The sequence below is a fragment of the Malus domestica genome, chromosome 04 (assembly GCF_042453785.1).
Source record: "Malus domestica chromosome 04, GDT2T_hap1".
Classification (NCBI taxonomy): domain Eukaryota; kingdom Viridiplantae; phylum Streptophyta; class Magnoliopsida; order Rosales; family Rosaceae; genus Malus; species Malus domestica.
This window is the reverse complement of record NC_091664.1, coordinates 6,734,238-6,806,326: the sequence shown is the minus strand read 5'-3', so window position 1 is coordinate 6,806,326 and position 72,089 is coordinate 6,734,238. Positions and strand designations below refer to the sequence as shown.

At 38.0% G+C, this 72,089-nt stretch overlaps 4 protein-coding genes and 3 long non-coding RNA genes across 12 annotated transcripts; 4 read left to right on the top strand and 3 right to left on the bottom strand.

The window, feature by feature from the left end:
* Positions 1-8,293: 8,293 nt before the first annotated feature.
* On the bottom strand, positions 8,294-9,233 carry LOC139194956 (uncharacterized). Its single transcript, XM_070820120.1, has 2 exons — positions 9,173-9,233; positions 8,294-8,772 (listed from the first exon to the last, which is right to left on the bottom strand). The coding sequence occupies exons 1-2, from the start codon at positions 9,231-9,233 to the stop codon at positions 8,294-8,296; spliced, it is 540 nt and encodes a 179-aa protein (XP_070676221.1).
* Positions 9,234-9,470: 237 nt separating this feature from the next.
* Positions 9,471-15,851, bottom strand: LOC103424910 (uncharacterized; the record flags this gene model as incomplete). The annotated part of the gene is made up of 7 exons (XM_029101619.2): positions 9,471-9,758; positions 9,978-10,119; positions 11,025-11,159; positions 11,566-11,640; positions 11,718-11,834; positions 15,377-15,445; positions 15,711-15,851. Coding segments are annotated over 7 exons (840 nt in total), but the record flags the coding sequence as incomplete, so codon positions are not given.
* Positions 12,733-14,829, bottom strand: LOC139195249 (uncharacterized). 2 transcript variants are annotated; one of them, XR_011579928.1, is made up of 3 exons: positions 14,103-14,829; positions 13,775-13,976; positions 12,733-12,917 (listed from the first exon to the last, which is right to left on the bottom strand). It is a non-coding gene; the product is annotated as an uncharacterized lncRNA (long non-coding RNA). The 2 variants fall into 2 exon arrangements; XR_011579927.1 differs by having other exon boundaries at positions 12,733-13,173; positions 14,103-14,827.
* Positions 15,852-33,537: 17,686 nt separating the features above from the next.
* LOC103424909 (pentatricopeptide repeat-containing protein At1g71490-like) lies at positions 33,538-42,381 on the top strand. Of its 5 annotated transcripts, XR_011579921.1 has the most exons (5): positions 33,538-33,850; positions 37,716-40,116; positions 40,215-40,280; positions 40,606-40,688; positions 41,816-42,381. XR_011579921.1 is itself a non-coding variant. In XM_070820452.1 (3 exons), the coding sequence occupies exon 2, from the start codon at positions 37,885-37,887 to the stop codon at positions 40,066-40,068; it is 2,184 nt and encodes a 727-aa protein (XP_070676553.1). In that variant the 5' UTR covers positions 33,538-33,850; positions 37,716-37,884; the 3' UTR covers positions 40,069-40,116; positions 40,215-40,414. The 5 variants fall into 5 exon arrangements, 1 of the variants encoding a protein (XP_070676553.1); XR_011579920.1 differs by having other exon boundaries at positions 37,716-40,280; XR_011579919.1 differs by having other exon boundaries at positions 37,716-40,688.
* Positions 42,382-43,171: 790 nt separating this feature from the next.
* LOC139195244 (uncharacterized) lies at positions 43,172-47,972 on the top strand. The gene is made up of 3 exons (XR_011579923.1): positions 43,172-43,651; positions 46,754-46,967; positions 47,629-47,972. It is a non-coding gene; the product is annotated as an uncharacterized lncRNA (long non-coding RNA).
* Positions 47,973-61,654: 13,682 nt separating this feature from the next.
* On the top strand, positions 61,655-63,616 carry LOC139194955 (uncharacterized). The gene is made up of 6 exons (XM_070820119.1): positions 61,655-61,717; positions 61,889-62,158; positions 62,429-62,476; positions 62,589-62,764; positions 62,970-63,108; positions 63,215-63,616. The coding sequence occupies exons 1-6, from the start codon at positions 61,655-61,657 to the stop codon at positions 63,614-63,616; spliced, it is 1,098 nt and encodes a 365-aa protein (XP_070676220.1).
* A 289-nt stretch (positions 63,617-63,905) lies between these two features.
* On the top strand, positions 63,906-66,366 carry LOC139195248 (uncharacterized). The gene is made up of 4 exons (XR_011579926.1): positions 63,906-64,093; positions 64,177-64,298; positions 65,061-65,119; positions 65,982-66,366. It is a non-coding gene; the product is annotated as an uncharacterized lncRNA (long non-coding RNA).
* The last annotated feature ends 5,723 nt before the right edge of the window (positions 66,367-72,089 follow it).

Genomic DNA, 72,089 nt, shown 5'->3' with positions numbered 1-72,089 from the left:
CTCAAAAATATAAGGAACTAACTAAGAAAAGACAAGTGAATTTTATGTAAAATATATATAAATATGAGCTTATCAGGAACCCCAAAAAATTTCTCCACACTGAGCTCACGTTTCTGTCTTCGGATGAATCGATATTGATATTATCGATAAATGGTTTTGGTTTGGGGTACTATTCAGGCAATAAGCATTGCTAAGAGATCCAATAAATGGTGTGGGTTTATAGTCACAATTTTAAAGAAACTTTGGTTGAACTAATTCTGCAAAAATGGTCAAAGATGAGTTAAAATAATTCTACAAAAATGGTCAAGACTTATTGAACTGATTCTGCAAAAATGGTCGATGACGGATTGAACTAATTCTGGAATAATTGTTGAAGACGGGTTGAACTTATTCTGCAAAAATGATCGATGATGAGTTGAACTGATTCTGCAAAATGGTGAGTTTAATTGATTCTGCAAAAATGGTTGATGACTGATTGAACTGATTCTGCAAAAATGGTCGATGACTGATTAAACTGATTATGCAAAAGATGTCGAGAACGGGTTGAATTGATTATGCAAAAATGGTCAAAGACGGGTTGAACTTATTCTGTAAAAATGGTGGTGGACAAGTTGAACTGATTCTGCAAAAAATGTGGGTTAAATTGATTATGCAAAAATGATCGATGACTGATTGAACTGATTCTACAAAAAATGTCGAGGACGAGTTGACCTGTTTCTGCGAAAATGGTTGAAGATTGATTGAACTAATTCTACAGAAATAGTGGAGGATGGGTTGAGTTTATGGTACATATTAATTTTATTAGAGTTGTGAAGGCTGAGTTCTATAACAGCCCTAAAGCCTTAAGGCCTCGTTTGGTAACTCGGACTGTATTGACTATTTAAATCGGATAGGATAATTTATCATCGGATAGTACTGACTAAATTAATCAAGTGTTTGGTGCATTACCGGACTAAAGACTGACTATTTAATACTGTGCTTGTAAAAGGTTTTCCATATTGTTATTTTTTGTTTGTCCATTGCACAGACAATAATAAAAATAAAAAAATAAAGGAATGAAAATGGAAAACCCTGGTTGTCCTCTTCCTTTATTCATATCTTTTCCACCGGTAAACCCCACTGATAGACCTTCCAATCCAATGAACCCGACCTCCTAGTTTCTTATACCACTCTACAAGAAATGGATTAAAAGCTCCAGAGAATGGCAAAAAAGAAAAAAAATCAAGATGGTTCGCTTTTAAATTGAACCCTTTTGTTAGGACCACATTGTTTGAGGGCCTATTAGCTCTTTCTCTCAACCCATACTTGTTAACCCACAACTATGTTTGGCTCAAAGCCAGCCTGTTTGGAGCTAGGGTTTCCCTTTTAGTTGAATATAAATAATGTAGTGTACTCTGTTAAGGGATATGATGAATGAAATGTGTCTCCTTTCCTTTTGAATCTCATTACTTTTCCTTTCTCTTTTACTATTCCTGCATTGTTCCTTCGATTTCTAGCTTTCTGCTATCTGGGACCAATTAGGCGTACCAATTGGTATCAGAGCCCGTCAATTCGATAGGCAAAAACACCCAGTCCACCACCTCTTCTGATCCAGATGCGGTCGATGCCGCTATAGATGGTTGCCAGGATCACATTCGCACCCAGGTGGAGGGTCTCTCCGATTCTATTGAAGCCCTTGAAACGCAACACCAGAACCTCCAGAAATTATTTGACCTCATGACCACCTCGAATGCAACCTTTCAAAACATAGTAACCTCCCAGTTTGCAGCGTTTCAAACACTCACGCTCGACAAATTTCGTCTTCTCAAATCTGGGCTTCCTCCCCTCCAAACCACCACTACCCCAACCCCAACACCATCCCCAATGACTACTAGACCAACCACACCCATACCCACCACCTCTATCCATTCCCTTTTTGCACCACCGACAACTACATACACAAGTTTAGGTCTTTCTAACCCACCCTCCCCTAGCCTTGCTCCACTACCCCCATACTTATCATCCACCCGCCCCACCCCGTCCCCCACAACCATAACCAGTAGCCCAGTTTTTTCCCAGCAACCATCCCCATCATCTTCTTTTTTTCCCCAAACCCAATTTCCCATATCCCATCTTAACCCCATTCATTCTATGTCTTACCTTCAACAACGCCATCTCCCTCCCACACTCAACCACACATAATACCCTCCCAACATCACCAACCCCCTCATTTTAGAACAATCAAAATGGAGTTACCACGTTTTAATGGGGATGACCCATATGGGTGGCTGGCCATGGCCGAAAGATACCTAAACTACTATGAGGTTCCACATAATCAGTGGGTCTTGGTGGTTGCTTGTAACTTTAGGGCTGATGCCTCTATTTGGATGCAAGGGTTCGAACAACGGCATGGCAGAGAGAACTAGAGTTTCTTTGTCGACTTATTACTTCAACGTTTTGGGGGTGGTGATCAAGCGAATATTGAATCACAGCTCTCTCACATTCAGCAAAAAGGCACCGTGGACGAATACATCTTCGAATTCACTAAATTGTCTTGTAGGGTGATTGATTGGACAGAAAATCAGTTGAAACATGTTTTCCTTAGGGGATTACGTGACGACATTCGTCACGACGTCCTAGCTCTCGAACCTGACTCTCTCCACCAAGCCCAAAAGCTAGCCAAAATCTTTAAGACCAAAAACCAAGCCAAACGTTATACCCGTCCTCATTTCTCTCGTCCTTCCCATCCTCATCCTTTTCGAGGCCCACCATTCCTTCCACCACACCACCTATCACAGTTCCTCCCCATCCACCCCACCACCCTACGGCACCCTTCAAACGTTTAACCCCAGCTGAGGTTCCAAGATAAAATCAGAAAAAAAATAAGTGTTTTCACTGCACAGAGCCTCATGTCCCTGGTCATAAATGCAAAAACCCAATGATTGTCATGTTGGACATTGATAGCCCCGAGGATGACTCCCATGAATTTCATGATTGTAACCCCAATGAGGAGTACCCCCTTGATCCCACGTGCCATATGCTCGAGATTCTTTCTATCCCAAACCTTGGAATGGGCCACCCTATGCGCTTGCAAGGCTCTATCGAGTTCACACCCATCAAAATTCTCATTGACTCGGGGGCTGCCTGCAATCTTTCGAGCGTTGATATTGCCCAGCACCTAGGGTTACAAATTGAACATATTAGCCCAATACCGTTTACCACTGCTTCTCACAAACAGGTCACGGCCACCATGAGAGTTCACAATGTGCCTGTAACCTTGCAAGATTACACTCTCGTTGGTTCCTTTCTCCTACTCACCATCCCTGGGTATGATTTAGTTTTAGGGGCCGAATGGCTGGAGTCCCTAGGCTTTATAGGCTGGCATTTCAGAAATAAAACTATGATTTTCACAACAGAGGGCCACACTTACACCCTATAAGGCTTTATTACAGCTCAACCCACTTTTAACCCACGCCACCCAACCCAACTTCCATATCCCAACAACCACCCACCCCTTCACACTACTTTACCTACCGACACACCGCTTTCCCCACCCCCTAATACCCACCCAGCAATTGTCTCCCTCCTATCCCAATACAAACACATATTCTCCCTTCCTCTCGGCCTCCCACCACCCCGACAAATTGACCACAAGATCCCGTTGCTTCCAAATACCCAACCCATCACTGTACACCCATATTGTTATCCTCATTCCCAGAAGGCAGAAATTGAGAGACAAGTGCGGGAACTCCTTTCCTCCGGTGTCATTCGAAACAGCAACAACCCATTTTCTTTTCTTTTCCTCCTGGTCTAAAAGAAAGATCAGTCATGGCGCCTTTGCATTGATTATAGAGCACTCAACGCAGCTACCATCAAGGATCATTTTCCAATCCCGGTGGTGGATGAGCTCTTGGATGAATTACATGGTGCTTCCATTTTCTCCAAACTCAACTTACGTTCCGGTTACCACCCGATACGCATGAGCACAGAGGACATAGCCAAAACTGCCTTTCGTACACATAACGGTTACTTTGAATTCATGGTAATGCCATTTGGTTTATCTAATGCACCATCTACTTTTCAAGCTCTTATGAACTTCATTTTCCGTCCGTACTTGCGTAAGTTTATGTTAGTATTTTTTGATGATATACTTGTGTATAGCACATCTTTGAATACTCACCTTTCACATTTGGAGACTGTTTTCCAAGTTCTTTCCACCAATATCATGAAGGTGAAGCTTAGCAAATGCTCTTTTGGCCAAAACAAAATAGATTACTTGGGACATTCTATTTCGAGCAATGGTGTATTAGTTGATGCTTCAAAAATTCAAGCAATCATAGACTGGCCTCAGCCAACATCCATCAAAAGTCTTCGAGGATTCTTGGGACTCACCGGTTATTATCGTAAATTTGTTCATCACTATGGATTGATAGCAAAGCCTCTGACCACCATGCTCCAGCATGGCAACTTTACATGGACACCCGACTCAATTGCGGCCTTTACCAAGCTCAAGCAGGCTTTGGCATCCACTCCAATTCTTGCACTTCCTGATTTCAACAAACAATTTGTGGTTGAAACGGATGTTTCAGGTGTGGGCATCGACATCGTGTTAACCCAGGAAGGACATCCCATTGCTTACCTTAGCAAAGCATTATCAGGCTGCAACCTTGCTCTTTCCACATACGACAAAGAGATGTTAGCCATTGTGTTTGCAGTACAACATTGGAGACCATATTTATTGGGACAACGCTTTCGAATCATTACGGACCACAAACCTATCAAATATTTTCTTGAGCAGCGTATCACTACTCCTCAACAACAAAAATGGCTAGTTAAGCTCCTTGGATACAATTACTCGGTGGAATATCAACAAGGTTCTTAAAATACGGTACCCGATGCTCTTTCACGCAAAGAAGAGATGCTGCCCCTTCTCGGTATTTCCTCTCCTATTTTTGAATGCATCAATGAGTTCAAGCAATTTTATGCCACAGATCCTCAGGTCTTGAATATAGGGACTACTTTACTTCAATCCCCGGACACAACTATCCGAGGATTCTCTATTATTAATGATATCCTCCACTACAAAAAACGGATCTTCGTTCCTTCCTCATCAAAGTGGCGTCCCAAAATCCTAGAGGAGTTTCACTCGACTTTACACGGCGGCCACTCATGGTCCTCCGTACTTACCACAGAATTTCAAGAAGCTTCCTTTGGCCCGGCATCCACAAAGATGTGAAAACCTTTGTCGCCTACTGCCCAGAATGTCAATGCTAGAACCATGAGACAATACATCCTCTAGGCCTCTTACAACCACTACCCATCCCAAATGGCATCTAGCAAGACATTGCCATGGATTTTGTTGAAGGTCTGCCATCTTCAAATGGGTACACAGCAATATTGGTGGACGTGGACCGCTTAACCAAATACGGTCATTTTATTCCACTCAAACACCCGTACACTTCCACATCCATTGCAGAAACATTCATCAAGGAAATCTTCCGTCTACATGGTATGCCGAAATCCATAATGTCTGACCGTGACCTAACATTTTTTAGTAAATTTTGGCAAGAATTCTTCAAGCACCAAGGTAGTAAACTTTGTCATAGCTCAGCATACCACCCTCAATCAGACGGTCAATCCGAAGTCCTTAATAGAACTCTCGAACATTATCTCCGTTGTTTTTCAGCTGATAAACCAACCAAGTGGTCCTCTCTTCTTCGATGGGCTGAGTGGTGGTACAACACCACTTTACAATCTGCCATCAAGATGTCACCATTTCAAGCTCTAAACTGAGCCCATCCTCATGCCATTCACACCTATATCCCTAGAACCACTGCAGTGCACTCAGTTGATGTGGCTTTACAAGACAGAGACAGGTTGCTTCATCTTTTACGAGCCAACTTACAACTCGCTCAGAATCGCATGAAACAAATCTATGACAAGGGCAGAACAGAGCGTGAATTCATGGTGGGTGATTGGGCCTACCTCAAGTTGCAACTGTATCGTTAACAATCTGTTTCTCTGCGCACATCCAACAAACTTGCACCCAAGTTTTATGGACCATTCCAAATTCGGGAACGTATTGGTTCTGTGGCTTACAAACTTGACCTCCCACATACCTCCAAGATACATCCAGTTTTCCACGTCTCTTTACTCAAGAAGAAGATTGGTGACCAGATTTCCCCAAACCCGACTCTACCACCGCTTAACTCCACGGGGCTTCTACATTGACAACCTGAAAAGGTACTTGACCGAGGCATGTTCAAGAGGGAAAATGCTGCAGTCACCAAATAGCTCATCAAATGGACAGGACTGCCTGTCGACGATGCTACTTGGGAAGTCGCCGACAACATCATCGCTCGTTATCCTGATTTTCAGGCCTGAGGACATGCCTCTTCTCTAGCAGGGGGAGTTGTTAGGACCACATTGTTTGGGGGCCTATTAGCTCTTTCTCTCAACCCATACTTGTTAACCCACAACTATGTTTGGCTCAAGGCCCAGCCTGTTTGGAGCTAAGGTTTCCCTTTCAGTTGAATATAAATAATGTAGTGTACTCTGTTAAGGGATATGATGAATGAAATGTGTCTCCTTTCCTTTTGAATCTCATTACTCTTCCCTTCTCTTTTACTATTCCTGCACTGTTCCTTCGATTTCTAGCTTTCTGCTATCTGGGACCGATTGGGCGTACCACCTTTCCTCCGCGAAATCCAGAAAAGCAGCGAACATCTACTCTGCATTTTCAAATCTGCAATCATTCATTGATTACTGAAGAACACTACAATACAAGCTCCAAATCCCAAAAAATTTCAATTTCCAGGAAACATGTATCCTGATTCAATGAAATCCACTCCAAAATCTAGCATTCGAAAATGTAATGGCCGCAACGACCCGTAATTACCAAAAAGAAAATCAATATCGAATTTGATGAAGATATATATTTTAATTTTAAAACCCTCAACCCAGAAGACAGATGCACAAGAAAAACAAAACAAATCTTTGTATTAAAATTGGTGTCTGCAATAAAAATACCCAAGTTCTTGGTGATGGAGAAAACCCAGAAAACTCAAACAGCAGACAAATTAGAATTGATCCACCAAGAAGAAGAATAAGATGACGAAGAAAAACTTGGTTGGAAAAGAAGACGACGAAGAAAAGCTTCGGCCGAAGAAGAAGAAGATTGAACATAGCAGGCGTTTTATGGAGCTGACTAATTAAGTAATTATACACAAGGAAGAAAATATCGGTAATATCAGAAATATCGGTAATCCGAAAACACGGAAATATCGATGGAAATATCGGGATAATATCGATATCGATAAAAATTACATGGAAACCACAGAAATTGTAAGAAAAACTTGGAAATTTTTATTGAAACTTTGCAGGATGTTTATTTAGTCAATTATCTATTAGTTTATCACAAAAAATTGGAAGGAAATGCATTGCATGATGGATTTAACTGATTTAAGTTGATTATATAGCGAGCTGGCAAACATTGTAAGTGTAGAAAATATGTAGTAATTAATGAAATAAGTTTAAACACACCATAATCATTTATATATAATGAATTAGTACAATATTTTACACTTTATACATTGTATGGTAAGATACATGAGTGACTTAGTATCACATAGAGTGAACGTGGTGAGTAGTTCAAAAGTAGATACTTGAAAAGAAATTAATCAAATTTTAGTATGATGTAATTATTTGGACTTGATTTAAAATAGAAATTTATCATATATAATATATGTAACTGAAAAAAAAATAATCAAATTTTAATATGATGTAATTATTTGGACTTGATTTAAAATAGAAATTTATCATATAGAATATATGTAACTGAAAAAAAAATAATCAAATTTTAATATGATATAATTATTTGGACTTGATTTAAAATAGAAATTTATCATATAGAATATATGTAACTGAAAAAAAATTAATCAAATTTTAATATGATGTAATTATTTGGACTTGATTTCTCTTTATACATATATTCTTCTTCCTATTTTCTAGTATTTCAGTTTAGTAAGTGATTTTAAATTTCGGAGACGAAATTCTTTTAAGAGGGGTAGATTGTTACACCCACCCCAATTTAAATTGTATTTTCACTAAGTTTGAGTTTATCTTGCTTTTAAAATTATTTTTAGATCTTAATAGGTGTGCCCAGGGGGCCCACCTTGCTTTTGTGTCCCCATCTCTCTTTTCTCTCAGATCTCTCTTTTCCCTCACTCTCTCATCTCTACCGTGCTCTCTCTCTGCACTCTCTCCTTCTCCCCGTGAACCAACCCACACGCCACACCCTCACTTCCACACCACTTCAACGGCGACACCTCCTCATCGCTTTCTGCACTCTCTGCACTCTCTCCTTCTCCCCGTGAACAACCCTCATTCTCCCTCTTCGCCCTCTCTGCACTCTGTGCACTCTCTGCATCTCTGCACTCTCTCCTTCTCCCCGTGAACAACCCACACCCTCACTTCCACACCACATCAACGGCGACACCACCTCATCGCCATCTCCGTCTCTACGTCTCTGTCTCTGCCTCGGTCTCTCCGTCTCCGTCACTGCCTCGGTCTCTCCGTCTCCGTCTCTCCCTCGGTCTCTCCGTCTCCATCTCTGCCTCGGTCTCTCCGTCTCCGTCTCTCCCTCGGTCTCTCCGTCTTCGTCTCTCCCTCGATCTGGTTTCTGGATCCTTCTTCTTCGATCTGGTTTCTGGATCCATCTTCTTCGATCTGGTTTCTGGATCCCTTTCTCACCTCCCGGCAGCGGCGACGACGACGAATATCGCGATAATATCGCTAATATCGGTAATATCGCGATATTAGCGATATTATCGCGATATTTTAAAGATATTTTATTTTTACTAAAAAAAATATCGCCGGGTCAAAAAAACGATATTATCAGCGATATTTCGCCGATAATATCGATATTTAATTCCTTGATTATACATACACTTTGGAGTGGACTAGTAAGCAAGTGTGAAGCGTAGGTGGGGCCAGATTATTAGTCGGGTGACTATTTATGCGGTTGGGGCACCAAACAACTGGTTTCGTATAACTAGTCCTATCACTCTATCAGTACTTTATACAATGTGCCATCTTTGGCGATATTAGAAGTAAAACTTTTCAATATAAGTTATATTTAATTTTGTTAATTGCTCGATGTGAGATTCTTGTATTCTTCAACACGTTTCTTTACGTGAGACCCACCACAACTCTTCAGTCGTAATGAGCCAAACAATTTCATTTAACTTTTCCATAGTTCATTTTTGTCCATGGTTGCACATCAAGGTTATTTTGAGTTGAATAATTTTGTTACTTGATACTGTAGTTCAAAAATTTTTATAGTTTGTTACCGAGCTCCTATATTCTTCACGCTGACACTGCAGTTCAATAATTTTGAATTTTTATCCAAAAATCATCCTGAATTCGCGATGCAACATTAGTCGAATTGGAAAACATTGAGAACGAGAAATGTAATTGTGATCAAACAAAAAAAAACCAAGATATAGTGTTTACATTATACCCGCAAAACTGACAGAATTCTGAGGATGATGAGTTAACAGGTGTGAGAATAATATTTTGCAATGAAAGGGTGATCGTCGAATGGATTCTTCCCACAACTTACTTCATCTCCACTGATTGTATAGCGAGCTTGGCTGCAACCATGGAGATACGATCTTTAACAAATTCCAGGGAATTATCTAGCCTCTGGAAGGTGTCTTTGAGCTCCATTGCCCTTAACTTCTCTTGCTGTAGTTTCGCAAGTTCCGATTCACCTGATCCTGATACCCATTACATATAAACAACAAGATGCATGAGGGGGAGATCTCAGGCATTGTCACCATTTTCCAGTTTACAAGGAAAGCCACATGACGCTGTCCTATGTCTGCTAATACCAATGTCCACTATGTTGTTCGATTGTCTGCTTCGGCCAAATTAAGTTTGCTTCACTAGAATAGGATGCCAACACAACTTACTGATTCCATTAGAAAATTTGTTACCTGATACAGGTTGAAGTGCTGCAAAGGATACACGCTCAGGCAAGGAAGGAATGAAAGCTTCATCACAATCTAAGACTAGTTCCTTTTCACTCCACATTAGAGAATTGGCAATTCGAGTCTGCAACGGTGCCTCCTTGGGGGCCTAGTAGAACAGAGAAGTGAGCAGACAAGAGTCAACGAGTGCATATGAATGTGTACAGTCCCGATCTAATAGAGTCGTGTTAAAGATCACAAGAAAAACCATACGCATTAGTTGTGTCAATCTCTCTCTCTCTCTCTCTCTCTCTCTCTCTCTCTCTCTCTCTCTTTTCTTATTCATCTCTCTCCTTTCCGTGTTAACTCTTCTCTCCCTCTCTATCCGACTATCCTGTCTCTGAAATTTTCATTTCCACCTTGAGTGAACGCCCTCTTCCTTACTGAAATCCAACGATAAAACAACAGATTTTTGCTTCTCGAAGCACCAGATCAGATTTGAGAGTGAGTTATGATTACAGGGGACTTGTAATTGTCTCTTCCTAATGTCTTGTAAGCCCCGCACCTCACACTCCACCTGGCTCTTGACCTTCTTCATTTGATCAGACTCCGCACGAGATACTGTCTGGAACTCTGGATCTCCACCCTCTTGATTATTATACAACACTCCACTGCCACCAGTATTCCAGTTCTGTTCTGGTTGGATCCACCAACAGCAAGAACAATGCCCTTCTAATTATACCGTTGGGAGACAAACAACTCCTGCTGTAGCGGTATTATGGCCTCTGTAATTTGGTTCTAGTGTTCTCCGATGAGTTCGAATAAGAGTCATTTTCACCTCTCCAACCTTAAGTGTCCCACAAAGTTATTCACGCTCATCTTATCAGCCTTCAGAAGATTGGAAGACTGATGGTGTTTTCATTGTCTTCATTAAGATTATTCATCTTTTGCTTGGTTCCAAACCTTCGATTCACTCCATTTTTTTTATAGTTTTATTAATTTGAGGAGGAGAGAATAAGTGGGGAGAGTGTTGGAAGTGGGAATAATTTTTGAGAGAGAAAGAGAGAAGCATACCTTTAGCTTGATTTCCAAGCTATTTAAACTATAAAGAGCTTCCTTTACTTGCATTACTTTTGGGTCTAATCCGCTCCCGCTTTCAGGAACCCTTTCGTGCACAGGTATGACAACACCTTTCAAGTAAGGATCTGCCTGCATGTACAAAAGTGCAAACCAACATCTGGAAAGCATAAGAGTCAAGCTATTCTCATAAGAGATACAAATGACGGTACAAGTACAACAGAGAGCAGAAGAAAAAGAAGAATTAAAGTTAAAGAAAAGACCTCGAGGGTTATATTTCCTCTTGCTTCCTGAACTCACTACACAATCAATTCTGATCATCATGCATAGTAACACTTTCTGTAAAAATTATACTTGGTTGCCCTTGCAATTAAAAGTTTTTCGTCTCAGTTTTTGACTAACTTCATGTACACAGAGTAAAGTTCCTTAAACTCAATTATCAATGCCAAGATTGACTAACTTCATGTGCGCAGAGTTTTATAAAGTTTCGATGTCGCAACAAAAGCTCCTAATATTCATCAAATCTCTTGAGACTCACCTGCACAAATTTCACAATTTTTACACGACCAATTCCTCTAATAGAGACTAGTGCTCCAACTTCTAAACGCTCAGCCTGCAGAGTACTGGAATGGTTTTAGTTCATAAGGTGCTTCAAATATTTGGAAATTGCATTGAAGTGCAGAAGCTTACATTTTCTATGAAAACCAAGCAACCATTTCTGGCTGCAAAGGATGCTTCTCCTGATGAATTGTCAATGATGATAGGATCCAACACAAAATGCACAAAAAGCTTCTTCCTTGTCAACGACTGCAACAAATAGAATAAATTGTAAGTAGGATGAATACAAATAGTTTTTCCGACATCCGAAACCACACCATAGGATCTCCCTAACCTACACGTACAAGGAGGGACTGTTTTATCCCGGCTCACCTTTTGGATTCATGTTATACTAAATACAAAAGTAGCATGAATGAGTGATTGGGTGTACAACAATTTGTGATTCTCACCATAAAATGACCCGCAGTTGTACAAACGCATGACTACGTATACTTACAAACATATGGGAATTACAACTACACAAAATAACAGAATTTATATATGTTAATAATTCTAAAGCAGACGCCAAATAATGGTGGACAAGACCGAAGTCCTTCTGTTTGGCTTGAAGGGGTGTCAGTTGTTAACCAAGGCCCATTCCTTGGCATAAAGAGATTTGGGTTTCAACCACATTTCTTGATTTAAACATCGAAAAGCATTCAAGGTGAACCAAGGGGCTTCCATATGTAACATGTGATGAGCACCTGCAGCTGCCATGAAAAACCTATACACTAACTGAACCATCGAATTTCACCATTAGCACCAAGGTACCGTTTGGTACGCAGACGGGACGGGACGGAACAGAATGGGACGGGACGGGACGGGACAGGACGGAACGGAACAAGGTTCCATGTTATGTTTGGTACGCGAAGGACAGAACGGGACGGTTGTTCCATTCTGCGTTTGGTACGCACTGGACGGAACGGAACCAAAAGATTAAATGACTAACTTATCCCTGTTCTGTTTGTTGTTTGGTACAATGTTTATGCGTGGGACGGGACGAGACATTTTTTTTTTTTTGAACTTGTTCATATTTGAACACATAATAATACCATGATTAGCTTTTGGAGATTGCAGAAGAAGCAAAACGAAAAACAATGGTAGATAATTTAGAGAAAGAAAGTGAATGACTAAAGATTGTATTCCTTGAACAATGAATGAATTACAGAGAGAGAGAGAGAGGTGTTTGTTATTTATACAAGTATTCTTTGCTTCACTCATAAGCTACTAACCAACTAACTTATCCCTACAATCCCAACAGAACTAATGTGCTGCAACAACATACATGGAGACCTATAAAACGAAAAGCAAAGAGCATTGGTAAGTAATAATAAAACAGAAAAACTACGCAAATCACAATTAGAAAAGTCTGCTTCTATTTCCCTTTCAAACCGATTCTCCAAAGGAGCCATTGTATTGTGGTCTGTTGATTCACATAGCCTTCAAAAAAGGAACCATTGTACTCTTGATTGGGAGATACAGCAGCAAAAAAGGAATCCCAAAAATACACAGGTACCCATTGAGCGCGAGCATTGTATAAATGTATAGTCTACAAGTTCAAGTTGAAGCATATAAGCTCACTAAACATACAACTTCCACAAGATTTCTCAATTCATTCAAGCAATTTTACAAACACAAATTGCCCACATGGAGCTGAAAAGATTTCTCAAATATGGTCAAGCCTCTAGCTGGAAATAAAAATGCATGCAAGCCAGATTGTATTAGAAATTAAAGTTGTTATTTGACCAATTCAGAACATTTGCCTCGTACAGAAAACCCAATTTCCCAACTTGGCTTATTCACCGTAATTCTTTAAAAACCTTAAATTCTTCAAATAGATGAATGGACAAGAGAAATTAAAATGCAAGGTAGCTTATGAGGTGTCCATTATTTGGAAACTGCTGCAAGCCTTAACAAGATCAAGTGCAGAAAGACTAATGGTCTATGAAGAGATCTACTAACCAAAACATCACAACTTGAGAAATTCGTTAACTTGAGCCCATAATGGATTCAATATATAGGAGAAACAACCATTATAGATCAGATTTATACAAACTAGGGGGCTAAGGTCACATCACACCAGATTCAAGATAGTAATAAAATGAAACCTTGCACTTGATCGAAATTGCTTAATTTTAACATTTCAATACCTTTTCAAGAACTTATAGCCTTCAAATTCTTCCATTTGACAATCTTTTGGCTGCCATGAAACCTTCTCATAGGAAAAATCTGTGCACTTTGTCATCCGGCAAGACCACATACTTGACAGGCATTGCTTACAACCATGCCCAGAATACAGCAGCTTCTTATGGTCCACAACCCATTTTCCTTTCGCATAATTGCAGACTGGAGCTATTATCAGATAAATAACAATAATTTCCCAGAAAATTGAAATTTTCGTGGAAAATTCAAGAAAACGAAAAGGTAAAACCCAATCAAAAAAGCAAAATTAAAGATCTATAGAGATCAAGATCGAACCTGGAAGATGCAGCGACTCCTGAAGAAGATCGAGATCGAACCTAGAGATGCAGCTGCTAAGGGAGAAGATCGAGATCGAACCTGGAGATGCAGCTGGTACGGGAGAGTATAAGGGGAAGGCTACGGGAAAAGGCAGTGGCAGAGAAAAAAGATGGGACGAAGATGAAGATGAACTGCCGCGAACTCCCCAGAACGTGAGTCTGTGGTGGAGGGAGCGTTGAGGTCGAGGAAGATGCAGCTGGGTTTGAGGTGGAGGAGGAGGAGGAGGCTACAGGAGAGAGGGAGGGTAACGAAGCTACGGGAGAGGGAGGCTGCGGGAGAGACAGAGAGGGTAGACAGTGGAATTTTTGTGTTCCACATACGTGGAACAACCCGTTCCAGGGGGGGAGGCGGGACGCAAAAACACCAAATTTCTGTCCCGTGGAACAGCGTGTTCCACCCATTTTTGGCGTACCAAACGTGGGACGGAACACCTCGTTCCGTTCCGTCCCGTCCCGTCCCACGTACCAAACGCACCCCAAAGGACTCGGACAATTCTTAACGCATAAAACAAATCCCCCGGTTTTTAAATCTTTTGAATTTGGGTGTCTCTGTCTATGCTTTTCAAAAGCATTCAAACGAACAATTTATAAAATTCAAATGGACTTGTATTTCTGTGTTCCATAATCTCATCTGAAGAGCAACCATGTCGTTCTTTCCAGGTGCTGTATATTATTATTATTATCAATGGTATATAACTTTACAGAAAACTACTTGATTATAGATAAGCACAATAGCTACGATGTTAATGTGCCATTTTGACAGGTATTTGTCTGCGGACAGGCGGTAGGCCATCTTCATTTTACATCATATCTTCACAACACTTACGACTATCTCACTAAGTGCTTCTACTTATCAATAGCAGCTTTGCGAAAGTAATCAAACAGCTTGTCGAGTGTAACTTCACAAATTCCCTAGCAATACCAATTTGACTTAAATCTCCATGAATTTTTCCAACCTCATATAATTCAGAGACAAGAAGGCCTGATTTGGTATGCTGTGGCTTACTAAAAGCTGCTCGTAAAATCAAAGCACCTAAAATAGAAGAACAACAGCAGCAAAAGCATCTTCTTAAAAACTTATCGCACGGTTGGTTCTTGTTTCAATATACTTTCGCGGGTGTATGTTACTCTTTCGTTTATTCTAACAAAATTTCTTCCACCTTACTTGCTCAACACTCATAACTCATGCTGTTATCAAATCGGAGAAAATGGAGCAATGAAAGTATATATTACCTCCTCCAGTAGAGCTAGATACCTTGCTTCATAGAAGTGCAATGCCTTGCTCTCAGAGGGAATAAGAACCTGAAATTTCGAAAACCAGTTTTTCAAAAATTAGAAAGAAAGAATTGTTCTTACTGTAAGAAATAAATACAAACAAAAGAATTAATCGTTCCAAGCAATCCAAATATTAACTAAATTAAATCACAAAAAAATAATCATGTTCAAAAACAACAGCAGACATAATCATAGCCAAGTTGGCTAGAGCATAGTGCTCCCTTACGCTGCGAAGTTCGGACTAGAAAAATAAAAAGACTGAGTTTAAAGAAAGAGAAATTGAAGTGAAAACCTCGTTCAAGGGAAAGGGAAGGAGCGGGAGCTCCAATTCCACCAAGGAGGTGGCGTTTGGAGGAGCCAAGTGGCGGCATCGTTTCAGTTTCTTCCTGGTAAAACTGAAACCAACGGAACTATAGACATTCCGGTGCGGGTTTCAGATTCGTGTCGCTGATATAAACTGAGCGTGCTTGTCCAGGACAAACGGAGTGGTGGGATTGAATTTGAAGGCCGTACAATTCATTTTCTGCTGCTTCGAATTGGCTTCTTCGTTTTCCTTCCAAGTTCCCAACTAACAACGGTCTGACGGGCTATCTACTATTATTAAACTAATTCTAACCGCAGGATGTTAGGCCTCTCTCCAGTTCAGTATTTAAAATATCGATATTTATGGAAATATCAATATGTTAATTTGTAGAAATATCAATATCAATATCAATATCAGTTGTTTTTGTTGTAGTCATAATTTATTGAACAATTATGGAGGCCTTAGAGAGAGAGGGGGTGCGGCAATAGAGAGAAGAATAGAGAGATATGTAATTGTGGGTGTGTGTTATCTTTCCCCATTGTGCCTTTATTTATAGTAGTAGGAAGGGTAAAACTTTTCCCTTTAGGATTACAACATTTAATAGATAATCTAATCCTAATAGGAATATAAGATACATTCCCATATTTCCTAGGATTTACACAATCACATTCATATTCTAAATAGGACTGCAACACTCCCTCTTGAGTGTGTAAATACTCAAGTAAATGGCGCATCAAGTCTTCATTGATGAAGTAAGTACAGTTGATGAAGTCGTCGGCATAATGGGCAAATGCGAGTCTCAAATCAACGGAAGAATGCATAAAAAGTAAAACTCACAAAACTTCGCTATGGTAAAACCCAAGATGGGAGAAAAACCCATAGTCTAAGGAGAAAAGTGAGAAGTTGCATTAAGTCAAAACTATACGTCTTTTGGACGCAAGTAGAAGAGCTCTTAAGGGTATGATCAGCCCAGGATGGGTGCCTCGTTAAAACATAGTTAGGTAGCAAAAACCCAGTGAGAAAAATGCTCCTAATCGTAGGGAAAAAGAGTACATTAAGATCAAGTGAGTATACTTCTAGATACTCCCCCCTGAGTTTGACATAACTTCCAAATGAGAACTACAAGCATTGCATATGAGTAGTTAGGCATACCAATTTCTCGGACAAGCTTCTGGAAGGTTAACTTCGGCAGTGACATCGTGTAGAGGTCGGCAAGGTTGTCTGGGATCGGTTTGCATGACTTCAATCTCCTGATGCTTTGCTGATGTAGATGTCGACGCAATATGTCTTGGTGTTGACTTCGTTGATGTATCATGGCTTGGTCAGGTTGATACATGTGGCATAATCTTCATGGATCGTCGTTGGGACTCAACGATGGATGAAAATATAGCAAGTACTTCGAATATGCTCAACAAGAACTCCTAACCATGTCTCACTTGTGGCATAGTGAAGTAAGGTGAGTCTTGGAACGATTTGAAGATTTCGCAACTAGGGTCATATCGTGGACCTCCAAGATATTGCGATATCCCTAACGGTAAAGACATAACCATTCGGGGATTTTGCCTTGTGCGGGTTTGATAAGTAACCAGCGTCAGCATAACAAACAAGGCAAGCATCATTTCGAGGATCAAGGGGGTTAGATCCGCTCAAGATGCGTTGGGATTTGCCCACGTAATACCTTCAGGGTACGTCTTTAATACTAATTCAGTGGTTGCGTGTAGGCGCGGTGCTGCATCTTTACCAAGATCAATAGCGAAGGAGATGTCCTGTCTAAATACAATGAGCTAAGTACAATGAAACGCAAAGTTGAACTTTTAGATATGGAATTTCAAATTCCATAGACTCTTTAAGAGTCTCATTTGCATATAACGTATGGACGATCATGGGTATACTCAAAGGTGACACATTCCGGGTGTAGTTCAACTGGTAGACCAAAATACCGTCAGAATAATGCTTCAACTTCAGGTTAAGGCATAAATGAGTTTTCCCAAGATCCTTCATCTCAAATTCCATCTTCAGGTGCGAGGCAGTTTTCTCAAGCTCTTCCAAAGTCTTAGTGAGATTCGTGTTAACGACATAAACTGTAACTTTAGCAATTTGGAATAAGACTTCATAGTTTAACACGCAAGGGCATAATTCATATCCTTGACTGATCAAATAATCACTTAGGCGGGTATACCACATCCGTCGGATTTTTCAATCCATAAGTGAACGCCTCAAAACGAGTTAAGAGGGTGTTCCGTGGTTTGGAACTATTTAAACCAGTCCATGTAATTCTTCGGGAACTTACACGTAAATCTCCGTATTTATATCCCTATGGAGAAATACTAACCACATTTCATAATGCTGCTATCAATCACAGGACGTTTTGAAAGAAACCTTGCGCCGTAAGGCGTGCATCATATCGCACTATTTCATTCATCTCATAACGTTTCATTTCCCACTTGTAACTCAACAAGGTTACCTTGGGCAGTGTAGGAACGACAGGTCCAATACACACTTTGGTAAGGAATTTGACCTGGATTGTAACTTTAGTTGTCCAATCAGTTCTACGTTGTCACTTAATCAACGGAACACGGTTCGATATCGTCGCTTTTCATTTATGTCTGTAGCTACCATATAAGTGAAAACATCATCGATGATAATCTCATTTCAATTCCATTTTCTCATCCAAACTAGTATACTGGACTAAGAACTTCAAGTCTCGGGAGTAATCCAGATTAATCTCATGAGATGGAAATGATTTGAGACAGCGATCGAGTTTAGATTCATTGTTGTGCCGTGTCTTCCTCTTCCAGGGAAGTGAATCCTACAAACCGAATGATATGTCGTGCTCCAGGCCAAGACATATTGATTGGCTATCCGCCGGTGTATCGGACCGTCCAATAGGGGCGTCCAAATCGTCCAACATGGGCGGCACACCCTCCAGGGATGTTGACTCGACGTCCGTTAAGTACCTCTATCCTTGCAGGCATGTTTGCAGCTGGTATATGATCTCGTCACTTTAGCTAGATCAGAGGAATGCGTCTGGAGCAACATTCTGAAATCTAGAATTTGTCGCACTTGCTTATCACACTTGTGCGGTATGGGGATCGAGATGAGACATAGTGGGCAACGTCCATGCAAATTCGCGCCGTTATACAAGAACGTTGACGTTCTTATCTCCCCTTAACGGCGGGAAGACTGTTTCATTAAAGTGACAACCCGCAAATAAGCGGTAAAGAGATCGTGTGCAAGGGCTCAAAGAGAGCTAGTGTGAAGGAGAATCATGATCGACAAAAGATACATATCCTTCGTTGAGGACCCATGGTGGTACGTTGCAACGACGCAACTTGGCACATGGAATGCTCTCTTTGATCGACAAAAGATACAAAGTCGTCAGGTTCGTACCCAGTAACCAACTGTAACGTCATATAGGTTGGGTGGCAATGGGCCTCAAGACGGACCAACATAGCTGTGTGCAAGATTGCATAGCCCTAGGCAAAAGACCGAAAACTTGGTACGTTTACCAAAATTCGGGCGATCATTTAAATTGCGCTTTATGATCGCTAGGCTAGGCTATTTGGGGTGAACAGGGGAATGCGATGTTCAATTAAAAACCCAAAATGACATGCAATACTTTATCGAAAATCGTCGATATAAACTCTCTAGCATTATCCAGTCTTCCGGACCTTAAGGGATAAGTAGGGTGGTGAACCCTTAATCGGCCAAGAGGTTTAACAGTAATGTGTGTGGACAAACATGTGACCATTTTGTCGATTCATCAACCAAAACCATAAATATTTATATGGTCCGCATTTTGGTTGGATTAGTCCACATATATTCCCTTGAATCCACTACGAAAATGGAGTTGTGTTGTATCTTTGCAAGAAATGATATAGAAAATCAATTTCCCTAATGAGCAGGATTGGCAAAGTGTGCTTGTAAGCACAAAATCCTTACTTCAGATAAGGAGATGCGTTGTAGCATCATTGTTCGACCTAAATGTCCCAAAAGGTCGTGCCAAAGCAAGTAAACTGCTCAATCACCAGACTATAGGCCGGCCACATGTGGTGTATTCCCAGTTGGGAGACAACCCATTGGCCCCAAATCCAAGAACATGGAAAAATGTTCACAAAGTAAATTTACTAAGGGGATTCGGCCAATAAGGCCATCCATGTCGAAATTTTGCTTTGCCAACGATGTTCGATGGAGCAAAATCAATCTCACATATTGACTACTAGAATGGTACTCCTCAACAACATTGGTAGGGGCACGAACAAGTGCATAACCAATGATCTATTCCATCAAGACGGGAGTAGATTCTTGCAAGGTTGAGGTTCGAGAATATTATCCCTTATTCTTGAAGTTTTAGGTCTTATGTACCAAGGATCATGCTTCGGGCATAATGCCACACCTTGGCAGGCCCTGATTATACTATATGTTTGTGAACACAAACTCGATATTGTATTGTGAAAGAATATGTCATTCAGTGTATCCCTGTCAAAGCAGTGCATCACCATTTGGTTAGGTTTTCAAATAAATGATGGAAATTTAAAGCAAAATTTTAGAGATTGTCAAGCATTGGTTTGGAAGAAAAATAGACAAGAGTTTCTCTAATATTTAATAGTGTGTCAGAAATATCGACGATATCTGTCGATTTTAGTCTAAACATAAGAGTTTCTCCAATATAAGATGAAATTTGCACTTCACCACCTATACTTTCTCTAATTTTTTTTTATTTTTATATTTCCATGAAAATATCGACCGTATCTAATAAATTTTAAGCTATGTTTTTGTCACACTTCCAAATTCGAATACTGAAAACACACGCCTACAATCTAGTATAATTCAAGGCTTAATGAAATTTCAAGGGTAAATTATCATTTTTGCGGTCTCAAATTTGTGTATCCTTGTTATCTGCTTACGTGATATCGCGGGCCCTCCTATCACCTACTTGGACTACCAAAAAATTAAAAAATTGATATGTTGGATCATTTAAAATATCAGTATTGGTGGAAATATCGATAAGTAAATTTGTGAAAATATCGATGGATATATCGAACATCAATATCGATTGTTTTCAATGGAAAGGATGGATATTTGCTCAAAAAATATGGAAATTTAAAATTATTTTTTAGGAAATGTCATATGAAGCAACAATGCACATATGAATCAACAATAAATGATTAGATACTACTATGTAGTAGAGCCCATGCGATGTTGCGGGTTTGAAACTCGTATGAAACGATGTGTTCATGCGGAGATAGTGGTTTAAAGCATGAACATTAATACAACATAGTCATCCATTTTGTTGTAGCAGTTATACATAATTTTCCATCAGCAGCAACATTTGTACACAAAAAGTTATCAAATGTACAGGTGATGGTGAAAGTATTGCCACCTATTATTTTTTTAGAGGAGTCAAATCTGCCTTTGGAGGTGTTGGAGATGATTTTTTTCTAACAGCTTGATGGGAACTTGATAAAAGTCTTTTTCACTTGGTCCTGATATTTCTTCTACATCACTGTTTTAAATAGATGACAAATGTTAGAAAAAATGAATAGACAACAGTTTAAAACTTGTACAAAGGAAAGATAGGAAATAAACCTTTGTTCATTGCCAATAAAAAGAGGTCTTCTCACTTACTCTCTTTTTCGCTTGTGTGATTCTGCAGTTGTGTCTGATGTTGACATAGAAGATGAAACCACAGTTGAGGACATAGTAATTTCCCTCACCAATGTTTGTGGAGTTGTTGGCTCACTACTTGTATCATTAGAAACATTGTAAATGAGAACATCACTTGAATTAAAGATGTTTCTTCTATTGCCAAAACGCAGGTGATAAATTTTTTTCTACACTATCAATTTTAGAAACTCATTGAGTAATTGTTGTTAATCCACCAATCTCTAATTTAGGACCAAATCATTGCAAGGCACTCCAAAAAAGCTTTCGCGAGATTTACCAATTACCAAAGCAATCATTTCATTGGTGTGGTCCTCAAGAATCAAATTTACTTTGTACCTATATTTAAAAATTGGGATGATATACATTTGACGCAATCGATCATTCAAATGAGAAATATGTTTTTTGTACCAATCCATTAAACGTGAAATAGTATTTATGTTAAGTGAGGAAGAGCATAAATTATTAATCATATATAAATTGCAGAAAAAAACGGTGACAAGTTGTATTTAAATTTGCAAGATAGAAAATTGAAACACGGGATGTTACATATTACCAAGGCGTTGGAATCTGATTGGGGTGTTTTTGGCAAACCAGTTGTCCACTCGCTGGATCTTTATGCATTTGCTTTACACAATTTGGGCAAGCATTGTACCACCAGTCAAATCGTGTGTCAAAACGCTTGATAGATGCTTTGCACAAAAACGTGTCGTCCTGTAAAATGGTTTTACAGATATTTGTATAAGGAGGAGTCAGCATGCAAATAATTTTGAGTAGATTCGTAAAAAATTTAGTTATCAAATTTAAAAAAATATATAAAAAGTTATATTAAAGTTTTATACCTTATATAAATCTGGATCCAGGAATGCTAATTCGTCAATTGTCACTCTCTTGGCAGTTTGTAAAATTTGAGCTTCATTTGCCTATTGTGAAGAGGGTGGCGGTGTTTTCACAACCTCTGTGCAATAAAAAAACCTACAGGTTTTAAAAGATAATGTGAATTGAATATGTTTGTAAAAATAACATCTTTTGTTGTAAAAATAATAGGTATATTTTCATTCTCTCTGAAGATGCGTAAATGTACCCACACTAATTTGAATGAGTTTAGCTCTGGGATGTCTGGATCAAAGAAGAAAAGTGAGGAACTAGTCGTATTCAACACAATCTTATCTGTGAATTGGAAAAATAATGGAAAAAGCAAGAATAGAACATTAACAAAGACTCTAGATAAAGTCATATACTTTAAAAGTTTGCAAGCATAGATTCGTAAATAAAAATGAGAAAAACCTATTTCATTATTGATAATAAATGATATAAAAAAACGAATGAGAGACAATAAATGTTTTAAAGTTGTGTTGTAAGAGATGGTCAACACAATTTACACCATATGATATTTAAAAACAGGACAATAAAGATATGAAATAGGCTAATTTTTAATGGAATTAAATACCTTGGTATAACTTTACTTTCAAACTCGTGACAGTCAATGTTACAAGTATTATATAATTGCCTAACAACATACAATCTGGCAGATAAAACTTTAAAACTGTTGTAACAGGAATATAATAGATATAAAAAATAATTTAAAATTACAGTAAGCAGAGGGGAGAAACAACCTGATATTTTAAAGGATCATTTTGGTTCCGGTCCCTAATCAACTCAATTGTTAGATTGAAATCTTTTTATTTTTTTATCAAAGTCCTTTGACTTTATACACCTCAACATTTTAGTATTACTATATTTCCATGTCATCTTTTTGATATCTTAAATAAAAAACTGTAATTTAAAATATTGATTGCAGTCCAACATTTAAGGGATTTAAATTCAAGAATTTATGTAATTCAAAATCCTTGTATTATGAGATTCAATCAATCGATCAAGTCTAAAAGAAATTTTAAATTTTAAAAATTCAAAAAATTATGGGATCATATATGTACAAATCTCATGAATTATGAGACTTAAAAATTAAAAAAAAAAACAATTTCTACAATAAAAATTCATGCACACTACACATATTTTTGTGAATTTCATTGAGTAGTATTAAGGGAAATAATGTACCCCATGAATTCATACATACAAAAGCAATGTACCCACAAACTTAGACCAAAAATAATGTATGTACCCATAACATAAATAGCATATGGGTACATACCAAATTTACAAGAAAACTCATGGGTGCATTTAAAAACTCAAGGAGAAGAATGTACATCTTACCACATTGTTTTATAGACATGCATATGTGGGTACATATGTCACATCCCGACCCGGATACCAAACTGACACACCCCGACCCGGAATGTCCACTAGGACTCCGAATCGAGTTGTGCTAGTTGACACCAGAAAAGTGATGAAGCCATAAAGTGTAATGATGTGGAAAATGTGAATAAATTTAAACCTAGAAGTGCCTAATTACCAGAGTGCGCATTGTAAGATCCCACATCGCCCAAGGGTGAGGATCATGTAAGCTTTATATGTATTTTCTTATCTCTATCTAGCACGAGGCATTTTGGGAACTCACTGGCTTCAGGTTCCATCGAAACTCTAAAGTTAAGCGAGTTCGGGCGAGAGCATTCCCAAGATGAGTGACCCACTGGGAAGTTCTCGTCATTCCCAGGATGAGTGACCCATTAGGAAGTTCTCGTGTGAGTTCCCAGAAACAAAACTGTGAGGGCGTGGTTGGGGCCCAAAGCGGACAATATAGTCGCTTAACTTTGGAGTTCCGATGGAATATGAAGCCAGTGAGCTCCCAAAATGCTTCGTGCTAGGTAAAGATAGGAATATACATATAAGGCTTACATGATCCTCATCCTTGGGTGATGTGGGATCTTACAACATAAAATGCAGCAACCTTAAAAACCATTTTACATAATATTCTCCAAAAACTTTGTACCCATATATTTATGTAAAACAAATTTGAACCAACCAAAACATATTATACCAATACATATATTAGAGCGAAACATGTAGATTAAAAATATACCCATGGATATAAGTGTAACCAACCAAACACTGAATAGTCAAGACTAATATATAATAATAAAAGGAAAAGAATAAAAATATAAAGAATAAAAGAAGATGACTTCAGAATGGTACAGTTTTCAAGCCCTCTCACTCTACAGTCTCTGCATATTTGAATCAACCAAATTCCTTGAGAAAGCGATGCCTGCATTGCCTTGCCCATGCCACACAAATCTCACAAGCTGATAAAACCATTGATGCTAATTTGTATTTTAATCACAATAGGTTTATTCAACATATATGCATTGGATCAATTCAAGAATGGAGAAAAATGGAGAAAATTGGGTTTGAGGTGTTGTAAATTCCGGATGTGCATAAGGGAAGAAGAAGAATGGAAGAGTTTAAATGGATTTTCTTTGTTTTAAACTTACTCATATAGTTTATTTTCCCTTAAATGCACATAGGGATAAGATTTCATTCATGATGATGTGTAATATTTTAAATACTAAAATGATGACATGAAATAAGTCAAAGGACCTTGATCTAAAATAGAAAAATAATAAGATTTCAATCAATGTAATATGAAAATAAGGGATGGAAACCTAATTTTTCCTATTTTGAATAACCATATCACACTTTTGAGTAACTCTCTGATTAATTTGTCTTCGCTCCAAATGTTGTACACCGGTTACATGACCAATGACATCTTGCATTTCAACAAATAAATAGAATTAAGTTGTTAAAATCTATTTTACAAAATAAAGACAAATACTTTTTTAACAGATGTATACATTTATATATGCACATATATACATATATATATATACACACACACACACTATTACCTGTGAGGATGTCAACTCTGTTAAGCTCACTATTACCTGTGAGGATGTCAACTCTGTTAAGCTGAGGATAAAGTGTGTTATAATCCTATAAAAAGAAGCGATGCCAAGGGATCGGCGGAAACACACTTGCCAATTTTTTAAAAATTGTTTTACCGGGAATGGCATCATGCGGGAGAACCCTTTATTGACCCTTCATTCTACTGGTACAAAAATTCATAATTTTATAACAGTTGTCAGCTTCTATTTTCGAAGCAACAATTCCACAGTCAAGGTTTGATGCGCAAGCTTCAACAGCACGTTGTTTTACTATTAACAACAGCAAAAAATAAAATATTAGTGCAAATCACAATACCAATTTGATTTTATAAATTGAATATCAATCATGTATATATCGACTAACCTAAATAGAAACAGTCATATTAAAAATTAAGATCAAAAGACTGATCACACACTCTATTCATCTAAATAAACCTAAGGGTTATTATTCAACATGGAAAAAAAAACATGATATAACAAAGTGTTATTTCTAGCGTTAATTACCCTTGTTACCAGTCATAATTAATACAAATGAATAACAATTGCTCATCATTTCATCAAGTAACATAGAATGCAGAGCTATGTATGTTTGAACAGCTTCGGGAATTGACGATTTCCATATCCTGTAATTTATTGATAGGAGTCGGAGCTATATTTTCCATTTACCCTGGTCAAACAAAGCATAAATTTTTTAAATTCAGAAACTGTCACCACACAAAGCTTAACCCTAAGAACAAAACAATGTGATTAATTTGAACAAACATTTAACATATTGTTGTCAATCAATCCGCTAATCAATTCTCCACTAACACATCAATTGTAAGAAACCATTATCTTTTGCTCTTTATTTATTATTCCCTATTTTCTCTACTCTAATTTAAACATTAGACTCATCCAAAAACATAAGTTTTTTTAATCATTATTCCCTAGTTTCTACGCTCTAAGTTAAACATCAGATTTACCCAAGAATAGAAAATAAGCTAAAATAAGTGAAAAAAAAGAAAGAAAGAAGAACGACATACTTGAAGTAGAACCAGTGCGAAAACGGCAACACAACACCTGGGAAAAACGAACAACACCGTTACTTGAAAACACAAAACAGAACCAAATCATACACCCATAATAACAATGGCAACACACAAACGAAAAAAAGACGAAGCACCGTTTGCTAAAAATAAAATCAGGATCAACCAACATAGCAATGGTCGGTGACCTCAATGCGTTGAAAATTGCGCAATCGCTTGGTTAAGAGTCTCTTTACTGCTTCCTGAATTTGTCTTTGTTGGGGTAACGAAGCTCTCGGCTGCCCCCAATCGTGACTTGCTGGTCTAGGCTGCACTTCCATGTGTTTGCCTCGTCTATGCCCCGGATGCGGTGCATGTAGCGCGTTCCTAGCAAGTGAGCGAGTTCTTCGCAGGCTGCCGATTGAACTTAAGCCGTATTGAGTGACTGCTTCTTTCCGTTCGTCGTGCTGCCTACTCCGATGTGAGGTAGATGATGCTTCTTGCGAGCGCAGCGAATGAACACTTCGCCTGAAAGGCTGCTCATGTTGACTATCGGAGTGTGACCCCAACCGTGAACGTATGCTCGTCTGTGGGCCAAGTCGAGAGTGCACGCTTCTCCGCGCTCTAAGACGGGAGTATACGCTATCTCGGGGGCCTAATTGGGAGTGTACACTACGTGAATGCTCGGTTCGTGGCTAGTCGAATGGCTGCTTACCGGGACGCTGCTAGAAAGGTTCTTTGCCTGCCCTTGTCCTACTTTGGGACACCTCATCTGGGGCACATTGCATCTCGGTGTGCTGCAAGAGCTGGTTCACCAAGGTCGTCTATTGTGTGAGGGTGCTCGTCAACTCTATGACTTGTCGAGACAGGTGTTCTTCTCCATTTGGGTTGGAAGAGCTTGGAAGGAATGTTTCTCCTCAAGTAATGGAAGTACAGTAGACTTCGAGTGCGAGATTTGAGTTGGGAAATGTCAAATCCGTGAAAAAATATGGTGAGAATGCCCCCAGCTCGATGGTAGGTCTGGATAGTTAAGATAGTCTTGGGCCGACTTGGGCTGCTTGGAAAGCCACGAAAGCAAACTGGGTTGCGGGAGCATGCTGGGCCATGAAAGCAGGCTGGACTGCGAGAGTGGGCTGTTCGGCGGGAGCAGGCTGGGTCGTGGAAATGAACTGCTCGTCGGGAGCAAGCTGGGCTACGAGAGCAGGTTGGGCCACGAGAGCAGGCTGCTTGGTGGGAGCAGACTGGGCCACGAGAGTGGGCTGTTCGTCGGGAGCAGGCTGGACCACGAGAGTGGGCTACTCGTCGGGAGCAGGCTACTCAACGCGTGATGCATGCGAATGCGAGGCTTGGGCTTGGACCCGTGCAAGCTTGGATGGCACGGCTTGGGCCATGGTGGAACCTCGTAGTGGTGGTACCACTCCGCCTATGACCACATTTAACCTCGTGGATCGCCGCGGTCCCATTTCTTGAGTATTAGAATTTTCATTTGTGAAATTTTCTAAATTTCTAGCCATTATATTTTTCTTATAAGTCTTATCAAAGAACCTTTGCAAATAAAAAATTCTAATAATAAGAACGTATGAGAAATATTCAAATGGACTAGAAAATAGAGAAAAACCTTTTTATGCGAGAGTCTTCTATGAGTATGGATCTCAACTCTCAATGAAAGCACCAATTTGTGGATGCAAATTTCTTCCTTCTTGATCTTGGACAATTTTGCACCTACAAAACAATTAACACCTTAGGTTAAGGCCAAGAGCCTCACGTGCCCATGATGAATGGGGGGGCTTTGGCTAAAGAACCTCCGATGCCAAAGTTAGAATTTAGAGAGAAAGAGTGTTTAGAGAATTTTGGGATTTTTTGTCAAAGTGTTGGAATGAGTGTTTGGTGAAAATGGGAGCCAATATATAGGGGAGAAAAGGTGTGGCCGGCCTTTAGGCAATGGGTGATTTATTTTGGGGGGTTATGGAAATAATGGGCTAGTATTTTGGGGAGTTATGGAAATAATTGGCTAGTTAATTAGCAAATAATAATAGCCTAATTAACTAGCTATTGAATGTCATAAAAGGGAAAAATATGGTAGCAAAATTAAAAGGCATGGCCGGCCCTCTTGGGAGAGAGGGTAATCGGCCTTTGGTGTGTTTTTTGGGTATAATTTGGTGGTTTAATTGGTAATTATTGGATTAATTTGGTAATAAATCCATTAATTACCAATTAACATAATTTTAAAAGAAATGTTGGGGAGGTGTAAGGATTAATTAACTTGTGGAGAATAAAGGATGAGGATGGATGAAATAATTTGAGTTGTTACCTTTTTTGGGCCTTTTTTTACTTGGCTGAGGGATGATTGCCCGCTACTCGAGCGTAGGAAACCCGTTATGCCTCAAGGGTATTTTTGTCCTCTTTTATCTAAAATACACGTGTTGCCTTGTGATTATTTTTGGCTCCACAATTATCTACATCATTCTTGACTTTGTAACCACTATAGATAAACTTGCTTTACAACAATGAGTGCCTATACTATTATCTACATCATCCTTGACTTTACTTTTATGTATGTTTATACCATACTTAGGGCCTCCGTATTTAGATCTCGTATAAATACTTGGGGGACTTAAATGTAATTATGTAATAAAAGAAGGGGCAAATATGTAATAAGTGAGGAGCCCTTATTCTATAAAAGGACTCATCACCCTCACAATTAGAGGAGGCCATATTCAGAGGTTCTCTCTCTCACCTCTTAGATAAATACAATAATCAGTGTGGATGTAGCTCAAACATTGGGATGAACCACGATACATCTTGTGTTATTTACATTTCTGCAGATTCACGGTTGGATTTACGTTGTCCCAAGACCTCCGGTTTTGTGCATCAAGATTTGGCGCCGTCTGTGGGAATCAATACAAAAAGTTGTGTTGGTTCTTTCTCAAATTTTCACCTCCACCGTGAATCTGCAAAACCCACACAAAAACCCAAACTCAAAATATCTCTCTCTCTTACTCTTTGCAACCTCCACAGCACGCATTCCAAACCCTCTCTACTCTCTCTCTGTGCCCGTTGTTTCCTCTACACGTACATCTTGTCATCTATGAACCATAGCTTTTCTGCATTTCAATTCATAACTCCGACGTCGGTTTCGTCTCCAGAAATTTGGATTTTTCGAGAATATGGCCACCAAAAGGAGCGTGTGCATGTGCTTCGCCGTTATTTTCATCTCGTCGGTTTTGGTTTCCTACGGCAAAGCATTTACCGATCCGCTTGACGAGCCATGGCCACTGTTGCTTTGCTCTGGAAGAAGATGCTCACACTTAGAGCACCGAACCAGCCTCACGGTAGTAGCCGAGTCCCCAATTTGCTCAAAACCCACCTCACAAAAAAAAACCCAGAAAACAACAAACAAAATCCCCACACACTTTACCAAAATTGTTGAGAGAGAGAGAGGGAGAGAGATGCAGTCACCTTGCTGGAAAGAGGTCACAGAAGTATGCCTTCGTGGCTGCTGCCCCAGCCCGTTACAGAAGTTGTCAGCACATCACCACCGCACCATGTCCAATTCCGGAAGCACTTCTGCAGCTTGTCGCTGTGACTTTGCAGCTACGACTTCATCATCCATATTCCCAAACACCGTGTTCACCAACCACGAGTCTCTCCTGTCTTTGCACGAGTCATTCGCTGACTTCACCAACATTTATCCCAAATACCATGAGACTGAGGAAGTTGATCGGATACGAGCTAAAGAGTACTACCATCTCTCACAGTCAAACCATAGCTGCCTTGATTATATTGGCATCAGCCTCTTCTCCTCTTCTCAGCTGCAAAATCACGAATCTTCTTCTCAAGTATGGTCGGATTTCCCCTTCTTTAGTTTGTTGTACAAGACAGGGAGTTTGAAGACGCAGCTACTTCATGGCGGCCAGGAATCAAAGCTGGAATTTGCAATGAGAAACAGGATTATGGATTTTCTTAACATATCGAAAAATGATTACAACATGGTTTTCACTGCCAACAGAACATCAATTTTTAAACTTGTGGCGGAATCTTACCCGTTCAAGACTAGTAGGAAGCTGCTGATGGTGTATGATTACGAGAGTGAGGTAGTGGAATGGATGATCAACAGCTCCGAAAAGAGAGGATTTAATGAAGGTAAGGAAGGTGTTTCTCCGTACTTTGTACGCAGTGGCTATTTGCAGTCATCAAGACCTTCGGAATCATCAAGCTGAGCAAGGATTCGTCAGCTATTAAATGGTCCGAGATGCATATGATGATACAATTTCCATTTTCCCTTCAACGGATAGATGGCTTTCAACATCCACCATCCCGACAAAGCTCTTGACTTCAAGATTTTTGTGGGCCCCACCCTCTCCTTCATCATCCCTTCTCTCATCTTCATCACCGGGGATCTCACAGGACGCTCCGGAGGAGGGGAATTGGTCATGTGAGGATGAGATTCTTGTGATGATTGTTTCCAAAGGAAAAATGACCTCTGGGAAGGCAGAAACGTGCAGGAAAAGAACTTCTTTATCAAAAGCTACAGCCTCCCCCAAATGACAGTTGTGGAGCCTTACAACAGTGTTCTCTCAACCCATTCTCTGCGGGAGCACATGGGAAAGCAAAAGCAAAAAAAGAGGAGTGAGAATGGATGAGCACGACCAGGCTATCCAAGAAAAGCAAGTGGGCTTGCAAGCAAAAGATACCTTACAAAATAACATGGGTGGACATAGAAGGAGCGGGGAGATCAAGAAAAGCAGAAAGCGAAAGAAAATAAAAAGAAGCAGACATAATTGCGGTGGTGATGGCATGCAGAAAAGAGAATTATGGACGTGATCCATTGAGCAGAGGGTCAGATTTATTTTTAAATGATGTAATTTATTTTTCTTATCTTTCGGAGACATCTGTATAAACCCCATCAGAGGTTCAAAAAAAAAATGGCAAAGCCTAAAATAAATGGGCTGGAATGTTGTGTGGAGGGCGAAGGCCTATAAGCCTAAAATAGCACAAACCAGGTGACCAAAAGTACGCTCAGTACTACCAAAAATTATTCGGCACCCCGCTTCTATTATCACCAACCAGGTGACCAAAAATACGCCCAATACTACAAAAAATTATTCGGCACCCCATCGCTATTATCGCCAACCAGGTGATCAAAAGTACGTCCAGTACCACAAAAAAATTATTCGGCACCCCGCTGCTATTATTGCCAACCAGGTGATCAAAAGTACGTCCAGTACTTCAAACATTCATGAGCATCACTCATTCAATCATACATAAACATTCATGAGCATCACTCATGTCAACATTCATGAGCATCACTCATGTCAACATCCATGAGCATCACTTATGTCAATTAACATAAACATTCATGAGCATCACTCACGTTAATCAGCTTCAAAAGCTTCATTTACAAAAGCTCCAACTTCAAAAGCTTCATTTACAAAAGCTCTAACTTCAAAAGCTTCATTTACAAAAGCTCTAGCTTCAAAAGCTTCATTTACAGAGCTCCAGCCTCAAAGCTTCACTTGCAAAGCTTCACCTACAAAGCTTCAGTGTAGGGTATACAAATACCGCATCCGAACAACCGCCATTTCAGCCCATACATGGATTCAATTTGAAGTCTCCAGCCAACATACTCTATTGACTGAAAACTTAGAGGACTACGTTATGTACCATATATTGGGCCTCAACTAGGCCTTATGAAAAATACTTGGGGGACTCTAGCCCATCACGTATGTATTGAGGAGCGATCCCTTATTCTATAAAAGGGACTCCCTCACTTTCATTAGAGAGCACTCATGAAAAATACTTGGGGGACTCTAGCCCATCACGTATGTGTTAAGGAGCGAGCCTTAATTCTATAGAAATGACTCCCTCACCATCATTAAAGAGCATCGACTCTAGCCTATCATTCATGTATTGAGGAGTGAACCCTTATTCTATAAAAGGGACTTCCTCACCTTTAACGCCACAAGCCGAGCCAACCAAGGCAACATAGGCCACAAGCAGAGCAGCCTCGCAACGTGTGCTACTTCTGGTTGAGCATCATTTCAGATTCAGCACCGCCTCATATCGAGTAACAGTTCAAGACGACATCTAGTTACTTCGGCCCACACATGGACTGAATTTCAAGTCTCCAGCCAAAAGACTCTCTTGACTGAAGACTTGGGGGATTACTGTTTATACCATACTTAGGACCTTCGTATTTAGATCTCGTATAAATACTTGGGGGACTTAAATGTAATTATGTAATAAAGGAAGGGGCAAATATGTAATAAGTGAGGAGCCCTTATTCTATAAAATGACTCTTCACCCTCACAACTAGAAGATGCCATTTCTGAAGCCTTCTCACCCCTCTCACATCCCCTCTCATATTCAGAGGTTTTCTCCCTTACCTCTAAGATAAATACAATAATCAATGTGGACGTAGCCCAAACATTGGGGTGAACCACGATACACCTTGTGTTATTTACATTTCTGAAGAGGGTGGGGCCCACAAAATCTCAACCACAAGTTCATTCATTCGTCCATATATGCTTATCCTCGTATTCTTCCTTATCAGTTGTTGTATCTTGGTACTACTGGTACTCAGAAACCGTGCACTAGACAAATACGTCGAATTCAAAGCTTGATCTTGAAATCCCGGATTTGTATAGATGAAAACGCAAAAATAATTCATGTTCAAGAGAGAACAAAAGACATTTGTCATTCATCTTGTGTCTCCCTAGAAAATGTGACCACAAGTCTGCAAGCAGTGGATATTTCCTGGAAATATGGAAATATCGAGAAAATTGATTGATTTTCGAAAATATCGCAGATATGAGGTGAAGTTTAGACTTCACCCCCTTTCCATATTGTTCCCTGAATTTTTGAATATTTCCGTGGAAATATCAAGCATATCCACGATATTTCAAACACTGTGTTAGATGAGACATTTAAGATTAGTAAAAAATTTCTATTTTTAAATTTTGTTTTAATTTTCTTGTTTGGTTAACCTAAAATAACAACAAAATTTGAATACGAAATTTAATGTGTATATATATAGTCATTAATATATATGAGAGATACTAGTTAGAAAATGTAACAGTAGTGGTGGTGGTGACGATGGTGATGATAGTGTGTAGTGGCGATAGGTTGTGATATTGGTGGTGGCAGTGACAAGGCCACAACCGTATATAGTGGTGCTGTCAACCATGATGGTGATGATAATCGTGAGTGGTGGTGGTAGGTGGTGGTAACATGTGATGGTGGAAATGATACTTATTTATATAAAATTTAAACTTAAAAATTAGAGGATTTCAAATTCTAAATTTTCTTTTTCCACGCAAAAATTTTAAATTAGTACGTTTAAGAATCTTCGGAAGCAGCGGACGTCAATTTATAATTTTTTTTTCTAAATTTAAATTATTTTCTTCTTCCAAAAGTGAATTTCCAGAACAAAAAGCGATACGTGTTTATCCATTTGCGTGGCACGTCATGATTAATGGGGGACAGAGTATCTAAGAGACGAACGGCGGGGTAAGCGAAGGAGAGATCGGAATGGACGGCCCTCCAGGCGGCGATGTGTGTTCAGTTTGCCATGGCAACTTCGACACTCCTTGTCAGGCCGATTGCTCTCACTGGTTTTGCGGTACCTTTCTTCCTCCCTCACTCTCATTCCTATTTCCTCGCTTACATTTCAGTCAGTCAACCAATGTTGTTATTGGTTTTGTTCAATATAAAAAACCCTAAACCCAATTTGTCTTCAATTTCTCCATTCAACTGTATTTTATGCATTTTCGAGAAATCGCTGCAGATATCCGATAATAGTCATTATCATTTGATATCATAGAAACCGATCATAATCATTATGGAATATTAGTCTCTTGTTCTTATTGATATCAAGAGAAGTCAAAACAGGATGTCATTTTGTTCATGTAATTATACTCTGCAGAGTTCTGTAAATAGGAAGAACACGTTTGTGTAGGTTTCCAAGACTTGCATCTTAAAAATGTTGAAAAGGAAACGCGTATATGTAAAAAATATTCCCCTCTCCGCTCCCAATGTCTGTTTCATTCCAAGTAGAATGGACTTGATATTCTTGGTCCGCCTATCATTTAACATCTGATATAGCCAGTTTTTCCAAGCACAATTCCAAGTCTGGTTATAAATCGTGTGGATGCCCTTGGTGCCTATATATTTATATTGAGGTATTCATCAATTTCCCCCCTCAACTTGTGATTATTGGCCAATTTCCCCCCTCAACTTTAATTTTGGCCAATTTCCCCCCTCAACTCTCATAATTAGTCAATTTCCCCCCTCAACTTTAGTTTGGCCAATTTCCCCCTCAGCTCTCATAATTAGTCAATTTGCACCCTACTATTAATTTTTTAATTTGATCATAATTAAACAAGTGTGTGTAAGAAACTAAATAAAATGTATGTTAACCATTTTCCTATATCTTTATCCTATTACAAATAGATTAAAATTTAGAATTTTACAATTTATCATAGATAGTATTATTAGTCATAATAAATCAGTATGGAGTAATTTTATTTGATTTTTTACTATACAAAATTGATAACGAAAAGGATTGATGTGTACATTTTTGTATGTGAATACAATTTTCTTTATAAAAGTGAAAGCTAAGTTAAAGTAAATTGCAGAGAATCGAGCTTTAGTGCAAAAATGGCTAGTCAATTCATAATTTTCGACTCCTTATTAAGAATAACCTATTTTATTGAAATAGGTCTGATCCATGAGTTTAGGATTATTATGTCTTTTTGTTATTATTTCTTCTTCTACATGCTTTAAACCTGATTCATAATTTTTTCTTATAATCAACCCATATCACATACTAATTGTATTATGTTTTTGTACATTTTACCGTATATTATGCAAGTGAGTTTATGTTAATTTTAGTACTTTGTTGGAAGTTATTAGAAAGATTGAAAAAAAAGAATAGATGGAAAATTAAAAAAAAAATTAACAGTAGGGTGCAAATTGACTAATTATGAGAGTTGAGGGGGAAAATTGGCCAAATTAAAGTTGAGGGGGGAAATTGACTAATTATGAGAGTTGAAGGGGGAAATTGGCCAAAATTAAAGTTGAGGGGGGAAATTGGCCAATAGTCACAAGTTCAGGGGGAAATTGATGAATACCTCATTTATATGTTTAATAATCATTTGAACTTGATGATACAGCTCCTTAACTCATTCATCATTCATAGAAGCCCAATGCTGTTTTGAGCTTGACTCTAGTTATAGAACATCTCTCGCTTAGGCCTTGACCTTATGTTTGGATGAGAGACTTTCAAGTACCAAGGAAATTTAAGCTCTATTGTTAAAATGCATCACAAGAACACTACCAATGAACTACTCAAGCACTGTTAAGCTACTACTGAAACACCTTTAAATGACACCTTCAAGGAGTTATTTGAAAGTTCTATCAAATGTATTGCATCTAGTGATTTTCAAGTCCCTTTATCTACTTTGTGTAGTGCATTCTTAACAAATTTGTCATACGTTACATGGAACTTAAAATCCCCTCTCCAAGTGCACCATAAGGGCTTTTGATGTTTGACAAGTTTACTGCTTCTAATGGGTAGTCTTAGTTTCTGGTTCCTTACTGGAATTAGTCTTAGTTTCTGGTTCCTTACTGGAATACGTGATGCAGGACAATAGGAATAAATACGAACGGGGTAGATATCCGGACACACCCCAGCCTTTGGTATCACACCAAAAGGGTATTGGAATCACTGCAATAGAGTATTTAGATAAATTCCAGCATCACACTGACCTTTGGCATCACAACTGATTTTAAATACAGATTGAAGGGAAACAATGCAAAATTTCCTTCTTGAAAGAAGGAAAACTTAAATAGGACCACAATTGCCAATTTTATTAGTTCAATTCAATGAATTACTTTCTCTTTCAGAGTCCTTTTTTTGTTACAAGAGATTAGTCCTTTTTTTGTGCAACAATTTCCCCCTTTCGCTCAGATATGGAAAGCAAAAGTGCCTCCAAAAGTCAAAATCTTTGTGTGGCTAGTGGCGCTCGGGAAGGTTAATACTTGTGATCAAGTCCAAAGACGAATGCCTTTTGCATGCTTCTCCCCCCATTGGTGCACTTTGTGCAAATCCGGGGACGAAAGCGCCAACCATGTTTTCCTCCATTGTCTGTATAGCATTCAACTCTGGTGGAAATTGCTCAAGGAAGCCGGAGCAAGATGGGTCACCCCAAGGGGTTGTTTTGAGCTCCTAAGCACTAAATTTGAAGGCCTAGGGAAAGGGAGGAAAGCCAAAACTTTGTGGGGATCTCTATTGATGGCCCTCTTCTGGAACATTTGGTTGGAGCGTAATAAAAGAGTCTTTGAGGATTACAAGGGAGTGGGGGTTGAGGAGCTTTGGGATAGAGTAAAACACTGGGCAGCCCTTTGGGCTTCGGTTTCAGCGGAGTTTAGAGATTACAATTTCTCTTCTATTTTTAGGGATTTGTTAGCAGCCATTATTTGATTTGGTCTAGCTTTTCCTCTGTTCAATTAGTTTTCTTTAGGGGTCCTTGCTTGTTCTCTTATAGCCCCAGGTGGATATCTTTTCCACGTGGTTAACTTTTTCTCTTTTGTAATTCTTTCGTTTTATAAAATTCTATCGTTTCTTTTCAAAAAAAAAAAAAAAAAAAAGATTCCTAGTTAGCCCTATACCCTAAGCTTTTAAACGGTGATTACATCCTAAAGTAATCAACCATAAATTCTACTCCCTATGCCTATAAAAGTTTAAAGAAAATGGTTGTTGTGCCAATGGGTGTGGAAAAGTAGAAAAGCAGCTGGGCGCTGTGAAGGAATAAGACTCTACTTGTGCGTTCCCAAAAATTCAGAATATGTTACTGTGCCAGTGGCCACATCAGAAACTGTGTAACTTGCCATGGTACTTTTTGTTTTGCAAAGTACTTAACCAAAACCTGTTATGTGTTGTCTTGTCATTTACTTTTACTGATCAATTTGGTCGTAGTTTGAGGCACTCCCTCATGCACACACACAAGCACACGCATAAATTTAAACACACCCTACTTTCAAGTTATTGTATATGAACCATTTAAGATGTGTACATATGGTGACCGGTCTCACATTTCATGACTGTATAAAGGCCTTTTAGCCAAAATGGTTCCTGAGATTGGCACAACTCCTCACTTTGGTCCCTGAGATTTAAAATTGACAGAAGTGGTCCTTGAGATTGTCCACTGTCAATCATTTTGGTCCTTCCGTGAAAATCTCCTTTAAATTGAGGGTATTTTTGTCATATCAACCCCTCCACTTGAACTGGTGGTTTCTTCAATTTAACGAAGATTTTTCACAGAAGGATCAAAATAATTGATGGTGGACAATCTCATGGAGCACTTCTATTGATTTTAAATCTTAGGAACTAAAATGAGTAGTTATGACAATCTTAGGGACCATTTTGGCTAAAAAGCCTTGTATAAAATATGCTATTTCTAACACTTACTCTAATTATTTTTCAGGAGAGATATGGTTTTCTTTTTAATCTGATCAGTTGTCCCTGATCTTAATAATCAAAAGTGGATCTCCTGTTAGCCAGTTTTCTCAAGACACCTGCTGCAAATTTGGGCAAAGTCATGCGATCAGTTCTTGCTTACCATGTTATTATGTGCAGAAGATACTTTATAGTGTATGCCACCATCTTATTCTCGTTTCATCCCAAGAGGCCTTTCTATATCTCAAATCCAGAGATTCATACCTAAAAGCTGGAAGGAAGGAACGAAACAATTTGGGAAATCATCTGCTTTATGTATTTCGGAAACAGGTTCAGCTGTTGATGATTCTATGATAGATTCTCTTCTTACATCCATCAATAATTATGCAAGCCAAGGAAATTTATCAAAAGCATTCAAAACTATCTCTCTTGTCCAGCTCCATGCCTCTTCTCCTACTTGTGACCTTATCTTACATTCCATCTCTTCTGTTATCTTATCTTGTGCCAACCATAAATCATTACCACAGGGTGAACAACTTCATGCACATATTGTTAGATTGGGGTTTGAACGACACCCCATTTTGGTTCCCAAGCTGGTTACATTTTACTCAAGCTTTAATCTCCATGCTGAGGCTCGTATCATTCTTGAGAATTCAAATATATTGCATCCTCTACCTTGGAATCTGCTCATCTCTTCATATGTTAAAAATGAACTTTTGGATGATGCTCTCTCTACATATAAACAAATGGTCAACAAGGGGATTAGGCCAGATTGTTTCACTTACCCATCTGTTCTCAAGGCTTGCGGTGAAAAATTGGATATAAGTTTTGGCAGGGAGGTGCATAAGTCCATTGATGCTCGTTGTCAGGAGTGGAATTTATTTGTGCATAATTCATTGGTCTCCATGTATGGGAAATTTGGGCTTCTCGACGTTGCTCGTCACTTATTCGACAAAATGCCCACAAGGGATTCAATTTCTTGGAATGCAATGATCTCTGGTTATGCCTCCAAGGGCATGTGGACGGATGCATTTGAGCTGTTTGGAAACATGCAGATGGAGGGTATTGGAGTTAATATCTTACTTTGGAATACCATTGCTGGTGGGTGCTTGAGGACAGGTAATTTCAGGGGCGCTCTTGAGTTGCTTTCTCAAATGATAAGTTGTGGTATTTTATTGGACTCGGTAGCATTGACGATTGGTTTGAGTGCTTGTTCCCACAATGGAGCCATTAAATTAGGGAAGGAAATTCATGGTTTTTCGATTCGTAGTGGTTGTGATGGGTATAATAATGTTAATAATGCATTGATTACATTGTATTCTAGGTGCAAAGACCTTAGGAAAGCCTATACTTTGTTTGAATTGATAGAAGATAGGAGTATAATTACTTGGAACTCCATGCTTTCTGGTTATTCTCACATGGATCGAGCTGAGGAAGCTTCATTCTTATTTAGGGAGATGTTGTGTTCAGGAATTGAACCTAACTATGTTACTATTGCCAGCATCCTTCCTCTCTGTGCTCGGGTCGCAAACCTTCAACATGGGAAGGAGTTCCACTGCTACATTACAAAACGTGTAGTGTTTGATGATTGTTTATTGCTACGGAATGCCCTTGTGGACATGTATGCCAGATCGGGCAAGGTTTTACAGGCGAGAAGAGTATTTGATTCAATGTCGAAGAAGGATGAAGTAACTTATACTTGCATGATTGTGGGATATGGAGTCCAGGGTGAAGGAAAAGCTGCACTGAAGTTATTTGAAGAGATGAACTTGTTACACATAAAACCAGATCATGTAACTATGGTTTCAATTTTATCAGCTTGTAGCCATTCCGGTCTAGTAATCCAAGGCCAAATGCTATTTGAAAAGATGCTGAGTGTATACGGTATAACTCCCGATTTGGAGCACTATGCCTGCATGGTCGATCTCCTTGGGAGGGCCGGTCTACTAAACAAAGCAAAGAAGATTATCACAAGGATGCCTTACAAGCCAACTTCTGCTATGTGGGCTACACTTATTGGAGCATGTCGGATCCATGGAAATATGGAGATCGGGGAATGGGCAGCCGGGAAGCTGTTAGAAATGAGACCGGAAAATTCTGGTTACTATGTGTTAATTGCTAACATGTATGCTGCTGCTGGTTGTTGGAACAACCTAGCGAGAGTGAGGACTTTCATGAGGGACTTGGGTGTGAGGAAGGATCCTGGCTGTGCTTGGGTTGATGTGGGCGATGGATTTTCACCCTTTTTGGTGGGGGACACAACAAATCGGCTGAGAGATGAAATTTACCTTTTGTTGGATGGCTTAACGGAGTTAATGAAAGATACTGATTCCGTTGTCAATGGGGATATAAGTTCAGGTTATGATGTTTTTGAGGATTAGAATAGAAGGAAGCTGATTATACGAAAAGGATTGCTAACACAATGTCATGTAAATTGATTTCAATTCTGTAATCTTGAGAAACACTTGCAGATCCATGGGTTTTTTTACCAATTTTGAAGTGAAAATATTCTGCTAATATGGTGCAGGATAGAGTGTCATGAAGAATGCTTGAGTTGTCCCACTTGAACTTATCACATGATTCACATCTAAAGGTTGATGCCGGGCGCAGTTGTTTTCAGATTTTATCTTCTTTCTGTGCTTTTGACATTTCAGTTTTGTAGTGCATATGACTGATTTGACATAATTTTGCTAATTCCAGAGAAGTTGCACCTTTGTGAACTGACAACATTATTTCTTTTCTGAGTACAGAGACACCAATAGTAATTTTCCTAGAATATGATTTTTACTTATTTTAGTAAAGTTTTTCTAATGCAGACTACGATATCATGTTTTTCGGTTTTCTAATGGCATCTCATTCTCTATTGACTTCTCAAAACTCAAGTATTAGCGGCATTCAACACTTCTGTTTGTTTGTAGGGATCGGTTACTTTTGTGTCAAAGGGAAACTGCTGGCGTTATTTTCCTTTTACATGCACCTGGTGGTGAGAGCAACTTCACAGGTATGTTCCTTTACTCGAAGTCCCAGTCTCCTGCTGGGTTTGGGTTTAATTTCATACCGGTGTTTTCCATTCTTCTTCTAGTCTTTTCTCCTATGAAAGTAATTATATTTTGAGTGAATATTGCCAGAGCTGGTTTCTAGGGCATTGTCTTGATCCTCGACTCCCGCGAGTCCCAGTCTCCACTGGATTTTTGTGCCTTCCACGTTTACTTGCGAATGTTGTGGATCTCTAGTGGTTGATTCGGAGAATGGGATTAACTGTTCTTATTTGTGTTTGAGGATTGTTTTGAATTCAGCTATGTTAAGGTTTCTTTGGATTAGATTGATGTCTAGCTATAGTAACTGGTTCTTGATATACATTTCATAACTACTTCAAGCCTAGAATTGTTTGCACCGTAACAATATTTTACCATGACTTCGCATGACAACATTTGGTTCTTGCATTAGTTTGTTCTGTAACAGAATTTTGGGCCTTCGTGTGCTGTTGTATTTTGGCTACAGCACGAGAAGGCAGGTGGTGTATAAAAGAAGATATACCGTATACAGCTTCAGGGGATTTATCCTCGAACTGAGTTTTGTTTATTTTTTGTTATGGAGAAGCAATCTCCTCTCCTTGCTAAGGAAGGGAAAACCCTTCAACTAATACCTAATTTTATTAGGTTGATATGATTCGTCTGTTTCAACGACAAATTCTTGTTACTGGTTTGTTCAATTTAATATCCAGTTTCTTTATTGATCAATTGATGTGTGTTCGCTACTTATACGTAGGGCTGGTTTCGGTCCAGTAATCAAAACCAAAATCCCATCTCGTAAACCGAAGAGAAAAAATTTGGGAAGGAGAAAATAAACCAAAACCGAACCAAAGCAAGAATTTGTATATCTTATGAGTTTTTCTAAAGTATTATCGTCAAATCTTCCAATCAAGGAGAACTTAGTAGTTGTATCTTGATTACTTTATTAATAATTAGATGAAATCCCAACATAATTTCGATTTGGGAAATCAGAATTTGCTAGAAGTTGTGGATTCAGTCACAAATTTGTAATTTGGCTCCTTTTTTTAATATGATTTTCACTGTGTTTGCAGCTTTGTTTTGATTTTCTTGGATTGCCCTTTTGATTGTTTGGTAGGCAAGACTATGATGCCGAAGTAGGGCGAATGAAGTGAAACAGATGAGTTTTGGCAAGATTTTGGAGAAAATGAAGACAGTGGGTCAGTGTAAATTACCTTTGGTTGATATTGGTGGGGGGTTTATCATGATGCGTGTTGTTGGACAGCCAGCTATGGAAAAAGCTAAAACAGGTAATGTTTCTGTTAGGAACTTAGTCTCGGATTTTGTATAAGAATCTGCTGGGGTTGGGTGGCTGAAGGCAGAACATATTAAATTTGGCCTTTAGTGTGCTTAAACCGGCAGGGATGATCAGAATTGATGTTTTTAGTTATTAAAACGTGCTATTTATACTGTAAACTACACCAAGGGAACGGGGGATGGTTAGAACTTTGAATCCGGGATGCAGTGGGGCTAAGAGAAATATCCTCCCCACCGGGCCAATCAACCACTCACAGAATTGTTGTTAAAATACCTCTGCTAAAAATAGATAAATTTTCAATTATTGATACGATGCCTAGGTTGATTGGTGATTTTGTGGATTCACTCAGCTCAAATATATGTTATTTGAATTGCCACATTTGAGAATGTGATTTTGTTCCTACCACTTTCTGTGGAAATTATTCATGCTCACAACAAATGCATTCAACCCTCGCAGCGAAGCGTAGACACATTTTTTAGTGAAAACTAAAGCTCAATCAAGATTGAACACAATATTTGGGTAGAATAGAAACAAAAAGTAGTTTGATGAGTAATCAGGCATGCCTTACAACAGAAAAACAATAAAACCAAGAATCATAATTTGCGAAGATCAATCTCAGCTTTCTTTGCAACATCGATTGGACAACAGGGAGAGGTTGAGAATCGATGGGACAACAGGAAAAGGTTGCCCAATCAATCATTGACAGGAAAATTTAGTATTGAGTTGCACAAACCTACTTTGTATTAAGATTGAATGAGTTGCAGAACATTCATAGATGAAATGACATTGGAGAGAAGGAAGATTGAGCGAGTTGCATAACATTCATGAATGAAATGACATTGGAGAGAGACTACAATATGTGAGTGGTGAATTAGTCAAACAAGCCAATGAGCCAGTTACCCCTTTTGAATGATCACTCACAGTTGTAAACCTGATTGACTTGATTGCTAAGCCTTAAATGAATTGCAAGACATTATCTTAGATTTTTATTTTCTAAATGGGTGTAAAGATAAATTTACATATTGAATTGGATTTGTGAGGGTAGTTTAGATAATAAATTTGGATTTAAAGAGATATTGATAGTTTAATTAAAAAAAATATATGGATTTAGAATGTAAGTTAGGTGTAGAAAAAAGTTATATGAATTCATATAAAATTTTCCTAGCTCATTTTCCTCTGCTACCCCTAAAAGACAGCCCTCGTCCCTGCAATGGAAAACACACCGCTCACTCATCATCAGGCCACCATGGACAGTGCATTGGCCCAAAATACTTAACCAAAAGCGTTTTCGTCATTTTAAAAACATTCCAAATGGTCCATCAATTTGTATTATTAATCGGAAAAGCCTTTTTTTTTTTTTTTCTTGAAATTGAATTTTATGGTGAAATTGGAAATATTTGAAGTGGAAAGAATAGTTGCGAGGTGGGTACAGCAAATTGCGGGGGGCAAAATAGAATTTTTATTATTATTATTTTTTTTTGGGAAAAGGGCAAAATAGAATTTTAACACGATACAAAACCCAGGATCTAGAGTCTAGAGCGAGCCTACGTACACACAACCTACCCCATCTCCAATCATCTGCCCTCCGCACCCCTCCTCTCAATCACCACCGCCACCGTCACCGCCACCACGGTTTCATCTTCTCCTTCTTACTCGGTAATCGTATACTCTATTTTTCTCTCCTATTGTATTTATAAATTTCGTTAATAATTAAACTTTGTTTCTCTGGAAAGGGGAAAGAATAAATTGAAAAAAATTTCAAATGAATTTTGAAATCGAGCAAAGCAATTTTTTTGTTTGTCAGTACTAGTATTAACTGAATTTAACATGCTTTAAAATTCAGATCGAGCTTGAGCGTTAAAATTTACTAGTATTATTTGGGTTCAAAATGATTTTGTATCTGGTTTATTTTCTTTTTTGTTCTTGTTTTCGGTTTCGGTTTGGGTTTGTATGCTTTTGGTTAATTGTTTGATTGGTTTCTTACTTCGAATTTATGGATTCATTTTTAAGGTGTTTAGGTTGATGGTGTAAATTTCTAATTGTTTGTTTGTAGGCTATATTGTTTGATGATTAGTATAAATTTATGGATTCATTTTTAAGGTGTTTAGGTTGATGATTAGTGTAATTTGCAACCGATCAAACCAGCCAAGTAAAGCTGATCACTTTGCCAATGGGATTGGTTCGGTTAGTTTGTAAAGAACAGAACATAACCTACTTCATTGGGAGTACCAAAACTTGTTTCAGTTGGCAGGAGTGAGAAACAAACACATGAACGATCATCGTTGTGATGATTGCATTACCAGTTTAGTTCTATTCAAGTGCTCAGTTATAGTCTAGTTTTGAAATTTACACTTTCAAGGTTTTTCTGCTTATGAAAAAAGTGCAATGTGCCTTAAGAGGTCCTGGACCAGTTTAGTTCTATTCAAGTGCTCAGTTATAGTCTAGTATTGAAATTTACACTTTCAAGGTTTATCTGCTTATGAAAAAAGTGCAATGTGCCTTAAGAGGTCCTGGACAGAGGGCATTATTCATAGACATTGCCCTTATGTCCTCTCCCAAATAACATTGGCACTGTGACTGTATTTCTTTTTTTTGAAAAGAAACGATAGAATTTTATAAAACGAAAGAATTACAAAAGAGAAAAAGTTAACCACGTGGAAAAGATATCCACCTGGGGCTATCAGAGAACTAGCAAGGACCCCTAAAGAAAACTAATTGAACAGAGGAAAAGCTAGACCAAATCAAATAACGGCTGCTAACAAATCCCTAAAAATAGAAGAGAAATTGTAATCTCTAAACTCCGCTAAAACCGAAGCCCAAAGGGCTGCCCAGTGTTTTACTCTATCCCAAAGCTCCTCAACCCCCACTCCCTTGTAATCCTCAAAGACTCTTTTATTACGCTCCAACCAAATGTTCCAGAAGGGGGCCATCAACAGAGATCCCCACAAAGTTTTGGCTTTCCTCCCTTTCCCTAGGCCTTCGAATTTAGTGCTTAGGAGCTCAAAACAACCCCTTGGGGTGACCCATCTTGCTCTGGCTTCCTTGAGCAATTTCCACCAGAGTTGAATGCTATACGGACAATGGAGGAAAACATGGTTGGCGCTTTCCTCCCCGGATTTGCACAAAGTGCACCAATGGGGGGAGAAGCATGCAAAAGGCATTCGACTTTGGACTTGATCACAAGTATTAACCTTCCCGAGCGCCACTAGCCACACAAGGATTTTGACTTTTGGAGGCACTTTTGCTTTCCATATCTGAGCGAAAGGGGGAAATTGTTGCACAACATCATTGTTGCAAAGGAAAGAGTTATAGGATTTGCAAGTGAACTGGCCAGAGCCTTCTAAATTCCATCTTCTCCTGTCTTCTCTAGAATGGCACAGCCGTACGGACTCCACCTTCTGCAGTAAACCAGCCACCTCTTCAATCTCCGACTCTCTTAGGTTTCTCCTAAACTCTAAATTCCAACTGACCGGCTGTAAAGAAGAAGCTACCAAATTGGAAATACTTTGGTTTTTTGTCCTTGATAAAGAAAATAATCTAGGGAATTGCTCCTTCAACGGACTGCCCTCCAACCAACCGTCCTCCCAGAATCTCAGCCTCTCTCCGTTACCAACCTCGAAGTTGCATGAGTGAAGAAAGGGAGGGTAACCAGCCGAGATGTCTGTCCAGGGACACCTGCTCGAGCCTCGACTCGGACAATTAGCATCCCAACCATTTGCCACCAGATTGTACTTGCTCTTTATCACCCTATGCCCTCGAGTTTTTACATGCAAACTAATGTCCCACAGAAATGATATCTGATTCGTATCTTGAGACTTGGGTGTCAGCTATTCTTCAATTAAAAAAAGAATTTGGTGTGCATTTAATTATTAAGGTTGCTTAGTTTACCTATCATTGCCATTGTAGCAGCAAAATGTTCTGGATACCTAGCTACATAGTAACATACAGTTTGAGATGATCCTTTCCGGCAGAGTAACATACAGTTTGAGATTGTATTACAAGTTCACCATTAATTACATAAAAGTGACAAAAAGGAAAGAATGCTTGAAGTTAGTAAGTTATGATGTTAGATTATACATGCATTCATGCTATATTCTTGTTTTAGAAAGGTTGAAACTTTTTTAAGATTTAATGGGATTCTGTAGCTGCCCCCCTTATTATCTGGTCCGTTACTAGATATGGTTTTGATTTTAAACTTCTTTTTGGTGGTGGTCTGTTGTTGGGTCAAGATTACCAACTTGTGTTACGTGTAGGACCTATTTACCATGTATTTGAAATGAATATTGTGGTTCAATGTATCCTTCTGTTCAACATGGATGTTCCAAGACATTTCAATGAGAACTCACAACTCAGTGTCCTCTTCTGTTCTAAGATGGCACTAAAACTGGATTAAAAGAATTGATATTACATTTTGTGATATGGTAGGCTATTACAGAGGATTATTGTTTGAGTTTGTATACGCTTTCACATGATTGACTTCAGATATGGACACTGAAATTACCCCCCTGGAACTCCAAATGGATTGCTGATTTTTCAGTGTTTGCAATCACATGTTGTTACTCTTGCTTATTCATTTTGTTAGTGTAATATTGGTGTATTGGTCTACATATTATGCATTTAGTTTTTGAGAAAATAAAGCCAACAACAACAACAACAATTTTTAGGTTCCAGAAAATATTATGTTTTACCTTTGTTTTATATTTAGTTTTATTGTGTGTCTTTGGACATTTGAGTTTAAGTGCATGCATTTGGTTGAAGGAAGTGTTACAGACTCTGATCTAAGCAGAGGAATGGCATTGATGAGGGGAGAGCCACTAGTGACGAAACTGGCAGCCTTGGCCAAGTACGTGGTCTTTCCTGGGGCCATGGCCGCAGCTGTTATCTATTCCCCTCCTGATTACACTTCCAAGAACGATCCTAAATCCACCAAATAAGACTAGCTCAGTCTGTACTTTTTCTCTGCAAGGGTCAGGTGTTTTTCATTTCTCTTGTTATGACTCTGATTTTATACCTCTATGATGATTTGGATGATTTGCAAGTTCCGCTTAGCACTTTTTGGCTTTACCTATCACAACCTTCAATCATTATTCTTATAAGAGTGTATAGATATTACCCACATATATGCTCTGCTGTATATCTGTAAAGTCCTCCGGACATGCTCAAGGTATTATAGGTTACGTCTTGTATGCATTGGATAAAGGAGAACAATGAAAATAGTAAGTGACTGCTGTGCTTGATCACTTGGGAAAAGGCAGAGCAAGTGAATAACTTGCAAATTGCAGATTGAATGGAAATAATGCAAAAATTTTCTTCTCGGAAGGAGAACCTAAATAGGAGGGCCAAATGTCAGTTCTATTGCTTCACAATTGAATTACATTATCTTTCAGACCTTTTTTGTTGCAAGGGATTAGAACCGATCCTAGATTCCTGACTAACAAAACAGCCGCTCACTAGAAAAATAACTATGCCTTGTGTCACAGAATTCATTGAAACAACCAAGACAACAATACTCCTATTTCTGCCGACGTTAGTGGCACTTCTCCTTTAACGTTCTTTTTATTGCTTGTGGACATTGATAAAGTTTAGAAACTAAATGCTATACTGTAATTAATTGTGAATTTCCTTTTGTACAGGGGCATACTGCATAGAAGTCGATGTTAGAAGAACGATAACTAAATGCGTCTCTCCCCTTTGTTCAATTTTGGTATGTAATAATCTGGGCTAAGTAATGCCCAATTTGAGGGGTGTTTCCTGCTTTCTTTGAAGAACTTAGACCATGAAGTCTTTGGATGTACTTTTTCAATGTGGTTTCCCTATTTGGAAAGTACTTCCAATGAAAAACGCTTTGGAGTACATTAATTGTTAACGGGCGGAGTGTAGTGCTACAAGTAATGATTATGTTGTATTCGCATGCATATGGCTTTATGTTGTATTCACAACTCTGCATAGAATTCAAATGGTTACAATTTTCTTTTAATCTTTTTATTAGTGGAAGAAGGGGATTTGAAATCGGGATAATTTCAACGTTGGAAGAGAAATACTACTGAACCAATATCTAGTTGGAAATCCATGGGGTATATTGTATTTTGAATCCAAATGCATGGCGTGTGTTTGTGTGCGCTGAATATGATGGAGGGTGAATTGGACCAGAAAAATTGAGAGGGGAGTTTTGGAAGGCTGGTGCAATACAATTGACTCTGGGATATTAGGTTTATTTGAAAGTGCTTTTAAAATGACTGAAAGTGTTTTTGATAAAAATGTTTTTAAACCAATTCTTAATAAAAAAAATTCAAGTGAATTTTGAAAAAACATTTTAAGTACTTTTGGTAAGAAGTACAAGATATGCATTTCTTGCATAAAGCCTTGAAAATACTTTTGAAATTCAAATTCAACAAATAACCAGCATACGAGAGATACCAAAGAGATTTTACTCAAAGTGGGATTCTTTATGGACTTTCTCCCATCTCATGTTTTTGACACAATGTTTTATAATGCTGGTACGGAAATTGTGCTAAAAATATGAAGTGATGAAAAGTTCATGAAGATACCCACTTTTAAGAGAATCCTTAGCATCTCTATTTCGATAAATATCTTTCGGAAGTACAATGTTATCTTTAAGCTATCTTTTGCTGTGCGGGGAAAAGTGTTTAGAAATGAGAAAGTGTTGTCCTTCCCATGTTAGAAAACCCCAGCCTTTGAGAAATGATTTCCTGCGTTACGGAAAATAGGGGACTCTACCCCTTTGGTATTTATTTTCCTTCTCCTCGGGAATCCAAAAAAATCTTTCCTACTTACTTTCCTATTGTTACCAAATATGAGAAAAAAAAATTTGCATTTCCCTTCCTCTAAGAAAAAAAAAAGAAGAAATAATTTCTCATGAATTTCTTTCCGCATACCAAACGCAAACTTACAGTTTACATATTAGCACATTTGATGCTGCTTTGAATGATATAGACGGATTATAGCTAAAGTGGAGCGAAATCGAGATTTAGAGTGTAAAGTGATGATATTAGAGAAAGAAAAATGAAATTAAGTTTGAGTTCGACGAGGCATTACCAAAATAAGCCTAAAAAAATAAGTAAGAGGATTGAGAACACAACAAAGCGGGTTAAATATTGGGTTTTAGAGAGTTGGGCTGATTCGGGTTAATCCCTGTTTGGCAGCTCAAATTGTACTGACTATTTATGTCGGATATGATAAATAGTCATCGGATAGTACTGACTAAATTAGTCGGTCGTTTAGTGCAATATCGAACTAATGACCGTATTACTTATCTTGTTGTGGAAGGATAAAATCCGGTTTTGACTCATGGGCCAATACCAATCACCCAAAGAGATTGTGTTGTGCAAGATAAACTGTGAGGAAAACCCACAAGGAATATACAGATACACGTGTCTAGATAACTGCCATCACTAAGGAGGACCACTGAGGAAGTAGGAGAGGAAGACATGTCGTGGTACTTGTTCCCGAAGCATGCAATCATATTGCGGAGGACAGGAAATGGGAGAGGAAGATAGGTCGTGGTACTTGTTCCCCAAGCATGCAATCCTATAAATATGGAAAGAAGCCAAAAAACAAGGTGCGTAATCAAAACCCGAGAGAAACCAAAGAATAGAAAATCAATCGACTGACGGAGTATCTCTTGCAGGTACCCCACCCAGGCAAGCTACGAAGAAAGATTGTTCGGGGACACCTCTAACGAAGGATTCGGCGAACATGAGGATTGCTGTCAACAAATTTGTGGAGGTATTTCTTTCCGTAAGAAATTTCGCTCCAACACTTGTATTTGGTATAGTACTGGATATATCATTTTACTAAAAAAAAAAAAAATTATGTTATTATATCTAAAAAAAACCCAAATATTTCTCAAATATTATCTTCAAAATACAGTCATCGCCACCACTTACCAAAAACGCAAAATTAGATATTGAATAAAAAGTAGCAGCCATGGAGGTTCGACCTAATCTGACAGCCGACAACTTGTCAACCATGCAGAAGCAGCGTCAACGCCATCCTCAACTACTCATAAAATTTAGAACAAAACCCCCAAAATTAGAACAAAACCTAATTTCAAATGAACATTGCCAGACGAAATGTTTTCTAATCTTCAAGCCCTATCATTGATTCCCAATCAACATTTTAAAACCCAGTTGAAAAATACCCGAATCACAAAAAGCAGCAAAAAGCAAACCTAAATCCCACTTAAGTTCAAACACCCAGATGACTGTTGGAAAATATTAGTATTTACGTTTATTTTAGTATTTGGGTTTTGCTTGTTAGTTTAGGATTTGGGCTTAGCCCATCCAAGTTAGGGTTTCTTAGGTTTAGTTCTCTATAAATATTGCTTGTAATTTTGTTTGAGAAATAAATCAGTCACAATGTAGTCTCTTAGAGTTTTGTAGCCGTTTCAGCATTCTCGTTTGTTTAATAATATTCCTATTATTTTGTTAGTCTCGTTTGTTGCGCACTCTGATATTCAACATGGTATCAGAGCAGGTTGGATCCTTCGGGATTTAGTCTGCTATTGATCGGTGCCAATTTGTTTGTATCAATTTTGTTTTAGTCATCTTCCGCTGTTTGTGTTTTTGTTTTAGATTTGTTAGTTGGTATTGATTGTTTGCAAGGAAAAAGTCTGAAATTGTGTAGTCTCACAGCTGCATCTGGATCCTGATGTTGTTGGTTTGCACAGAAGAAAAAAAATAGGCAAATAGAAATATATGTTGTTTGTTCGCACAGAAGGAACAAAAAGAAGGAAGAAGGAAGAAAAAAATAGGGGAGGGGGAAGGGAAGAAAAAAATTTGGTTGTTTTGAGGTTTTATGGCCCGCGTACTCTTGCATTGGGCATGGTAGTTTGAAAGGTTTTGTGGCCCGCGTCGCGTATTCTTGCATTGGGCATGATAGCTTGAACTTGGATTGGAAATTGGCATTGGCATTAGCATTGCTATTGACATTGGTATCAGCATTGGCATCGGCATCGGCACTGGAATTTGAAGTTTTGCATCGACATCTACTTTGGCAAACCTATGTCGTGTACCGCCATGAGTTTGACCGGGGGGGGGGGGTGTTGGAAAATATTAGTATTTAGGTGGTTTATTTTAGTATTTGGGTTTTGCTTGTTAGTTTAGGATTTTGGCTTAGCCCATCCGAGTTTGGGTTTCTTAGGTTTAGTTCTCTATAAATATTGCTTGTAATTTAGTTTGAGAAATAAGTCAATCACAATATAGTCTCTTAGGGTTTTGTAGCCGTTTCGGCATTCTCGTTTGTTTGATAATATTCCTATTATTTTGTTAGTCTCATTCGTTGCACACTCTGATATTCAACTATGACCAAATCTCCCCAATATCATCATCTAATGATTTGAATGTTGTGAGACGAGAGAGAAACAGTGGGCGGTGCGACTGATCTTTCTGTCTTTGTAGGCGTCTCCAATTATTAGACATAAAGCAAAGATGAAGAGAGAACAGAGTCGGCGAGAAAAGAAAACAGGGAGAAGAGAGCTGGCGAGAGTAGGAGACAGGGAGAATGGCAAAGGAAGGCGAGACGAGAGAGAGAAAAAAGAATTCGACTAATAATCCAAGCCTTTTGGACGGTTTTATTACGCGGGTGTATGGCGTATAAAACAAGTGGATCGTATTAAATTAATCTGATCCAATTTAATATGGGATGGCATTAAACTACTGAGTCCGTATTATTAGTCCTATTTGGTCACTTATACAACCTGTCAAACGAGGCATAAGGGTATGACTGGTATTTTAAAACATTGTTTCCATGTTTTTAGGTTAGACTGTAGTTGTTTTTATGTTTTTGTCTCTCCTTAACATGTTTAAAACTAATGAAGTTTTTTGAAATATAGTGAAATTTGCTTTCTCTATATATAAAGCTCCTAACCAAAAAAAAAAAAAAAAAAACTGAAAAAATAATGTTTTAAAACAAAATAAAATATAAAAACTTTGGCCCACCACCCTCACATTAACCTCTCGCAGCCTCGCCCTTTCATTTTCTCCTACCTTTTCTGTCTACACTTCCTCCCTAGCTGCCATGGCTCACCACCACATCCAATCTCCAACTCCAACCATTCCTCTTTACACTTCTTCCCTCGCCGCCATGATTCGCCACCGCAACCCATTAAACTAGCTTTTTAACGTTGTTTCTTCTGAAAATCAAACCGTTCATACCCAATATTAGACCATCGGTCCGTACAATCGAGGTCGTTGGAAGAGCAGAATTCTTGGCTGTTAGATGAGAATATTGTTAGGATAATTTTCAATTATTATTGAGGAATAAAATTGTGGTTTTTAACCATAATAATTATCTCTTAATAATATATGAAATTATATAAACACTTAATATTATTTTCTTTACCACCTGGTTTGAATTATATCCTTGACTCCAATTGAAAAAAGGAGTTCAAACATTGTGCAAAGATGGGGATAGTTATCACCACCAAATATCTTTGGCAAGATGCCGAATATTCTAATCAAGTTGAATTGCATGCATTATCACTCTCCAAAAACGTGGGATAGATTAGAATATGTTGGTGGCTTGGTGATCAGAGTTGGAAATTGGAGATAAGGGGGAATTGCATGCATGTGGTTTCTAATGGTCGGCATAAGGTTTACATAATTCCATTTTTGGCTTATCCTTAGTCAAACAATGCTAATCCTGAATCCTAAGATCATCTTTAACCGAAGGGTCTAGAGGGCCAGAGGCCTGAAAATAGCCCTAAAACCGTCTCCAACCGAGAGCTAGGCCAGAGGGCTCGGGAATCTGGGAGGGCCCCACAGAATTTCAAAGGGCCAAAGGGCCTAAGGGCCGAATGCTGGCTGGCTATTTTTTTTTTTATAGTTTTTCATTGCTGTCGGTTATAACTGACAGCATTAAAGAAGGATTTTAATACTGTCTGTTATAGCCGACAATAATAGTTATTCAAATGCATTTTTTTTTAATTACTATTAGTGTCGGTTATAACCGACACTAATAGTTTGAATTTTTTTTTAATATAACGGCTAGTAGCCGTTGTATTAATTTTTTTTATATGAATTTAAACTTCTTTTTTTTCCCTTGTTTTTTTCCTTTTCATATGAATCAAATTTTGTTTCATATTTTTTTTCAATTCTATTTTACAAAATTTGTTTCAATTTTTTTTTCCTATAACTTCTATTTTACAAAATTTGTTTCATATTTTTTTTAAATTCCCTTTTTTTCCTATAACTTCTATTTCACAAAATTTGTTTCAATTTTTTTTTAAATTCTATTTTTTCCTATAACTTCTATTTTACAAAATTCGATTCATATATTTTTTTTCATATAACTTCTATTTTACAAAATTTGTTTCATATTTTTTTTAAATTCCATTTTTTTCCTATAACTTCTATTTCACAAAATTTGTTTCATATTTTTTTTTAATTCTATTTTTTTCTATAACTTCCTAGGCCATTTATACAACATTAAATTAAATTAAGTAACATGAAACAACATTAAACAATATAAAACAACATTAAATAACATTAACCAACGATCAACATGATGTCAGCTACCAACGGCTAGCTGACGTCATGTTGTCGTCACTTAGCCGTTGGATTTGAATTTAAATTGTAGTTTTTAAATAATAAATTATGTTTGGCCCTTTGGCCCTCGGTTGGAGACGGTTTTTTGTGACAGGGCTAAAACGAGCCTTCTAGCCCTTTGGCCCTCGGTTGGAGATGGAGGCAAATATGGCCCTGTACTGTTCATTAAAATATTAATATCTTAGAGAATCTTGGAGGGCCAGAGGGCTAAAACGAGCCTTCTGGCCAGCCCTCGGTTAGAGGTGGCCTAATTGGATAGGGTTGTTACAAAGGTGCACGATCAGGATGGGTTTCGTGGCTGAGAAATATCCCCATAAATACAAGACCTCGTGCGACAAGAAAAAGACCCTGAACTCAACACACAAAACTGCTTGCGCAAATTTTAGCTTTACATGAAACTCTCTTAAATCTTTGAGAAAACACTAACTTCCCTACGTCAACAGACCTTCAGTTTGGATTAACAGAACTATGTTGGCAATCGGTGACATCTTCATGTTGGAATAACAACATTGGAGCCATAGAGTCAAGCGATCGAAGAACATCTTTAGTTTAGAGTAACAACACTGCTTCAAGTTTGGTTGACTATTTATCCAAGTCTTTGTCAACAAGGAGTCTTTGAGTCCTTATTGAAAGAGGTCATCTCATCAGCCTTCTTGGCGAAGTCAGGTGTTACAAAGTTACTCAGTATTTGGCACATTGAAAGTCGAACTTTATTTGGACTTCACATAAGGTCATTTCATCAATCTTCTCGACGAAGTGAGATGTTACCCGATTATTCAGTGTTACTAGGTTATTCACGAGCAGCATGCTTACTGATATAAAAAATAAAAAATAAAAATTATAGGCTGAACATTAAATTCAACCTGTATTAAATATTGGCCGAACATTAAACTTAGCTTGTACTGAATTTAACCTATATAAAGGCCGACCATTACATTTGGCCTATATTAAAGGCTGAACATTAAATTCGGTCTACATTTAATTCGACATGCTTTAAGCAACGCTCTTATGATCTAGAATTCGTTGCACACTCGCACTTTAGTTTCAGATTGTGCGGTGCGGGGATCTAAATGAGATATAGTGGGTGTCATCCACGATAATTCGCGACATTCTTCATAAATGTTGACGTTCTTATCTCCCCTTAATGATGAAAAGCAAAATGACAATCCGTGTAATAAGCTATAAAGAGATCGCCTGTCAAGGGTTCTAAGTAACGAATGATTGAAAAATAATCATAACCGACATAGATTCTCATCCTTCTCTAAGGATCCATTTTTGTATGTAAAGACGGCGCAATCGACACATTGATTGAACTACCAATGAAGCGTAGATGCGAGATGTTGGGCTCGTATCTAATTATCAACTGAAACGTAGAATAAGGTTGGGTCACGATAGGTGATGAGTCAATATTTTATTATATATTTTACCCTAATCTTAGTTATAATTTATTGGTTATTTTGGTAGGATTTTGATACTTTGCTTTATATTTTTAATATAGGACATTCAACTTCATTAGGAGCAAAACCTGATCAAACGGATGAATTTTGGAGTGATTCAAATTGGAAGACATTCGTGTGTTCCTTAACTTGTTCGTGTCAAAATCTCAGCAATTTCTACCAAACGATTATTTTCTGGTGATTAAATGAAGGAGCAGTGCGCGTTGCTGGAAAGCGACGTTTCTGGGTTTAAACTGCATTTTTAACCTCAGATGGGTTCGTGGCCATTTGGAGAAGTGTTCAGAATAGTCCAAGCTTTAAATCCAGCTATTTTGGGCCAGTTTTGGAGCTGATTTGGGTCCAAAACTTGGCTGTGCAGATTTTTGGGCGAATTTACCATGTTAATTTAGGATTATGTTTCCTATTTTATTTCAATTTATTAGGTTTCCTAGTTTTATTCTAAGACCTTTTAGGGTTTTATTTTGTATTAGTATAAATAAGATATTTAACCATTAGGTTAAAGAAAAAGGGAGAATGCAATACTTTGGTTTTAGAGGGCTTTTGACAATTCAAGTTTATTTTCAAGGTGTTTTCTATCCATGTCTTTAATAATATTTTGTTTTATGATTGTTCGTAACTAGTTTTGTTTGCTAGGGCGAGGGCACGAGCCTTAACAAGAATATGTAGCTTCTTTTCAATTTACTTATGATATTATGCATCCAAGTTTTGAATTATTAATCACTGTGCTTTAAACTATCTAATTGTTTTGATGATTGGCCACCATTAGGATATTTAGAAAAGTAATTTGATGCAATTTTGGCGGAGGGTTGTCCCTGAAATTGGCGCTGGCTTCTTGTGGTTAATATGTGTAACTTCTTAGGATGGACAACACGTTTTAAGGGTTATATGATTTTTCAAAAGGTTTTCACAAAACTTAATGAGTCTTGCATGTTCACATTCGATTTGGACGCCACGGACGGGTTGTATGTTAGATATACGTTCTATGTTGGAGGTTCCAAGTAGGATATACTTTAGGAAAACCTAACCTTCAAAATATGTATGTGTAATTCATAAGTAATTGGAAGAACTGCGTAGGATTGTTAAGGTGACGGCGGAATCCTAGTGCTCAAATTTATTTTCAAAACTATTTTCTTTTGTTTTATTTATTTTCCCAATTTATTTAGTTGTTTTTAATTAAATTCGTTTTCAATATTTTAGGTCATAAAACCACCCTCTTCCAAACTTTGTTTTCAAATAATTAATTAAGATTTTGTTTTAACATAAATTATTCATTCAATCCCTATGGAGATCGACCTTGCTTGAGCTGCTATACTACAATAACCTTGTACTCTTGCAAGTATTTTAAAGTATTTTTATCCCTACTATTGCAGGTGGTAAAATCCCTATCAATAGGCCTTAGGTGGACCAACATGTTGCGTGACTTTATATGCTGACTAATGATTTAAGCTTATAGGAAAAGAATCACTAGAATAATAGATAATCTAAAATGAAATTTATCTAGGATTTACACAATTAAAATTCAGACAATATTTATAATAGATACATGACTTTATATGCTGACTAATGATTTAAAAAAAAAATATTTTATGAGAAATACTGATGCATGTATATCCTTATCTACCAAATTTCTTGCCAATTATCATGGTATTACCTACCTTTTTATTCAATGCTATAATAATTTGGTGTCGAAATCGTCATCGACAAAGATTTACATTAGTTGAATGCTAGTCATAGAACCATTATGTGCAAAATTTCATACCAATTGTTAAAATATAAAAGCTTTAAGCTTGGTTTATCCAAACACAAATTTTATTGTTAGAGCTTTTCTCACCGATGTGTGAGTGTTCCCCCATTTCGTTCCTTTCACAGCGGCTGACCCTAGCTATGGCCATGGTCGGTGGCTATCATCTTCTCTTCCCCCCCCCTCCTCTCTTGTTCTTTCCTTCTCCTTTAGTTTCCGTTTACCCCCCCCCCCCTCCCTTTTTCTTTCCTTCTCCTTTAGTTTCCGTTTACCTCAACTCAGTGGCATGTTTACCACTTTCCTCCAACCCCCTGTGCATCTGCTTTCTTTGATTTTTTTTTCCCTTTTTCTGATTCCCCCTTCCTTCCACTTTTTCCCATATTTCCTTCCTTCCACCTATCCCATGTTTCCTTCCTTCCATCTTTTCCCCTTTTTCCCTTTCCCCCTTACTTCCACCTCCACGTTCCTCAATCCGGATCCGCTTCATCCTTCAACGTCTCTGTAATCTAGATTAGCACCCGCTTATCTTCACCACCATTTATTGCACTTCTATTCGAAGGTGTGTAGTGTAGAGCTTTAGGTCAGGTGTTCACATCACATTCTTCTTTTAGTTTTCCTTTGTTGGCACTGTTGCTAGTGGGTTGCTTTTTCCCATTGGCTTCCTTCGATTTGTGTCAGTTACTGTTGTGGTGTTCGGTGACGGAGTTTAGGGTTCTATGTGCTGGGGATGTTCGTTCGGCAAGCGGGTTTTCAGCAGCAACACTAGGTAGTTGCTAGGGTTTGCTTTGGTTTTTTTTTTTTTTTTTTAATTTTTTTTTTACCAAAAGAATAATAATACTAGGGGTGGACACGGTTCGGTTTTGGGTGAAACCAAAACAAAACCTGCAAGTTTTTGTGGTTTAGTTCGGTGTGGTTTTGAGGCTACAACCGAAATGAAACCAAACCATTTGGTTCGGTTCTTTTTGGTTTTAAACGGTTTTGGTTTTGTTTCATTGTTTGAAAAAGCTATTATGGTTATCTAGTTGTATCTCATTTCATTTTCCTTTGATATACACTTCAATTCTCTTCTATGAGCAACATTTACTGTTTGTTTTTATTTTCATGTCTTCTATTACTGCATTGTTCAAGCATGCATACAATATTAAAATTCAATCAAGCATGGCTTCAATTTCAACCACATCATATGGTTTATGAACTTTAGTCTAAATAGTTGGTCTTCCTAGCATTTTCCCATATACAATTAGGGTTACATAAACTCCCTTTACCTTGGAATCAAGTGAAGCAGTTTGAATAACATAATTCAGCGAACTGACAAAAAACATTATAATACATGTCTACCAAAATTCATGTACCCCGTTATATTGGATTATATCAATCTATAATATTAAGCCCAGATTAGATAATTGGACTACACATACTATTAAACCCACATTAATTTGAAGTAAATTGAGCATGAGGCGAACTAATGGTGCATAATAATTACTGGTTTTCTGTGTAACTGGAGTTAATATAGTAACAAATGCATATCAATGGAAATAGGCAGTCAGATAATACCTTTGGCAGTGAGATATGCCGTTGTTGATGTGCTGAATCCGTGTTCGAATGCGCAGGTAGTAGAGCGAAAAATAAAACAGCACAAAAGGAAGGGACACACACACATAGTACACACCACACACCAGAGAAAACACAACAATACACTTGACACATATGCATAGATACTAAAATGTGGACATCGCAGATACTTGACACACAAACTCAAAAGTTATGCGGTTTCAGGGTTCCGGAATCGAAACCAAACCGTTTTTCCTTCATTCGGTTCGGTTTCAAACCAAAATCGTTTGAAACCGTAAAACCAAACCGTTCGATTTGGTTCGTGTTTCGGTTTCGATTTTCGGGTTCAAGTGCCCACCCTTGTATTATACAAACTTGTTTATGAACTTTTATATTACGTTAAGTGATGGAAGAATCCTATTAGTGTTAGATTTCTACCATGACAAATATATTCTTATTTTGCTTTAATTTTCTTTCAAAATCTATTATTATGCATTTACTTTATTTACAATTTTGCGGATTATATAAATGAGGATAACGAGATTGACTTTCAAGGTTTATAAGGTATAGCTTTTGATATAAAATTTGGTGGATATGTACAAACATACTGTCACAGCCGTCCCGGAGATACATTTGACGGGAATGTGAAATGACGGATTTACCCTTAGCGGGTATTAAGGTACGTGTGTGTGATATGTTTGAACATTTCATGGTTCCTAAGTTTTTGGAAAATTAATTAAATTAGATTAAAGGTTGATTTAAAATTTGGTATGTATTTTTGTGTGGTTAAGGAATTAAAAGACTTGGAATTTTGGTGGGTTTTGTTGGACCACACAACACACACACGGGTCAACCTCAACCCTTTCCTTCCCCCGTGCTGCCTCTCTCCTCCCTCACGGCTTTCTCTCACTCTTTCACTCTCGACTTGTACGGACACACTCACCACCAAGCCTACAAGCACGGATCGAAGGTTGTGAAGGTACCATCGTGCTCGTGAGGACTATACGAACTCAACCACACCCATTTTAGGTAAGAAATCTTTCGATTTCACGTCGAAATCCCAAGCACCGATTTTGGCACTGTTCATGAACTTTTTGTTGGTTGATTTTTAGGACAATCCAAGCTCATAGTGAGCTTAGTGAGGTCCCAAGGAAGCTTGGAGTGCTTCGTTGGAAGGATTTGGACGTCGGGATCACGAGGGTTAAGTTTGGCCGGTTTTGCTTGGATTTTTCCGGTGAGATTTAGTTGTTTTTGAAGCTTAAAAGTAGTATATTGTGATTCTACATGTTGAGGGCTTTAAATTGATATATTATACGAAGAAAATGGTTGAGAAACGAAGGAGAACAAGGCATTTGAAAAATGCCCAGAATCCGGCCACCGGAGAAAAACCAGTCCGGCGAACTCGCGAGGAAGAAGGTGCGCGTGGGCGCGCGTGGACCCGTGCCTTCCTTGGCGCGTGGGGGCGCGTGCCACAGTAAAAAATTATTTTAAAAATTTGTCGACGTCCGTGACGTCGAGTAGGTCAATGTGGTATATTCATATACCCAATTTGAGCACCGTATGAGAAAGTTATTACGATTATTGGTTAGGTGCTTTAAATAACGTTTTATAGTTTTCGCATTTAGGTGAAAATGTGAATTGACGATCCGACCGTTGGATCGTCACCAAACTTTGATACGTTGTAATATGTAATATTTGAGGATTATTGGAACTTACGGATTGGGAATCCGAGTTACGGATCTTCCGGAATTGGAGTTGTAAGTTCATAAAATAAAATGTTAACCGTCACTTAGTTTTGGAAATTGACGGAGATCCGACCGTTGGATGGTAATGAAATTTCAGGATGTTGTCCTAGAGATATATTGTGGACTCTGGAAGTTATGGATTTAAAATCTGAGTTGCAGATCTTTCGGATCAATCTATGTAGTGACATGATCAGCGTGAGTAAAGAAGAATAAGAAAAGAATGGTGATTAGAGGAAAGACGATAAGTTTAAAGATCCGTCATATCAAGTACATCGAAAGACTCAGAGCTTCAAAAGAAGTGAAGTTGGAACTAATTCTTCCAGCTGAGATTTAATGCCACTGGTCAGAGGCGAAGTGATAGATTTATTGGTGAGCCCAGATCTCAGAGATAAGGTGATTTGAATAAGAGAAATGTACCTTTGTACCGTATGTACAATATTAGACACTTTGGAGAGTGTGGGAATCAGTGAATGTGTTTATGTGGTTGGATGAGACATAGAGGTATGAATGGTCCTTAGAATCAGTTGTTACCCAGCAGTCTTCCCTGACACCACAGTATCGATCCAGCAGGGTTATGGACTTAGTAGTTTGGTCAGCTTGGTGATGGGTACAGGGATAATTGATGAGTTATAAGTCCAGTCGTACAGGCCACAAGAGGTGGATCTGGCGAACATATTATTTGGAAAATTGAGGAGTAAGCCGTACAGGTCATTCTAGCTGACTCCGGCTGATATATTTCTTATTATGGACGATGTTGCCAAATAGAGTAATGTTGGACCACGATCGAGGCGTATTTATGTATTTCTAATGAAGAACAAGATGATAATATTACACCTTCAGGGTGTCCAGTGATGGTGGAAGAAGTAGTTATGCCAGTGAATCTTATCCTGTTAGACATTGTGGATTTCGATGTGATTTTAAGCACATATTGGTTAGGTTATAATCTTGCCAATATGGATTATCAAAGGTTACTTTTGTGATTGAGCAAAGTGGATTGAGTTAGGCCATCATTTATGCTGTGAGAGCAAAGAGATTGTTATCGAAAGGCTGCCAAGGATACTTAGCTCGTGTGGTGCTAAATGATGTGCTTCTAGTATTTTGGAAAATGTAAAGGTGGTTAGACATTTTCTCGATGTTTTCCCTGAGGAATTACCTCGATTGCCGTCGGGCGGAGATATAGAGTTTAATGTTGATTTGTATCCAGGTACCAATTTTATGCTAGAGATTGGTTTATGATGAGTTAAGAGAATTGGAAATTCGGTCACATGAATTAGTTGATAAAGGTTTTATTCAAAGTACATCACGTTGGGAGAACACCAGTTTATTTGTGAGGAAGATAATGGACATTAAGGCTATGTTTTAATTATAGGCAATTGAATCGGGTAATGATCAAGAACCGTTATCCATTGTTGCGTATTGATGATTGTTGATCAACCTAGAGGTCTGCGTATTTCCTAAGATTGACTTAAGGTCTGGTTGTTATTGATTGAAAAGTTAATGATAACGTTCCTAAGATTGTGTTCAGGACTCGTTGCGGTCATTATGAGTTTTAGTGATGTTATTCGGATTGATGGATTCTCTTGCTGTTTTATGAGATGATGGATGAAGTATTCCAGGAATGCATTGATAAGTTTGTTATTGTTTTCATTGACGATATTTTGGTATACTCTAAGCCTAGAGCAGAGCATGTTAGATATTTTAAGTTGATGTTACAAAGTTTGAGGGAATGTCGATTGTATGCTAAGTTTAGCAAATGCCAATGTTGGATGAATCAAGAAACATTTAGGAGATAAGTTATATTTGCTAAAGGTATTCAAGTGAATTTTTAAAAGGTAGCGGAAATTGAGAATTTGGAACAACCACGAACTGTGATTGAGATTCAAAGTTTTCTTAGTTTGGCAGGCTATCGTGGATGGTTCGTGAAAGATTTCTCAGTCATTGCTTTGCCATTGACGAGATTGACGAGAACAGAGGTTATGTTGGAGTGGGAGGATAATTGTGCGCAAATGTTTCAACAGTTGAAGTATTTCCTCACTCATACGCGTATTTTAGCACTCCCAGAAGATAGCGGTAATTATGAGGTCTTTATTGATGCTTCTTTGGTTGGTCTTGGATAAGTGTTAATGCAGCAAGGTAGGGAGATTGCCTATGCTTCACGGCAATTGAAACTTCATGAAATGAATTACTCTACTCAATTTGGAGTTAGTAGCAATCATCTTTACTTGGAAGTTTTGGAGACATTACTTTTATAGTGAAAAGTGTAAGATTTTTATGAATCAAATGAGTCTCCAATGTCTGCTTACTCGGAGGTATTCTAATCTTAGGCAACAAAGGCAGATTGAGTTACTAAATAATTATGATTGCACGACCAGGGTGATCGTGAAATTGTTGCGACTGATGCACTTGATAGGAAGGCTCCAGTAAGAATTAATGCTTTGTATGCTTGTTGTGTTTTCCCTTCTTGCGGATTTGGGATCCTGGAGTGAAACTTAAGGTAAAAGTTGAGAAGAAGCTTTATTGACTAATTTTCAGGTTAGGCCAATTTTAGTTGATTGTATACTTGTTGCCCATAAAATTGACGAAGGAATTCAAGAATTAACCGAGGCAGAATTGGATGGTATGTTTATGCAAGAGAATGGGACGTATGTGCCAAATTATGTGGAATTAAAGAAAGCAATTTTGACGATGTACACTGTTAAGCTTTTTAGGTATGTTGGTTACTTCTAAGTTTTGGATAGCGTACATGAAGCTTGGTTACCAAGTTACCTTATAGTACAACTTATCGCCCTCAAATAGATGGTTAATCAGAGAGCACTATCCAGACTTTGGAAGATATGCTGAGATTTTCAGTATTGCAGTTGGTGACGCTTAGATTAAGCGGTTGGATTTGAGGGGAATTGCCTACATCTATAGCGTTCGTTCGAGCATGGGTATGAAACCATTTGAGGCACTTTTTGGTAAAGATTGTAGCACACCTTTGTGTTGGGCAGAAGTGGTTAAAAGGGTTCTTGCGGGCCCTGAGGTTATGAATGAGTCTACTTGGAATGTTCGAGTGATTAATTTTAACTTGGAAAGCGGCCTGAGATCGCCAGAAAAGTTTAACAGACAAACATGCCACTGATCGAGTGTACAAGGTAAGTGATTGGATATTTATGAAGTTATCACCGTGGCGAGGTGTTGTTCGATTTGGAAAGAAAGGTAAGTTGAGTCCTAGGTACACCGGACCTTATCTGATCACCGAACGGGTCGGTGAAGATGTTTACAGGCTTGAATTGCCGTCAGAGCTGTCCAGCGTACATAATGTGTTTCATGTTTCGGAGTTTCGACATTATGTTACAAATCCGTCGCATGTGATCCCTCTGCAACCCTTAGAGTTGAACCTAGATTTGTGTTACGAAGAGGAGCCGATGACGATACTTGATCGGAAAGATAAGGTTCTAAAGAACAAGACGATGAGTTTGGTGAAGGTGTTGTGGAGGAACCATTCCGTAGAGGAAGCTACCTGGGAGACAGAAGATCGAATGAGAGAGATGTACCCAAGGTTATTCTACGAGTATTAAATGGTTTATTTGGTTATGGGAATTTCGGGGACGAAATTCTATAAGGAGGGAAGATTGTCACAGCCCGTCCCGGAGATACATTTGACGGGAATGTGAAATGACGGATTTACCCTTAGCGGGTATTAAGGTACGTGTGTGTGATATGTTTGAACATTTCATGGTTCCTAAGTTTTTGGAAAATTAATTAAATTGGATTAAAGGTTGATTTAAAATTTGGTATGTATTTTTGTGTGGTTAAGGAATTAAAAGACTTGGAATTTTGGTGGGTTTTGTTGGACCACACAACACACACACGGGTCAACCTCAACCCTTTCCTTCCCCCGTGCTGCCTCTCTCCTCCCTCACGGCTTTCTCTCACTCTTTCACTCTCGACTTGTACGGACACACTCACCACCAAGCCTACAAGCACGGATCGAAGGTTGTGAAGGTACCATCGTGCTCGTGAGGACTATACGAACTCAACCACACCCATTTTAGGTAAGAAATCTTTCGATTTCACGTCGAAATCCCAAGCACCGATTTTGGCACTGTTCATGAACTTTTTGTTGGTTGATTTTTAGGACAATCCAAGCTCATAGTGAGCTTAGTGAGGTCCCAAGGAAGCTTGGAGTGCTTCGTTGGAAGGATTTGGACGTCGGGATCACGAGGGTTAAGTTTGGCCGGTTTTGCTTGGATTTTTCCGGTGAGATTTAGCTGTTTTTGAAGCTTAAAAGTAGTATATTGTGATTCTACATGTTGAGGGCTTTAAATTGATATATTATACGAAGAAAATGGTTGAGAAACGAAGGAGAACAAGGCATTTGAAAAATGCCCAGAATCTGGCCACCGGAGAAAAACCAGTCCGGCGAACTCGCGAGGAAGAAGGTGCGCGTGGGCGCGCGTGGACCCGTGCCTTCCTTGGCGCGTGGGGGCGCGTGCCACAGTAAAAAATTATTTTAAAAATTTGTCGACGTCCGTGACGTCGAGTAGGTCAATGTGGTATATTCATATACCCAATTTGAGCACCGTATGAGAAAGTTATTACGATTATTGGTTAGGGTGCTTTAAATAACGTTTTATAGTTTTCGCATTTAGGTGAAAATGTGAATTGACGATCCGACCGTTGGATCGTCACCAAACTTTGATACGTTGTAATATGTAATATTTGAGGATTATTGGAACTTACGGATTGGGAATCCGAGTTACGGATCTTCCGGAATTGGAGTTGTAAGTTCATAAAATAAAATGTTAACCGTCACTTAGTTTTGGAAATTGACGGAGATCCGACCGTTGGATGGTAATGAAATTTCAGGATGTTGTCCTAGAGATATATTGTGGACTCTGGAAGTTATGGATTTAAAATCTAAGTTGCAGATCTTTCGGATCAATCTATGTAGTGACGTATTTTATATAAGTTATATTCTATCGATATGATTTCTGAGGTTGGATTTGATTATTGTTCTAGGCGGCGATCGTCATGACGCCTTGATGAGTTGTGCTAGGGAGTTGTAGGGCGAACTCCAGGTGAGTGGGCAGTTTTGTTTTCGTATTACCTATATACTATTGAGTTTCCCCAGAAATTGAATTTAAATGAAAGCATGATTTAAAATGCCATGGATAGATTTATATGAAAAGTATGATTTGAAATGCCATGCATAGAAGTATATGAAAAGCATGAATTGATATATGATGCATATATATATGTGAATTGGTGCTGTGGACGCACATGTAAGTATCAGGTGAGTTTTATATTATTCATGTGCATTGTTGATGTGTATGTTGTGGATAGCTCATAACCTGCAATCATGGTGTTAGTGCTTATATTATTCACCACACCGCACGCTCGTCTTGGATCCAAGTAGGTGGATGTCGTACAGACCAAGTGAGGGTTCCGACATGCTAGTCGTATAGATTACTAGATGTGATTCCGACTAGTGAGTGACCTTAGATTATGTGCACAGATGATTGATGAGAGAAGCACTAGAGCGTATTATTACACCATCCATGTCGTACAGACTACTTCAGGTAGTTCCGACTTATCTGCAGTGTAGTGCCGTACAGGTCATCGAGGTGACTCCGGTTGGATTGGATGTTGAGCTATGGAATTAACCGTACAGGACCAACTGCAGGGTCTCCGGTTAATTCAACTTTTCACCTGTTACATTGATGCATCATTTATTTTGTTTTCGAAATTAAAACATGGCATACTTTCGGGTTTTAAAGAAAAATTGATGATTCGAGATTTATGAAAAGTATTATGTTATTATACTATTTTCTGGGAAAAGTATACAGGTTTTACAGTGAGGGGTTATAATTATTTTTGGCGAAATGTTTTTGAAAAGCTTGGTTTTACTGACCCACTCAATTTTGTTTTTCGCCCCTCCAGGTTCTTGATAGCAGAGTTTTGGTGGCCACAAGGAATCCAACGGTATTCTGACAGAAATCACAAAAGTAGGACTCACCCTCGAGGGTTTCCATTTTAATAATTGTATTTTAAAAGCTTCCGAACTGTGTAAATGGTTACGTCACTCTCATGTGACGGCCAGCATGCCCTCCTTCGGGACGGGGTGTGTCACATACATATTTAGAAACTAAACATGTCATTAGGAATAACTATATTAGGTATGAATTAGGTGTTTTCAACATATTAAGGTAGTCACTAAACATGCATATATATTTCTTTAAATTGATTTACTCGGCACGTAAGCTTTTAGTCATCATATATTAACATGTATCTACCAATATTAAAATAATAATTGACCTTCTATAAATTCGTAGATTGTGATTAAATTTCAAATCTATCCCCCATTGGTCAACTTTAAATAGAGAGCCTTTTGGACCACTATATATACTTGGTTATTGTTGCAAACATTTCAGATGTTCTATGAATATTGTTTTTTTTTGGGTTTGATATAGTTGGAGATAAACTCTAGTCGGTCGATGATTTACCAAGAAGCTAATAAGAGAATTCGCATCTCGACTTAGCTTTCTGGTAAATCATGGATTCGATTAGAGCTTGATTCCATGTAATAGTTACTTAGTAATGAAAATGAATTATAGCTGGTTAGCGATTTACCAAAAAATCATTGGAATAATGTGCCATAAGTTTGTTTTTGGTAAATCGTTATTCAACTAGAGCTTTTGTTTTTCAAGAAGATGTAACATGCTATCACAAGGTTTCCACCAAATATGTCACCCTTTTTCCCTACGTTTTGTTTGTTTGTTAATATTCCGTTTGGTTTTTATTTTACTATCTATTTGCCCTTCTTGTTAGATTGTTGCCTCTTTATCTTGAATGGTGAGGAAAACTTTGCATAGGAAGGCCGGTGACGTTGAAATAGACACATTTCATAGGTGTATAATATATGACCGACCATTTCAACATGAACAAACCGGGCAAGTAATTCCACACGCGCCTTGCCAAATGGTTCACAAATTCCCCAAATTAATGAACTATCAAAGATGGAATCGCTTCCAATAAAAACTCAACTTATGACCAAAAAACCATATTTCGTTACAAGATTCTAAAATGTGCTAGTTGGGCAGCAGTCAAAGACTTAGCGTTTAGAGACTTGGGCGGTTTTTTTTTTTACTAAATTTATTACCTAATGATAAAAACATATATTTAAATGTTTCATTATAATTAAAAAAAAAGATTTTCTATTTGAAAACAAAATGTAAAATGAAGGATATATCAATTGTAAGGAGCTAGATGAAGCTCACACACTATGTGTATATAAAAGATATAACAATATATATATATATATATATATATATATATATATATATATGGAAGAAAGAGAAGTTGGAGAGAAATGTGGAAAAGACAGGGAGAGAAAGAGAAAGAGAACGTGGGAGAGATTTTTATTTCTTATTTTTTAAATTAGAGACATGATTAATGATTTGATGATATTCGGTTATGGGTAACCGTTTAGATAAATAAACGGTTATGGGTATAACCGTTTACCCGCAAAATTTAAACGGGCGGTTATGACTATTAACCGTGGTTATAAACGGATAACCGTTTACCCATTTATTTTATATATGTAAAACTAACACAAACCATGTTCTCGATCAAATAATACTTAGCACCCAATAAATTAGCAAGGAATTCATCGGTCATTCTCTCAATAACACTACTACAGGAATGATGATTCTCATCATCAAGGAATTGGGCAAATTAATTTAAATTCTTTGCGGGTAACCGTGAAATTGAAAGAAATGTTTTGACAGAAATGTCTTATAAATAATTTTTGTAACCCAATAATACTTAGCAAAAATTATATTTACCTTCATTGGTAACAGTTAAAAATATCATCCGTAAACTATTATTTCAATTATTGGAATGGTATAAGGACTTAAAAAATTAAAATATGGAAATGTATGATGAATGTACCTATAACGTTGTTTAATTGTCAAAAACAAAAAATTATGACAATTTTTTTAATTTTCAAGTTGTTAAAAAACATGTAGACGGGTGAAAAAAAGGTAATAGTAAAAAGAAAAAAAAAAGATAAAGGGGTTAAAAAGGATAAATGGGTAAATGGGTATTAAACGGTTACGGTTAAATGGGTATACGTTTATGAGTATGGTTAACCGTTAATAAACAGTTATGGGTATGGGTATAACCGTTTAGGCAATTACCCAATGGGTAAACGGTTATGCAGATATGATCATAAACGGTTATGGGTAAATTAACCGCGGTTACCCACCCGCCATAACCATTGCCCATCCTTAATGCAAGGCCTTGGCTCGAAATAAAGCATTGTTGGCCTCCTTCCTATTATAATTTAGCCACTTTTATTTTCATTTGTTAAAACAAATCACTTTTATTTTCTTAACCATTCGGTTGTTTCAGCAAGAAAATAAGGGGCCTACAAGCAGCATGCTTATATATATATAATTATGAGCCGAGCATTGAATTCGACCTGTATTAAATACTAATCAAACATTAAATTTGACCATTCGGTTGTTTCAGCAAGAAAATAAGGGGCCTACAAGCAGCATGCTTATATATATATATATAAAATTATGAGCCGAGCATTGAATTCGACCTGTATTAAATACAAATCAAACATTAAATTCGACTTGTACTAAATTCAGCCCCTATTAAAGGCCGAACATTAAATTCAGCATGCTTTGAGCAATGCATTAAAGATTTAGGATTTGTCGTCCTTCAGTTTCAAATTATGCAGTGTGAGGGTCTAAATGATACATAGTGAGAGTCATTCACGATAATTCGTGTTGTTATTCAAGAACGTTAACGTTCTTATCTCCCCCTAACGATGGGAAGACTGTCTCATAAAAGTAACAATCCAAGTAACGAGCGGTAAAGAAATCGCATGTCAAAGGTTTTAAGTAATGAAGGATCAGAGGAGAATCATAATTGACATAGATTCTCATCCTTCTCTGAGGACCTTTTTTTGTACGTAAGGGCGGCGCAATCGGCACATAGACCACACAACAAAGACGTGTAATTGAGAGATGTCAAGCTTGTATCCAGTTATCAACTGAAACGCAGAATAAGGTTGGGTTGCGACAAGCCTCAAGCAGTCCATCATGGCTGCGTGAAGTATTGCATGGCCCTAGGTAGAGGTCGGGAGCTTGGTACATATGTACAACGACTGAGGAATCAATTGAAAACGCTTAGTGAACGCTTTTGCCAAGCCGTTTTGGGTATGAACATGGGATACATGATGTTCAACTTCAATCCCAACGAACATGCAATAGTTATTGAAGGTTAAAAAAAAAACAAGAGGAGAGGATTAATTTTTCCTTCAAGTACAATCCTATAGGAAAACATCACTAGAATAATAGATAATCTAGAAACCAAATCTATTTAGGATTTACAGAATAATAATTGTATAATGTTGATATTAGATACGTGACTTTATATGTTGACTAATGGTTTAAAAAAAAAAGATTTTATGAGAAAATACCGATGCATATATGTCCATTTATGCCAAATTCCTTGCCAAATATCATAGGTATTAACTACCTTTTTATTCAATGCTATAAGAATTTGGTGTTGAATTCGTCACCGATAAATATTGACATTAGTTGAATGCTAGTTTTAGAATCATCATGTGCAAAATTTAATACCAAGTGTTAAAAATATAAAAGCTTTAAGCTTGGTTTATCCAAACACAAAATTTATTGTTAGAGTTTTTCTCATCGGTGTGTGAGTGTTCCCCGTTTTGTTCCTCTCACAACGGCCGAGCCTAGCTATAGCTAAGGTTGGTGGCAGTTCTTCTTTTCTCCTTTCTCTTTTTTTCCTTTTCTTGCCTTCTCCTCCAGTTTCCGTTTTCCTTAGCCTAGTCGGCCTGTTTACCACTTTCCTCCAACCCCCCGTGCATCTGCTTTCTTTGACTTCTTCCCTTTTTTTTGGATTTCCCCTATTTCTTTCCTTCCACCTTTCCCCCTATTTCCTTCCTTCCACCTTTTCTCCTTTTCTCCTTCTCTTTTCCCTCTTCCTTCCACCTTCACATTCCTCAATCCGAATCCACTTCATCCTTCATCGACTCCATGTTAGGACCTCATTGTTTGGGCCTAGTAACTCTCTCTTGTTTAGCCCATATGTGTTAACCTTGTTTTGCTCAAAGCCCAACTTGTGGATGCTAGGGTTTTCCCTTTCAGATGAATATAAATAACTTAGTGTACTCTGTAAAGGGCATGATGAATGAAAATGAACTTTCTTTTCCCTTGACTCTCATTTCTCTTCCTTTCTCCTTTTAATTTCTGCATTGTTATGTCAATTTCTTACTTTCTACTGTTTGGGAACCAATTGGGCGTACCAATTGGTAGACCTGGCATTCGTGTCGTGTTTTCCGTGTTCATGTCGTGTTCGTGTCATACCCGATATCTTAACAGGTCATGTCGTGTAATACCTGTTAAAATAAACGGGTAAAATGACCTGACCCGAAATTGACCCGATAATATTAACAGGTAATATGACCCGACCCGTTACCTGTTAAGGAAAATATATTTTAAACCAATAAATAATCAAATGAAAAACATAATACTAAATAAGTATATACATATCATATTGTCACATCCAAAACATAAAAACGCAATTTTCTTTTAAGTATATTTCACTTACCTAAAGTCTTTAATAGTTTTTTAATTAATGTAGAAGTGTAAAAAATATAGAAAAATATATATAAACGCTCATAATGACAAGCTTTACAACTTTCATGAAAAGCTTAACTTCGAAATTTGCCACTATAATCATAAAAATCATAGATCAAAATTTAACCGTTGATTATTGTTTACATTTACGCTTTATTGTTTTCATCAAATTTTGTTTTTTGAAAACTTGATCTATTAGAGGACGCATGAAGATAAACAGTTTAGATCGTTGATATTATATTCAAATTTTTACGGTAAGTGAAAATATTGCTTGATGTTTATAAAGTTTCTACAAACTATATGACATCGATTCATATTTCAGTTAACCGTAAATATCAAAACGTGATATCAAAGATCTGAACCGTTCATCTTCTTACATCTGCCAGATGATCATGTTTTCAAAAAAGAAAATTTAAAAAATGAAATTCAATAAGAAGAATAAAGCGTAAATGACAATCGACGGTTAAATATAAATTTAAGGTTTATGAATTATAATGTTGGATTTTGAAGCTGAACCTTTCATGAAAGTTGTAAAGTTTGTCACTATGAATGATTGTATATTTTGTTTTACATTTTTTTACACTTCTACAATAATTATTATTAATTTTGCCCTCAAATAAAAAACATTATTCGTGAAGGTTTGGAGGATTTTAAAAATCTAAACGATAATGTAAGTGTAAACATTATTACTCATGGAGGACTAATGATGAATCACGAGTGTTTATATATTCTTTCACATTTTTCATACTTGTATGTATGTCTTCTTAATTCTTGCCTATACAAATACTATATTAGTTTATTTTAATTTTGGACAACAACATGTTAAGTAAAATTTATCCTAGTAATGATAATAAGGAACTCTCATAATAAAAATAAATAATGACTAAAACTTTTTTTTTTTAAACTTGTATAGAATAATAATGCAAAACTATATATTTACTATAGAATATATTGTATATATGGCTATTGTATTTTATAATAAATCTTTTAGTAATTAAACTTTAAAATTATCAAAATAAATTTTTCTTAACGGGTCGAAACAGGTTACCCACGTGTTACCTGCGTGTATACCCGTTAAGAACCCGCTATTAACGAGTTTTTTATGGGTCACCCGATAATGACCCGATAAATTATCGTGTTGACCTGAAACCCGTTATTTTCGTATCATTTTCGTGTCGTATCACCGTGTCGTGTTAGAAACTGCCGGGTCTACCAATTGGTATCAGAGCCCGTCGATTGATGGGCAAAAACACCCAGTCTGCTACCTCTTCCGATCCGAATGCAGTCGTCGCTGCTATGGATGCTCGCCAGGAACACCTTTGCACTCAAGTGGAGGGTTTCGATGACTCCATTGCAACCCTTGAAA

Excerpts from the sequence above, each read along its gene's own strand:
- LOC139194956 (XM_070820120.1), bottom strand. The coding sequence starts at position 9,233 with ATGGAAAAGTTAAATGAAATTGTTTGGCTCATTACGACTGAAGAGTTG. Across the intron at positions 8,773-9,172 it reads AGAGTTGTGGTGGGTCTCAC|CGATATTATCGCGATATTCG; the intron begins GTAAAGAAACGT and ends TACCGATATTAG.
- LOC103424909 (XM_070820452.1), top strand. The coding sequence starts at position 37,885 with ATGCCACCATCTTATTCTCGTTTCATCCCAAGAGGCCTTTCTATATCT.
- LOC139194955 (XM_070820119.1), top strand. The coding sequence starts at position 61,655 with ATGGATGAAGTATTCCAGGAATGCATTGATAAGTTTGTTATTGTTTTC. Across the intron at positions 62,765-62,969 it reads TACACTGTTAAGCTTTTTAG|CGTTCGTTCGAGCATGGGTA; the intron begins GTATGTTGGTTA and ends CTACATCTATAG. Across the intron at positions 63,109-63,214 it reads AGTCTACTTGGAATGTTCGA|TTATCACCGTGGCGAGGTGT; the intron begins GTGATTAATTTT and ends ATATTTATGAAG.